The sequence below is a fragment of the Urtica dioica genome, chromosome 7, assembly GCF_054948205.1.
Source record: "Urtica dioica subsp. dioica isolate 48M chromosome 7, U.dioica_male_clone48M_v1_H2, whole genome shotgun sequence".
NCBI lineage: Eukaryota > Viridiplantae > Streptophyta > Magnoliopsida > Rosales > Urticaceae > Urtica > Urtica dioica.
The window spans coordinates 32,404,077-32,475,541 of record NC_142762.1 but is presented as its reverse complement, the minus strand read 5'-3'; the positions used below and the strand labels follow the sequence as shown (position 1 = coordinate 32,475,541).

At 37.6% G+C, this 71,465-nt stretch overlaps 4 protein-coding genes and 1 long non-coding RNA gene across 6 annotated transcripts; 1 reads left to right on the top strand and 4 right to left on the bottom strand.

Moving 5' to 3' along the window:
- Positions 1-3,813: 3,813 nt before the first annotated feature.
- On the bottom strand, positions 3,814-11,375 carry LOC149390872 (bromo-adjacent homology (BAH) domain-containing protein). Of its 2 annotated transcripts, XM_089620394.1 has the most exons (12): positions 11,065-11,374; positions 10,484-10,831; positions 10,112-10,280; positions 9,232-10,007; positions 9,106-9,132; positions 8,842-8,934; positions 8,559-8,637; positions 6,109-6,199; positions 4,742-4,847; positions 4,535-4,651; positions 4,352-4,440; positions 3,814-4,176 (listed from the first exon to the last, which is right to left on the bottom strand). In XM_089620394.1, the coding sequence occupies exons 2-11, from the start codon at positions 10,823-10,825 to the stop codon at positions 4,363-4,365; spliced, it is 1,878 nt and encodes a 625-aa protein (XP_089476520.1). In that variant the 5' UTR covers positions 10,826-10,831; positions 11,065-11,374; the 3' UTR covers positions 3,814-4,176; positions 4,352-4,362. The 2 variants fall into 2 exon arrangements, 1 of the variants encoding a protein (XP_089476520.1); XR_016300195.1 differs by lacking the exons at positions 3,814-4,176; positions 6,109-6,199 and having other exon boundaries at positions 4,389-4,440; positions 11,065-11,375.
- Positions 11,376-25,416: 14,041 nt separating this feature from the next.
- Positions 25,417-38,361, top strand: LOC149390871 (MUS308 and mammalian DNA polymerase-like protein). The gene is made up of 27 exons (XM_089619561.1): positions 25,417-25,569; positions 25,971-26,425; positions 26,888-27,098; positions 27,183-28,025; positions 28,227-28,291; positions 28,745-28,850; positions 28,970-29,170; positions 29,287-29,487; positions 29,786-29,947; positions 30,058-30,297; positions 30,408-30,620; positions 30,804-31,154; positions 31,328-31,480; positions 31,642-31,860; positions 32,083-32,301; positions 32,428-32,545; positions 32,740-33,899; positions 34,056-34,253; positions 34,513-34,772; positions 35,440-35,629; positions 35,740-35,844; positions 35,937-36,289; positions 36,546-36,654; positions 36,730-36,867; positions 37,265-37,361; positions 37,434-37,611; positions 37,873-38,361. Exons 1-26 carry the CDS (start codon positions 25,531-25,533, stop codon positions 37,529-37,531), a joined length of 6,504 nt encoding a protein of 2,167 aa, XP_089475687.1. The 5' UTR covers positions 25,417-25,530; the 3' UTR covers positions 37,532-37,611; positions 37,873-38,361.
- A 989-nt stretch (positions 38,362-39,350) lies between these two features.
- On the bottom strand, positions 39,351-41,071 carry RD22 (BURP domain-containing protein). Its single transcript, XM_089619180.1, has 3 exons — positions 40,933-41,071; positions 40,709-40,814; positions 39,351-40,634 (listed from the first exon to the last, which is right to left on the bottom strand). The coding sequence occupies exons 1-3, from the start codon at positions 40,969-40,971 to the stop codon at positions 39,616-39,618; spliced, it is 1,164 nt and encodes a 387-aa protein (XP_089475306.1). The 5' UTR covers positions 40,972-41,071; the 3' UTR covers positions 39,351-39,615.
- Positions 41,072-44,261: 3,190 nt separating this feature from the next.
- On the bottom strand, positions 44,262-45,237 carry LOC149390869 (uncharacterized). The gene is made up of 3 exons (XR_016300073.1): positions 45,029-45,237; positions 44,561-44,613; positions 44,262-44,296 (listed from the first exon to the last, which is right to left on the bottom strand). It is a non-coding gene; the product is annotated as an uncharacterized LOC149390869 (long non-coding RNA).
- Positions 45,238-57,828: 12,591 nt separating this feature from the next.
- LOC149390868 (uncharacterized) lies at positions 57,829-58,263 on the bottom strand. Its single transcript, XM_089619877.1, has one exon. It carries the CDS (start codon positions 58,261-58,263, stop codon positions 57,829-57,831), a length of 435 nt encoding a protein of 144 aa, XP_089476003.1.
- Between the last annotated feature and the right edge of the window lie 13,202 nt (positions 58,264-71,465).

Sequence of the window (71,465 nt, the reverse complement as noted above, 5' to 3'; positions counted from 1 at the left end):
TTCGAACTCTCTACTCTCGATTGAATTTGAGAGTCTATCGCTCTTCCGTCCTCTCGATTCTAACCTACTTCCTAGAGTTAGAAGAGAAGTCTAACCACACACAAAGCAAACAAGGCTGGTTCAAGTTAGCGTTTGAACCTAACGGGCGAACCCGAGCTAAGTTTTCAAGCAAGAGTGGCCGAAGCCTTAACTTTCGAGTTTATTCATTTTTAGGCTTTTACCTACTCTTGTTTACTAGCAAGCAAATGCACAAACAAACAGGGTTATACCCTTGGTAAGTAGTTGACTTATGTCTCCACACTTACCTGGAATTGTTCGACAGAAAGCTTGACGATTCCTGAAGATGTCCTGCTTCTCACGTTCTTCGAGACACTTAGCACTTGTCGAGACGTCGAGAGAACTAGCATCCGGAGTTGAACATCCGTTAGTTATTGGATTCGAGTTTACTTAAAGATAATAGGGTTCGTTGTCGGGATTAGAGTTGGTTCGGAATTCGGGAATTTAATTTATTATTCTCCGGTTTTTCGGAAGTTTATTCAAGACTCACGTATCCTCATATCGAGAGTGATACGAGATAATGTTCAACGAATAATCACGAGTCTTAAATAAATTAAATAATCCGAAATTAAAAATAACCGAGAATTCCAAACGAATAATTAAATTAAATTCATAACCATTATTAAATAAATAATTATAAATTATTTATTTAAATACTGAAAGTACATATCTAAGAGTATTTAAACGCTATAAGCGATTTAAAACTCACGAGTTAATCGAGCTTTATTTCGATCACTCTTTCACTTGATATCTTCAGAAACTGATCTCGTTGCTCTTGACTCGTCTGGTTCCCGTCCGTCCGTCAAGATCTGTAATTCAAACCAGGTTCCTCGTGAATTTGGACTCCTCGGCGTGCTAACACTCTTTCCCGGCGTCTCTTCCTCGGGCGGTGGTCACGGCGAGCTCGCGGCGGAGTGCTTCCTCGGCGTGGACGCGCGGCTACGTGGCTCGGTGGCTTGATGGCGCGCGAAGAAGAGGAAGGAAGAAGAAGTAGAAGTGAGGGACGAGGTGGTGTTGGTGATGGCGGTGAGGCTCGGTCTCGTGGGACTCAGGGCCGGGAATTTTTTTTTTCTCTGGTGATGGTTCTTGCGCGAGAGACACGGGAAGTAGAAGATAGAGAAGAGTGAGATGAGAATGAGAAATAGAGAGAGTGAGAGACGGGTGAGGTGGCAGCGAAAGAGAGAGGATGAGTGGCCCAAGAGGCTAAGTGGCACTCTCACGCTACGCCACGCGTGCACAGGTGGCCCACTCAATTATTTCCACAATTCTCTTAAAACGACCCCCTTTTCCTCTTTTTCTTTCAATCTCATCCTTCAAAATGTTGCACATAAGTCCTTTTAAAATAAAACCTCACAAATCTGTCCTTAATTAAATAAAAAATAATCTTGAAAATAACCGAGAAAATTGTCATTATTTCCCGTTATCTTGAATATATTTAAGGGATTCCGGAATTCATTTTTACTCTTGAGATTTTTAAATCTCCGAGTATGTTTCGAATAATAATATTGGATTACTCGAATATTCTCATTCCGAAATTTCATCAACCTTAAATATTATCATTTTCCAAGATATTTAAAATTTAAGGACGTCTCATATGCAACAAGAATTTGAATTAAAACTCGTCCATTTTATTCAAATTCACAAGTAGAGCGTTTACAAAAGTTTATACATTACACATAGCCATCACTGTCACGGCAGTAATAGCTATAGAAGGGGGGATTGGAGGGATGAAATCATACATTACATCACGACTGGTACGGTCCCGTCCGACAAGATGGCGAAACGAAAGCTCATACTAAGGAGCGCAAGATTCTGCGTAATAGACGAAAGTCTGTTTAAAAGAAACTTCGCAGGACCGTACCTCAAGTGCGTCGGCACCGACGAGTCAAAACGAATCCTAGAAAACGTACACGAGGGAGAGTGCGGAAGCCACACAGGAGGCAGAGCACTCGCCGTCAAAATAAAAAGGCAAGGCTACTTCTGGGCGACCATGCTGGCAGATTGCGAGGCACATTCGCGCCGCTGCGACCAATGCCAATGCCACGCACCCAACATAAAAAGACCCGCTGAAGAGCTATCCTCCATCTCGTCTCCATACTCATTCATGAAATGGTCTATGGACATCGTGGGACCAATGCCATCCGCCCCCGGCAGACTAAGGTTTTTGTTAATCTTAACAGATTATTTCTCAAAATGGGTCGAAGCAGGCGCCTTCGTCTTGACAAAATATGTCGACGTAACCGCATTCATCTGGAATAATATAATATGCCGGCACGGAACCCCCCACGAGATCGTAACGTACAACGGGTCACAGTTCATATAAAAAAAATTCAGAACTTTTTGTTTCCGCAATAACATAGAGTTGAGGATGTCGACACCACGGTATCCTCAAGGAAATGGACATGCAGAAGCAACAAACAAAACTATAGTAGACTAAATAAGGAAAAAGCTCGATGCCAAGAAAGGACGATGGGCAAAAAAATTGCCCGATGTGCTCTGGACATACCGAACCAGTCCTCGAAGACCGACAGGAGAAACTCCGTTCTCCTTAGTTCACGGGGTCGAGTCAGTTATCCCGATCGAGCACCAGGTGCAAACCCTTAGGGTGACACACACACCTGAAGATGAGTAAAAAAATAACGAATCATTATGCGACTCCTTGGATTTTGTGGAAGAAAGGCGGGATGCGGCCTTGGCACAACTGTCCCTCTATAGGCAATCAATTGCCAGATTCTACAATAAGGGCGTCAACGCCAGAAGATTCGACATATGAGACTTGGTTCTCCGAAAAATATTCCAAAACACTGCTGAAGCAAACGCGGGAAAACTCGGTGCAAATTGGGAAGGCCCTTATAGGGTCACGAATTAAGGTCTTATTTACCCTTATTTATTAATAAATTCGTCATTTTCTCTCTCCTATTTTTTGCCTACATTTTTTTTTACATAAAAACTTCAAAAAACCATATCTATCTCATATGAACTCGATATTGAGTGATTCCAAATCCTACGGATTCGTGACGCCGAGATCTTCAAAAATAGATCCATTGTGTTTGATGAAAAATAATGTTTAATATCATAGATGTAGAAAAATCTACCTTAAATATAGAAATAACTGAATTTTTTTGAAATTATAAAAAAAAATAGAAATGTAAATATGATGCATTAAAAATAATCTTTATCAAACACAATGGGTCTATTTTTTAAGATCTCGACGCGACGAATTTGTAGGATTTGAAATCACTCAATTTCGAGTTCGTATGAGAAAGATACAAATTTTTGAAGTTTTGATGCAAAAAAAATTATTTGGAAAAAAATAGGAGAGAGAAAGTGACGAAGTTATTAATAAATAAGAGCAAATAAGACATTAATTATTGCCACATAAGCCATTTGGCTATATCCCTAAAAAATGTCAAACATAAGCTAGATCCAAAATCACATATTTTGGTCTAACTAGTTACAAATCTCTATATATAACCTGTAGGTACGTAGATGACTTATACAAATAATGAAATATATATTTAACATGTACGTACAATTTAATATACAATAAAAATATACACAAGTAATCAAGATATCATTTAGAAAATAAAATCAATGAGATTCCCATGCAGTAATCTGAATAGCACTTCTTTGGTGGTGACATTCCCGAGAATCTTTTTTAACATTAACTCAAACTAAATAATCTTAAGATTCCCGAAAATGTAATTAACATTACCTCCTCCCAAACAAACCATTAGAATTATAGACATCCATGTATTTTAACGACTAAAAAGAGTATTACTCTGCATTTAAAACACTACATTGTCCCATTTACCTTTGTTATCTTCTATTTTCACGGTAAGAGAACCCTAAATATATTCAGTTGCTCGCATATTCGGAACTAGCTCTGATTCTGATGGTCAGAGCAGTTACAAAAAATGAAAAGATGCGAATAGCGTCACATAAAACACATTTCATAAGATTTAACTATATCTCATATTAACTACGTGAGTCCAATCGGCCAGAAATTAGCAATATGACACCTATACAATGGCCGATTTGACACACGTCTCTTGACAAAAGCTCCATCAAAAACATGCCTTTCCTTCACATTTGCAATCAGTGCATATATGTGAAACCCTGGCACACAAATGCAGAACCAAGATTAATTTATTAAATCTTTCATTGATTCTATTTTACTATTCAAAAAGGCAAAGAAAAGAAACCACCTATGTTACCAAGTTTTTTTTTTTTTTTTTTTCTTTTTTTTTCTTTTTTTTTTTTTTTTCTTTTATCATAATTGAAGAACACTTGCCTAATTATATATCACTTTAACAGCATAGGTTTCATCTTCTCTCTGTCCTTGAGTTGATCCACGAGTTTTCTCACATCGGCCTCTTGAACCTGCTCATCAAGTTCAGCGAAAAGAAGAAAAAGTTTAGGACACTGAAATTTTATTTCCAACACAGAGAAAAGGGTATCGAAAAGGTTTGAAGACCTTAAATAGCTTCTTCAACTCCGACTCTGATCTTGCTTGCAATAAGCACCATTCGGTGGCCATGTCATACTCAATCGTGTTGGGCTGAGAGCAATGTGAAGTTGATACAGCCTCTTTCTGGGTTCATCAAAATGCAGCGACACGTAAGTATGAGAGAGAGAGAGAGAGAGAGAGAGAGAGAGAGAGAGAGAGAGAGAGAGAGTATACCTGCACTCTGTGCATGGTACCTCTAATCTTATCAATGATTAGATGGCCAAAAAATGTTGCTTTCTTTTTCGGGAAACAGGGATTTCCTGGACTGGCAACAAGCGGCCTGGAGCACATAGAGTTCAGGAGACACATTATCACGAAAGTGTCGTTTGATGTAACAAGCAAGTTTGTAGAGAGTAGAGACACAAATGATAAGGAAATAAGCTATAAGCCCAGATACTGAACCACTGAAATAAAGGTATTTGTTCAAATGTATTATTAAAAGAGCGAGATTTTGAGGCATAATTAAAATAACTTTTTATATGCTGGTGCCAGTGTTAAACCTGCCTTTATTTTCCCCTACAATGGTAAAGGAGCTTAGTTTCTTCTATTTTTTGTTTGTGACAAAGAAGTCTTAGTTCTATCATCTCTACAGCTTCGTTTGAAACCCGAAAAATACAAAGAAAAAGAATTTAATAAAAATAAAAAGAAATTCTAAATGTATTTGTTGTTTTTGGAAGTCATGAAAAATGAAAGGGAAAGAAGAAGGGAAAGTGAGGAGATAGATACAAATATGGTACCTACAATGAACTTCTATGGAATCCATTTTTCCACGAAAACATGAAATTCATTAGTTATATAATTTTTCTTTTACTTTCCCGTCTGTTTTTTCTACGTCCAAACACAAGAAAAATAGGAGTTCCATTTTACTTTCCCTCCTATTTTTCAGGTTCCAAACGGACCAAGCCCGTAAGGGTTTGTTAGGAACTTAATAAGTCTAAGAGGAAAATTTTTATTTTCTTTGTGTTTTTGAATTGGGGACAATTCATGGGAAATAAATTTTGAGAGAATATTTGATATAAGGTGTATTATTAGGATTTCATTATTCTTGGAAAGACAAGTGGAAAATGATACGCCAAGAGAATTTGTACATGTAGGGGTCATGCGTGTGTTTCTCCTTTCTTTTCCCCTAAAAATTTCCTCGACTTCCAAACATAATAAATAATTTTGATATCCTCCCACATTTTTTTTCAAATTCTTCATTTTCTTCACATTTTCATATACGGCGTGTAATCCGCGTTCCATACATAGCCTAAAGCATTTTCTTTCAAATTCTCTATTTTCCCTCGAACATTCATATCTATTGTACAATCCGTGTTCCAAACATAGCCTAAAGGTACCCACCTAGCAATTGCAAGTGTTTCTGTTCTCCAAATTATTGTGGGACAGACGGGGGACCCGAGCTTTAGTTTTTTAGATATATAAAAGAAATTAAATATAAAAATAAATGAAAAGACTATCGACAAGAAAGTCAAGGGAATTCTACTACTCCGATCAAACCAAATGAGATTATTCTATTTTTTAAAAGGAAGTTGTAACCCTACCTCCCACTTGATAGTAGCAAACAGCTCTCCTTCAATCTTTTAATAACCATCTCCGCTACTTCTCTTGTATCGAAAATGGCAAAAGCTTGGCCTATAAAATGAAACACATTTGTTAGAATTTGTATTCCCAAAGAAAAGGCAAAAGCCTTTATAGAAGTGCATAACTTGTGGAAAAGGGGAAAAGAACCAAGGGGAGGAGGCCCAACGTCAGTCGTGCACGCCGACCCGAACCCTATGGAATTATAACCACCTCCACTGGGATTAAAATTACAACCGGCCTCTCTCACTACATAAGGGCGCTGGCCCAATTCCTAGATAAATCCGATGAGGAAAACATTTTAAAATCCAAATTCCACGAAGACAAATGGTAACACAATGGTTTACTTTATACCATCTAATAAACCGTCTTCCTCCTTGAATATGCTTATGTGTTACAATCCTAATTGACTCGCGTTGTAAGTGTGGGTTTGGTATGTGAGTCCCATAACACTAAAGTATTGGCTTCGTATGTGGGTCTATAGCCCCTTAAGCACCCTATCCCTAGTTGCTAGCTTTCGGGGATGAGTAGTACTGAATGAGTTATAACAGTTGGTATCAGAGCTAACCACACGCCGTCACACGTTGCGGAAGGAAATTAACTTTCCTGCGGATCTTTCAATATTCATTGGCATCATTGAACATAACCAACCCGTATTTTCATTTGAACACAATTCACGGCTCGTTAAGATATCAAGATTCTAGCTTGTTTATGCTGCTCACTTGTTGATGTTAGATGTATAGGTATCAAAGCAAGATACCGTAAAGAGTGAGAAAATCAATGCACATGTAAAACAATAATTTCCAAAAATGAATACCATTGATTGTTAATGAATGGTATTATGTTATAATCAAGGCCAGAGTGGGGGACCGGCAGACGCGGTCTGGGAAGCGTGGTAATATGTCACAATCCTAATTGACTCTCACCTTGTACGTACAAGATGATTTTATAAGCTCTTGGGCGCCCTTTCCTTTAAGTACTAGCTTTTTGGGATGATGTTACCCACGGTAGTGTAACATTATGTTCCTTTGCCCCCCAAGTGCACCAATAGCGCAATTGGAACTCCAACCTTAACTATCTATTTCCATTTCGCACTCTTCTCCTAAATTGTGGCAAGCTGTAATATAATTTCACACTGAGGGGAGATCATACTTATTGATCCCCAACTGAACTTAGAACCATTGCCACACCTTTCTTGCTATAGTGCATTCCAAGAGGAGATGCTCAATATATTCTCCCTCCATGCAGCAAGACGTACAACTTGGGCTTGATGGAATTTTTTATTTCCTCCCAAGATTAGTTCCCCATCATGTCTTTGGATTTCATTTTTTTACACCGAAACCACCTTCGAAGTTGCCTTCTTGAGGTTGATCTTAGGGATTTGACACCCTATGCTTGGCAAACCCTTTTGACAGTTCAAAGCTTGTATATAGCTTCTTCCATTTCTCACCCCTTGTTGTCCACGGGGCATGCTCTACTTTGAGACTTTAACTTTTGATCGTGCCGCTGAGCAACCCCAAAAAACCTTTTCCAGCCCCATCCTCTAATCCTCTTTCGCACCAAAAGACTTCCCTTGTCACCTTGAGCGACTTTTATGATCCTAAACGACCGAGCTCATTGACCAGAACATCAATGATGTCAGCGAAACCATTCCCATGTTCTCTCCGGTTGAGGAGAGGCCAAAATTTCTTCATAAATTCCATAAATCCATCTTGCAGCCTCTATACAGTAAAAGAACTTGCTTGAATGTACTCCAGAAGATGAATGATTCTACCTTATTGCCCCAAAGAAGTTAAGATTCTCTAGTCTTCAATGATGCACTAATCTGATTATCCTATACTAACGCCATAATCATACATTGGTGCACGATCCATGGCTACGCCAAAAAAAAAGGTCCCGGAAAAAGTAGGAGACAGAGAGAGAGCCTTTTGTTTTGTTCATCTTTGTGATTTCACGTTTAAAATTTAAAACAACCGTCATTCAACCTCCAATCAGCAAAAGCTTTTGGGGGATATTATGAACTAGGATGCCCTCAAATATGGAGTCTTGAGTACAGATTCTTTACTCTCTTTGTGGTTGTTGAGAAATTGATTGTCTTTAAAATTTCTAGCTTAAAATACTCACGTTCTTGGTGTCCATTCCGACCCACAGACGATTTTTTTTTTAAGGAAAAAAAAACCTTTTTATTAATAACTGGTCAAGCAGTGAAAACTGATGAACTTGAAAGAAATTCAACAGAAACAATCATTTCAGCTTTATAACACTGGCAAGGACAAAAGTTCTGACATCATTATAATGCGAACTTCAGAATCTTTGACATGAGAAATAGAGTAGATCATCTTTGTATAAAGAGTCCGAGTCGTTTCCATAAAAGCATCCCCAGAAAAATTAAGTCATTTCAGTTTATTCGTACCTGTGTGGGGGCTGGAAAATTCCGTCCGTTGGATCATCTTTGCTTTGCAATTTACCTTAAAACCGTTCATTATTATAGCCTGAAATGCATTACATGAAGAACGCTAAAAATTTGCACCAGAATAATGAAATGAACAAGAACAAAGCTAGACGATTCATAACAGCTCTTTTGGCATAGGAAGACAAGTAAATCATTTTTTTTTAATTATTATTGCTGTTTCTTTTGTAAGACAAGACCAGTGAAATATTCGTAGGTACGATAGAGTACTAAATAAAAACATTACCTTAACTTCAGCGGACGTACAAGATGGATCCAAATTCTGAAGCAATACAAGCTTCCCGTGCTCATGAGAAGTTCGGAGTTCATCTTCCCAAGGCTAGCATTTAAAGGAGTAATTCATAATCATCATTCAAATACATAACTAATGTCATAAAAAAGTAATTATATTATTTTCAGTTCACAGGTTATGCAGTATAAAATATAGCTCTTTACTAAGGGATAAAAGTTCAGAGGATGAAAGATAGTTTAACCGAAAAAAGAAACTCACAAGATCCTTGAACCATTTGCTTTTGTCCTGTCGAAAAAATAAACGGGGATATGGTAAGAACATTTCCAAAATTAAAATTATACAATAGGAAAACTCAAAGAACAAGGGAATTGTACAATAACCTACGTTTATAGTTAGCTGAAGCTCTTGTCCCTCGTTCTTTCGGCCTTCATCGCGACCCTCTTGAGAAGGTGTTTTTATCAACTTTCTACCAGAAAGTTTTGTTTTCGTTTTGTCGAGCTTTAACTTTTTGGACGGACCTTCCTCTTTAACCAAAGAATCATCAACAGGCATGATCTCGTCTTTTATCTCCATAGCGCCAGGAAGTTTCGTTTTTATTTTGTCGGGCTTCAACCTTTTGGAAGGACCTTCTGCTTTGATAAAAGAATCGTCAGCAGACTTAACCTTGTCTTTAATCTCTGTAGAAGTTGTCGGCAATGAGGTCTCCACAACAGTAGTGTCTTCAGTACCGAGTACTGGGTCCTGAATCACACGCTTTCCCTTGTCCATGATCTTAGACGCGGGTTTTGCCTTCTTAGACACTTTCTCGTCCGATTCATCAGAGTCCTTAGCACCTTTAACAACTTTCCCAGCCCTTTCCTTTCTTTTCTTGGATTCGACTTTGGATTTTGTCTTCGCCTTGCCTGGTTCCGTACCGGCACCCAATACGGTCTTATCACATGTTGCAGTTAAAGAACCAGGCTCATTGGCTGGTGTATCATCAGTACAATGTCCATTTATCTTAACTACGTAGTCAGAGTCTTCAGGTTCATTACTATCCCCATTTGTGGGTCCCGTCAAATCATTTTGCACTGCATTTTCACTACCTTCTTTCATCTCCAAACATACGTCCGCAGAACCAGAGCCTCCTTTTGAATCCCCTCTATTGAGTAGAAATTTAACTGCAATGGTACGAGATGTTATAAAACATATAAATGGTAAGAGTAGAAAGATTAACTATTATAAATATAAGGTCAAACCGATTAAGTTCTTAAATTTCACAAACCATCTATGCCCGCGATTTCTCCTTTGATCTCGTCCTTGATTTTAAATTCAGCCACATCAAATGTCCGACGAAACACAAAATCTGCCTTTCGGACCTCTTCGTCCGTGGGTTGAGGATTCTTATTGTCTTTAGAAATGCAAACAACGTTGCATTTCCCAGCGATCGCTTCCTGATTCAAACACATAAAAAAAATTATAATAATAAAAAACTACACTTATTAAAATAAAATAATCTCTTAATCAACAATTCGGTTTAATTTTCTTCTTAAATTCGCCCAAATGGTAGTTCTCAATCATTGCAAAGTACACTGAATCATTTCAATAAAATCACCACGAATACGAACAATATGTTTCCAAAACTAAGTTGAATTACCAGAGGATTGATGTTTGCGAGGCCGGTGGCTTCACCGGAAGCGATAAAGAGCTCGTTCTCGACCACATCTTCGAGTCCCCCGATGAAATTTGAGATCTCGTCTGGGTGGAAGAACCACAAGACCTTCCCTTTCTTCTGCTTATTGGCTTCCCATATCTTCAATAGCTTGCCCACATAAGGCTCGGGCTCATCTTCCTTGAAGAGGTACACGCAGTCGTATTTGAAGTACTCAACATTGTCGAATGTGAAGGACTCGTAGAACTTCACTTTCTTCTGCTTCCCACCATGCCCGGTAAATCTTCCCCATTTTATTTCAGGCTCTTCGCCTTCCGTTTCACCCATTGCTCTCTGGATGATATGGCAAACACGAGATTGTCAGATTCTTTTAGCTTTTCCCTAATTGAGATAAAAATTACTAAAAAGAAAAATACGGAATACAGAAACATAACCGTGGGTCGAACCCAATAATCATTCCACGAATTCGGATTTCAAATTTCCTCTAAATAGTAGACACTCGAAAATTATAAACACTTGAAAAAGAGCGACGCAGCTAAATATTGGAATTTTGGCGGGAAACTTACAGTGAGCTTTTTTGTATCTCCTTCTTCGGGTGGGTCTTCTGCTTAAAAACCCTAGAAAACTCTTTCCGTCTCTCTCGCTCTAAGGAATTTCGCTCACGGAGAGAGATTCATATGTACATACATTTATATGTTGATGTATATATAGTGAGGCTGTTTTTTATTTCGGCAAGTAATGTTGTAATTGATTTCAAGAATCTGCCTCTCTGGCGGTGACGCGATGACAATCTTAACCTCAAAATGTGCAAATTTCAATTAACTCCGATTCCGATTTATCTCTCCCCATAAATGACGTGTTAACGCTTCATTTTAGCTAGTTTTTTTTTTTTTTTTTTTTTTTAGAAATTCATTTTAGCTAGTTAATTCCTCTTTTGGGGTATTTTAGCAAGTTAGTTATAAATTACTTATTCTTGACCAAAATTTTAATAAAAAATGGGTGCTATAGCTAAATACTCCTTTGAGAATGTTGAAATTACATTTTAGTCAACGTCGTTTCATTAGTAATTTGACATTAGGCACTGAATATTAATCGACATGTCTTTTGAGTGATTTTTATAAAAAGAAATAAATATGTATTAATTCCATTGCATTTAAAACAAAATTAATTTAATTAATATTTGACTTAATTTTCTCATTTTTCATTTTCTCTCCATGTTTCTTTTGGTAATTGTTGGTAACCGTCTATTTTTTTTGTCTAAAATTATTAATGATCATTAATAACAGTTGTGAGTTTATAATAATAAGTATTTTACGTTATTTTTCGAGTGATTTATAGCATACATTTTTATTGGGTACATTGTGAAATGAAAGCTTACCCATAAATAATTGAAAATCATACACACATATTACATGTTTATAATAATTTTCAACAAGGTAGATGCTCGCCCGTTACGGAAGGTTATCATTGATGATCGTTTTATATTTTGTAGATTTTTAATCCATTTCTTATTTTAGCTGTTTTAATTTTAGGGGAGAAAGTACTATTGTGTCACGTTAATTATTTAATCGAGTGCTAATGAATTAAGATGACAAAATATGGACATTGTTGGTACGTTCGAGTTGCCATTATTTTTTAGTGCAAGTCGTTGAGGAAAGATGTCAGTCTTCATGGTTCAGCATTTGTCGAGACATCCTTCTTCTTCTGCGCAGACTGTTTTTCGAGCAAAATTCCTGTTTTTCGAGCAAAATTCATGTTTTTCCAGATTGATTCGCAGAAGAGTTTCCTTGGTGATCTTCTCGCGTGTATGGGTAAGGAAACCCTAGATTTACTTCCAGAGATGTATGAATGCTATAGAAGTCGTGCGCTCCCCCCCTTAGCAGTCTTGACGCTTTAAACAAAAAGAATTAGGGTTCCTAGACGTACACGATTGGCGAATTGGGAAACTAATTGTTTTTGGTTAAGAGCGGTGTTATTCTTCAAACACTATTCCAGAAGACTGAGTGTTTGTGAGATTTGGGTTTTGTGTTTACGTGATTGAAGTTTCACGTGCGTTGATTACTGAAGTCGACCAAGCATAGGCGAGTGTTTGAAGAGTGGAATTGAGAGGGGTCTCAAATTCAGGGGGAGTCCCTGGTCTTGGTAATCACTCATGATAATAGTTTCTAGGGCATTGATATTTGTTGTATTCATATAAGTCTTATTTGTAATATTGACTACATTATAGTGAAATCTTTTCCACTGGCTGTGAGCCCCCAGACGTAGGTGACGGTGCACCGAACTGGATAACCAATTTGTGTGTCTCTTACTCTTTCATACTCTTTGTTATCTATTCATTACTTATGTTGAAGCAAGTTGTAGGACATTTTTACTCAACATTGTGAACGACATCTTGCCTTCCTTGCTAAACAGAATTACAATTGGTATCAGAGCAGGCACCCAGATCTTAGGGTGGTTTCCTGGTTATTTTATTCTATTTATCTGTGATGGATAGTTCCAGAGAATGAGGATCCGTAAATCGTCCTCCAATACTTGATGGGACCAACTATGGTCACTAGAAAGCTCGTATGGGCGCCTTTATGAAGTCCCTCGATAGCAAGACCTGGAAAGCTGTGATCCATGGTTGGGAAGCCCCTGTCATTGTTGACGATAAAGATTGAAGCCCTGAGAAAGATTGAAGCCCTACAAAAGATGAAGCAGCATTGGGTAATTCTCGTGCTCTCAATGCTATCTTTATTGGGGTTGAAAAAAAAAATTCAGGCTTATAAATACATGCACGAGCGCCAAAAAAGCATGGGAGATCCTTGATGTGGCCTATGAAGGGACCACCAAAGTGCGTGAGAAGAAGCTTTAATACATTACCACAAACTTTGAAGCTCTCTCTATGTTCAAAGATGAATCTGTTGCCGACTTCAACGTGCATATTCGGGACCTTGCTAATGAGTCGTACTCTCTCGGGAAACCTATGACGGATGAAGATTTGGTCATGAAAACTCTTAGGGCTCTAAGCACAAGATTCAAAATGAAGATTACCGTCATTGAGGAGGTCCATGACCTGAAGATATTGAAGTTTGATGAACTTATGGTATCCCTCATGACATTCGAGCTATCTCTTCCCAAGATCGAGAAGAATCATAAAGGAATGGCTCTCTATCCTTGATAAAAAAAATAGCAGGTAAACTCTGACTCGGATAATGAAATTGATGAAACCATTTGCTTGCCAAGAATTATAGCAGGGTTATGAAGAGATTCAATCAGATGACCGGGAAGAATGCTCCTCAAGATGTCAAATACAACTTTCAGCAAAAATTCCAGAAGGGTGGGAACTTTCACAGAAATGGCAAAGGTGGAGATTGCACTCACAACATTGCTGGAAAAGGGAAAGGCATTTAGTGTCATGAATGTGAAGGGTATGGACACATCCAGGTAGAATGTCCAAACTTCCTAAAAAAACAAAAGATGGGTTACAATATCAATCTCTATGATGAAGAAGATGAAGGGAGTGATTTTGATCAGATAAGCAATTTTGTTGCTTTCACTAATACTATTCCTAATCGGACTACTAAAACTCTTACTAATGCTGCTAGTTCCTCAAATATTAATGATATCTTTGTTGACGAGGATGAACTATCTGATGATGCTCTTAATGATGTTTATAGTGTCTTGCATACTAAACAGGTTGAAGAGTCTCAGGTTCTGGACAAGCAAAATGATCTTATCCTGGCTCTCACTGAAGACAAGGCGAAACTCTTGGAAACCATTGTTGAACTAAAGCGGGAAGTGAGCCGGCTAAATGGCGAACTTGACCAGATGACTAAATCCGCTAGAATGCTGAACTCTAGCACCGACAGTCTTGAAAAAATTATTACTGCTTGAAAGCCTGCAAAGAATATGAAGGGGCTTGGGTATACTCATGGTGCATCCACATCTCAGACTACTTTCATTCCCCAGAAGTCTACTTCCCAGATGCCTCGCAACATGTCTTAGACATCTGTCCATGACAAGTTCCAGAATCAGCGTCAGCAGTAATTTAATAGACCTACCAGGTCTCTTGTCAACAGACATCGGTAGATCTGCCATCACTGTGGGCGTAGAGGTCATATCCAGCTATTATGTTATCGTCTGTATGGGAGGAATCTTCATCGGCATCAATCCTCCCACAGGCAACCTCGACCTCAATGCAACCCCCACCACGTATGGAGTGGAGAGTGAAAAATACAACCTATCACACTAATATTGCGTATACATCCCTTCGGGCCTCCGCTAGAAATTACTGGTATTTTGACAGTGGTTGCTCTCGTCACATGACATGTGTCAAGACTTTCTTATCCAAAATAAAACATTACTCTAACTGCCATGTCACTTTTGGTGATGGAGTCAAGGCCAAGATTATTGGTAAAGGTCAGCTTAATTATCCTGGATTATCTTGTTTAACTGAAGCGTTGTTGGTTAAAGGTCTCACAGCTAATCTCATTAGTATTAGCCAACTCTGTGACTTAAACTTACGTGTTAACTTTACTCGTGATGAGTGTGTTGTGATAAACAAGGAACATGATGAGCTTATGAAAGGAACCAGATCCCATGACAATTGCTACTTGTACTCTCCTGTCAAAGATTCCCAGCTCACCAAATGTCTCCTATCTAAAGCCGATGAAGCAAAGTTATGGCACCAAAAACTCAGTCATCTAAATCTCAGAAGCATGCACAAGATTATCTCTGAAAAGGCTATTGTCGGGCTCCCTGATCTTAAGATTGTTGAAGGAAAAATCTGTGGTGATTGTCAAGTAGGAAAACATGTCAAGACGTCTCACAAGAGATATGTGGATCTGATGAGACCGATGCAGATTGAACTTTTACACGTGGATCTGATGGGACCGATGCATATTGAGAGCCTTGATGGAAAGAGATATGTGTTTGTGTGCGTCGATGATGTCTTTAGGTACATTTGGGTTGATTTTATTCACAAGAAATCTGACACTTTTGCTATTTTTGAAGCCCTATGCAAGCAAGTTCAAAGGGAAAAGGGAGAAAGCATTGGCAAAGTAATCCAGAATCCGAAGTGATCATGGGAGAGAATTTGATAATATGAGTTTTGCTAACTTTTGTACTACATAAGGAATTTCATATGAATTTTCTGCCCCTATTACCCCACAGCAAAGTGAGATTGTTGAAAGGAAAAATCGCACTCTTCATGAAATGGCTAGAGTTATGATGCTTGCCGAAGACATTCCTCTACACTTCTGAGATGAAGCTCTTAACACTGCATGTCATATTCACAACCGAGTGACCATTCGTCCTGGCACTATTGTCACTCATTATGAGATATAGAGGGGGAGAAAGCCAAATGTTAAGTACTTCCATGTCTTTGGCTCGGTGTGTTATATTCTGGCTGATCGAGATCCTCGTCGAAAGTTTGATCCTAAGAGTGATGAATCTATCTTTCTCGGTTACTCTAGAAACAGTCGGGCTTTTCGTGTCATTAATAAACGCACAAAATCCATGATGGAATCTATAAATGTGGTTGTTAATGACTCCCCTGATGTTTCTAAAAGTATTAATTATGAGGATGAATATTTGCCTAGTAGCACAGATGTCAAGACAGATGTTGGTGACAAGTCAAATGACATTGTGCCTGAAGAAGAGCCTTCCCCTGAGGAAACAGAATCTCTACCGAAAAGATGGGTTCCGTCCAGGAGAGTTCAAAAAAATCATCTTGTCGAGGAGGTCATTGGTGATGTTGAAGATGGGATACGCACTCGCACAAAAAATCATGTCAACTATAGGGAAATGATTGGTAATCTCTGCTTTGTCTCTAAAATTGAACTTAAGAATATCACTGAGGCAATTGATGATGAATACCAGATTAGTGCCATGCAAGAGGAACTAGTACAATTTGAAAGAAATGAAGTCTGAGAATTAGTTCCTAATCGAAAAATGTAAATGTCATTGGAACTAAGTGGATTTTTAAGAATAAATCTGATGAACATGCAATATAACTCGAAGCAAAGCTAGGCTTGTGGCACATGGTTATACACAGGTGGAAGGTGTGGACTTCGATGAAACTTTTGCTCATGTTGCTGGCCTCGAAGCCATCAGATTGTTTTTGGCATCTCTTGTCATCTCCACTTCAAAAATTTTCAGATGGATGTCAAAAGTGCCTTCCTAAAAGTGTATGTTGCCCAACCTAAAGGGTTTGTGGATCTCAGCTCGCCTTAACATGTTTACAATCTTCGAAAAGCTCTCTATGGGCTTAAGCAGGCATCTCGCGCTTGGTACGAAAGACTAAATCAGTTTCTTGTGCAGAATGGATACATCAGAGGCGGAGTCGATAAAACCCTGTTCATAAATAATGAGGAAATGAATCTCATGATTGCACAAATCTATGTTGATGACATTGTCTTAAGAGGAATGTAGAACAAAATGGTAGACCTTTTTGTGCGACAGATGCAATCTGAGTTCGAAATGAGCATGGTCGGTGAGCTCAACTTCTTTTTAGGTTTTCAGATCAGACAAATGGATGATCGTATATTTATCTGTCAAAGCAAGTATACCAAGAACATTGTAAAGAAGTTTGGATTGAAAAAATCGTCTCACAAGCGAACTCATGCTGCTACTCATTTAAAACTCACTAAGAATGAGCTTGGTGAATCTATCGACCAAAGTCTATACAGAAGTATCATTGGAAGCCTTCTCTACCTCACGGCCAGTCGTCCAGACATAGCTTAGTCTGTTGGGGTTTGTGCTCGATATCAAGCCAATCTCAAAGCTAGTCATCTGTCTCAAGCTAAGCGTATTGTGAGGTATATATTTGGCACTGCTGATTTTGGGCTACTATATATACTTTTGATACGTCTTCTACTCTTGTGGGATATTGTGATGTTGATTGGACATGAAGCACTGATGATAGAAGAAGCACATCTGGTGCATGCTTTTACCTTAGAAACAATCTTATTTCCTGGTTCAACAAGTAGCATAACTGTATTTCCTTGTCCACTGCTGAGTCGGAATATATTGCAGCAGGAAGAAGTTGCACCGAGTTGGTATGGATGAAACTAATGCTGGCTGAGTATAGTGTCGGACAAGATGTCATGACATTGTTCTGCGACAACATCAGTACCATCAATATTTCTAAAAATCATGTCCAACACAGCAAGACTAAGTACATTGAAATCAGACATCACTTTATTCGGGATCTGGTGGAGGATAAGAAGATCAGACTAGAGTACATTCACACTGAAAAATAACTAGCTGACATCTTTACCAAGGCATTGGATGCAAGCCGGTTTGAGAGTATCCGATCTTCCCTGGGTCTATGCATTATTGACCAATAGCAATTACAGGGGTGTGGGCAGCTGTATAATTGTGAGTCTCATCTATACTGTGGTGACATTTTCCTGACTCGTGTTTCTTTGATTCACAAAAGCTTTCTCTCATTGGCCCATGTTTCTGGTTGGCTCATTCGACATGTTTATAGGGCTACAATGTCATTAGTTTCTCGCTTGGACTGGGAATAGACCAAGGCCCACTTGATTATTCGTCGTCATTTTGACCTTCGTCAGCCTCTCAAGCATGCATTTGACGGTTTGCTTTTAGAGAAAGCCTGGGAAGTTACTTCTTTTTCAAATTTCGCTAAAGCTACGATCCTTGATTTCTTGCTCTCCTCTCACAAAATTTCCTTTAATTGTGTAACACCATCTCGCCCTGGTAGTTATCTTGGTACTTTCATCACAATGGTGGGAACAAGGAACAGAATTAGCACCACAATCTCTGCAAAGAAAGAAAAGACGAAGATGAAGACGAAGGATGTCAAGAAGAAAGGGCTTCTGCCGAGCAACAAGCATGGTGTCCAGGTTCGTGGAATGCGACCTAGTAATCGTGCTGATGGTAAGTCCGAATGTGTTATTGCTGGGACGTCAGTTCCGCCTGAAAAACCCTTCCATCACCGCCGCATGAAAAGCTATGCTCAAGAAATCTGCTCTCACCATCGCAAACATCACTGGAGATGTTAGCTCGAGCAGTTCCACAAAAGATAGGATCGATGATCCTATTGCTGTCGCTGAAGAAGTTCTCACAGATGTCTCTCCTCTCAAAAGTCCGCATGTCTTGATTCAAGGTAATCATGTTCCTCTCACACGCCTTAATCTTGTAGAGGAGAACCTAAAAGATAGTGAGAACCTGAAATCTCTTCTTGTGGATATTAACCCCATCATGTGGATGTGATTAGTGGAATTCTTGGATTATCTCACAATGTTGTTGTTGACAATCCGAGTGGTGAAAAAGATGTTGCTGAAGATGGTGGAACTTTTGTCAAAGAAAGTGAGGGTGTAAGAATGACTTCTAGCAATGATGTTATGGAGACTAAAGAAAATGTTACTGCCTCTGAGAAAAGAAAAGAGTTTGGTGATGATGAGATCCTGGCTACTCTCATATCAAAAGGGAAGAAAAAGAAAACTGCTACAAAGAAACCTGTGAAGGACAAAGCTCTTATGGAAGAAGAAGGACTGGTGAAAACCAAAGTCCCGGAAAAGAAGAAGAATAAGAGACATGTGAAGATGAGTTTGAATAAGAAGAATTTGAAAGCAAAACCTGTTGAGAAAGATGTCTCGGACATTCTGAGAGACATGGGGAAAGAAGAGGAAGAACATGCTCATTTAGAGAGCCTGTCCCTTGCTTCTAGAAAATCTATTGGGGGTCAAAAACTCCCAAAAGATGTTCCCTCTTCTCATCTGGATAATGTCTCTTTCCATGAGGAAGATCGTGTCAGAAAATGGAGGTACGTGTATCACATAATTGTGTTTCCTGAGAAGGACTGTCTAAGGAAGTTCTGAAAATAGATGTGATCATGGAACTTCCACAATGCCCAGCTCATTAAGACTGTCTCTCGGATCGGCCCATACTATCCCAAACTGGTGAAAGAGTTCATTGTGAATCTGTCTGCTGCCATCGACCAGCCCCATCACCTAGAGTTTTGCAAAGTCTTTGTTTATGGTCACTGTTTTGATGTCTCCTCCTCTGCGATCAATGATTACTTGGGACGAGAAAGAATTATCAACGCTGATCGCCTTCCTTCCATTGATGTTATTGCCAAAGAGCTTTCCAACAATGAGAAGAAGATGTGGTCTACTAAGGGATCTATCCCTTCTTCCGATCTCTCGCCAAAATATTATGTTCTATACAGGATTAGGGTTGCTAACTGGGCTCCCTCCTCTCATGGGTCAAGCATCAAGGCTGACCTGGCCTGCCTCATTTACCAGATAGGTACGCGTGCTGCCTTTGATTTTGGGGAATTCGTTTTTAGTCACTTGGTCAAGCATGCTAAGTCCTATGCTGTGAAGCTCCCGATTGGCTTTCCCTCTCTTATATCTGGAATGATGTTGGCTCAAAAGAGAGATTTACTTAGGGCCGATGACATTACTGGAAAATCTCCTAGTGAGCTCTCATTCAGTCATAAGTTATTTGAGGGAAAACATGCCAGATATCTTACCATGTCTTCTGTCGCGACATCTGTCGCCTCTTGTAGTACTCTAAAGGTTGCTCCCATTTCTGAAGAAGTTCATAGTGACATTCTCAAGGGGCTTTATGAAGAACTTGCTGTCCTCAAGGAAATCATCAAGACTTCCTCTCGCAGGAAGGCTATATGTGAAAGGCTTATCAATGTAATGAATCATTCTCTTGGGACAGATGGTGCCTCATCTTCTCAACCGAGCCAGAACGGGAGTCCTGCTGATAATGGGAATGATGAAGAAGAAGATGATGATGATGGCAGTGACTCTGAGGGTTTCGAAGATCAAGGCAATGATGATTCTACCGATAATTCTACCATCTAGTCTGTTTTATATGTGGTCTGTAACCTCTTGTATTATGGTTTTTATTTTCTTTTGGTGTGTGATCTGGCTGAAACACCCTGATTACTTTTAGTGTTCAGCTTTCTCCACTACTCTAGTATGTACTTGTTCAGACTATGTTTAGATTGTGGTATGTTGTTATCTATTGTTTTAGTTCTCATCTCTATGCTCAGGCTGTTTGGTTCCTCCCTTTGTTTTGGTACTTCTTTGCCTTTGGTATGTTTTTGCGGTAATCAGGGGGAGAGGTAGTCTCGTGGTCATTTATTTTGACTTGTTTTGCTCATGACATTGCCTGACTGAGAACTGCTACTGCTCTGGAAGTGTTTACCTAACTAAGAACTGCTCTGGAAGTGCTTGCCTAAGAAATAGCAAGTCGTTGAGGAAAGATGTTGGTCTTCATGCTTCAGCATTTGTCGAGACATCATTCTTCTTCTGTGCAGACTGTTTTTATGACAAATATCATGTTTTTCGTAATTGCTTCGCAGAAGAATTTCCTTGGTGATCTTCTCGCGTGTATGGGTAAGGAAACCCTAGATTTACTTCCTGGGATGTATGACTTCTATAAAAGCCGTGCGCTCCCCCCTTAGCAGTCTTGACGCTTTAAACAAAAAAGAATTAGGGTTCCTAGACGTGCACGATTGGTGGATTGAGAAACTAATTGTTTTAGGTTAAGAGCGGTGTTATTCTTCATACACTACTCCAGAAGACTGAGTGTTTGTGAGATTTGTGTTTATGTGATTGAAGTTTCACGTGCGTGAAGATCGAAGTCGACCAAGCATAGACGAATGCTTGAAGAGTGGAATTGAGAGGGGTCTCAAATTCAGGGGGAGTCCCTGGTCTTGGTAATCACTCGTGTTAATAGTTTCTATTGTCAATGGTACCCACAAGAAGAGTAGTAGTCTTTGCTTGTGTACATTTGATGTAATAAAGTCTCACGAAGAATCTTGCTTGTAATTGCTGAATTATTAATAAAAGTTGAAACGTTCATTCATTCTTCATTGTCTGTTTGAAGCTTTATGATAAACTATAGTCTTTAGTCCTTAAACAAACCTAACAACATATAAAGAGACAAATGTAGATTTGCATGAACAAACTCTTCATGGTTTGCTTAAAACAATATATTCACAATCTAATGATCAAAGGACTATTGATCTCAGTACGATTGTTAGGAGAATCTATGATGTCTGGTTATGAGGCATAGAGAGTTGGAGACTCTATAGTTCTTCTAGGTGTCTTCTGAAGGTACTGAATTGACCAGTGCACTTCTAGAGACAGAATAAGAACAAACCATTTAACCTCTTATGTCTCGAAGTCACTACGTATGAATTGCATTATGCTTACCTCAATCCTGAAATGAGACATGTCATTTCACAGTTTACGTATTCTCATTTGAGAAAGTCAGAGTTCGGACTCACTATGTGATTCTGAACAGGACTTATTGGTGAAGTACTAAGTTATGAAGATGTCATGAGCAACTTTGTGAAGATCTCAAAGATATGGAATTCATGTACAAGATTGTTGAAATGCAATGTATATCACCTCATGTTTTGTTCATTGGAATGTGAATAAATGAACTAGCCAATGTCCAAATTGAGTCATGACTCTTTTGGATGAATCAATGTGACTTGTTAGCACCTCGTCAATACATTGTTTCTAACTTATTCACAAGCAACAAAGGACATGAGGAAATAACAGCTAGAAGGGTAAAATGGTAATTTTGTAAATCTCATATAGCTGATGATATTCATTAAGGGTAAACATAGATAATATTCAGTGACCACTCATCACAATTAAGTTGAATTCTTGAGTAGAAAATAAATTCATGTGAACTGAGAGATTCTCAGTGTCAACTCTTTAGTGGAGTCAGTAAACATTAAGCTAAACTTGGAAAAAGGTTTGTGAACTTTTGAGTCCAAGTATGTTAGCTGAAGCTTTGTTCATTTGGATCCATGAGGTCACTGTCACAAATCATTTCGAGTATGATTAGTTAAACTAGAATCCAAGTTAAAACAAGAATTACATAAGTTTTACGAAAATTGTCTAAAGGGTAATTTTATTTTTTTGGACATGTGATGAAATGAATGTCAATAAAAAGTTTTTTGACATTGTCATATGATGACAATTGACTTAGACCACTCAACCATATTGAAGAAATTGGGCCTTGAGGATTAATTTAATTTCATGGAATTTTACTTGAAAATTCTTAATGGGCTTTTCTTATGTTGTCATGAACAAATGAAGAAACATCTTGAAGCTCCTTCTAGAAGCCTTTGGCCGTCCAAAACAAGAGAGGGAAATAGATTTATTTTGTGCATTAATGTATGAAGATACTTGCCAAAAGAAAAAGAGGAAACAAATTTCCTCTAAAAGGAAATGAGTCACACGGCCAACCAAGGAGAGAGCAAGCAAAGAGGAAACAAATTTTCTTCTAGAAGCAATAGGTTGCACGTCCAAGAGGGAGAAAGAGACAAATATTTGCTCATGAATATGTGATATTCTATAGAAAAGAGGAAACTACCTTTTGAAGGTAATACTTCTCCTATAAATAGAGCCATCATTCTCATTATTTCTCATCCCAAAATTTTAGAGATTGAGAGCTTCTCTCTCTAGAATTGGCCGCCTCTCTCTCTCTCTCTCACTCTCTCTAGCCCATTTCGTTTTTGTTTTGGCACCTAGGTCCACATTTGACCTAGCGTTTTGTTTTAGCTCTTCGATTCTAAGACTTGTTCTTGAGTTGTCGTGTTTAAAAGTGCCTACACACTAAATCCTTCTTACCTCGAGTGATTCATGTGATGGAAACTTTCGTGGTTGCTCGAATTCCCATAGAACGAAGAAAGGCGAGCTGCGTGGGGAGACGAGCGATTCAACCTCCACAAGCTTCTCAACGATCAAGCTACGTAAATGTTAGTAAATGAGTAAATGCTATTAAATAGTTTAAATTTAAAATAACATGTGCTTGCTCTTTTTCTAGGTTAGTAAAAATCGTTTTTACTTGTTTTAAAGAAATTTTTAAATTCCTCCGCTTGAAGAAGCGTTAAACTTTTCTTAATCCTAGATCTATTCCAACAGTTTATAGGGCATCGATATTTGTTGTATTTATATAAGTCCTATTTGTACTATTGACAACATTATAGTGAAATCCTTTCCACTGGCTATGAGTTCTCAAACGTAGGTGGCGGTGCACCGAACTGGGTAACCAATTTGTGCGTTTCTAAATACTCTTTGTTATCTATTCATTACTTGTGTTGAAGCAAGTTGTCGGACACATTGACTCAACATTGTGAACGACATCTTGCCTTTCTTGCTAAAGAGAATTATAGACAACCCCGTGTAACTAATAAAATTTAGTCTGAATTTATGTGTTTGGTGTGTGTGGGTATATATAAATATACCCAATTTTTATACACATGCAAAATTTTCTTAAAGTATTTATTATAGAAGATATACCCAATTTTTATACGCAGACAAAATTTTCTTAAAGTATTTATCATAGAAGAAATGACATTTTTGGTCCCTCGACTATGTGTCTTGTAACAACGTGGTGCCTGAACAACAAAAAAAAAAAAAAACTGCCGAATCACCCATTTGTGATTGTCATGATTTTTCATTTAGCCCATTCTGTTAACTTAGTCGTCAAAAATCCCAAAAATTGACCACGTGCATGGCACGAGAAGGCCATTAACTGGGTATAATGGTAATGTTGTATAAAGCTATAAATAAATAAAAAATAAAAAATGTTGAAATAGTTTTATTAAAACCGTGAGAAATTCTTTAAAGAACTAGGAAAATATTAAAACATTGAAAGAAAATAGTCGAAGAAACAATTCAAATTAACCTCGAAGACTTGGTGACACATGAAAGAACTCGAACTCACCCTAATTCGTAATGGCGGGAACGAAAAGTAAATCACAGGCGAAGAAGACGCCATCGAAATCAAGTCCGTCGGTGGGAGGCTCGTCGAAATTTCCTGCAATAAAGACATCTCCTCTGAAAAGAAATCGAACCCGATGCAAAGTGGGGGTTATGGTAAGTTTTTTAATGTTTTGTTTTTTTTTTTCGAACATAATAAAGAATTTCCAAAAGAATAAAATACTGTAGGATCTGAGACCACTAATTTTTTGGTTGAGGATAGTGTTGATGTTAGTGGTCCCGTGTTTAGTTGTTGTCCCCTACAGAGAAAATGTGGGGTCTTCATGTTTATTGATGGTTCTAGGATGATTTGTGAGTGTATTTAATGTATTTTTGTCCCTTTTTTTTTTCTAGAGGAATTGCTAAGCTGTTTCAAACTGAATGCGTACCATGAAAGGGTGATGGTACTCGAGAATGATAGAGTCATCTAAATTGGCGGGATCATCTAAATTGGCGGGACTGATAGTGTTGTTGAGTTTGCCGATATTGACAAATTGTCTATTTGTGCTGTTTAACAAGATGATGACAAATGCATACTCGCTAAGGAAATGTACGAAGTGGAGTTAACGCTATTGTCCTTGCAGGCCTTTGGAACGTTTGTAGCCTACACAATAGAGCCTTCTTTAAGGATAAAGAATCAATGTGGGGGAATCAATTAAAAATCAAATTCGTATAATTTCTTTATGGCTATCTTGTAATGATTTTCGATTGTTTCGCATTACAAAAATGTTCAAGGATCTGATACTGTAATGATTTCTCTAGTTTTGAAGTTGTTGTAGACCTTCTCGAGACCAGTTCTCTCATTTGGTTCCGGTCTAGCGCGTTGTTTTGCATGCATTCCGGTTCCTTGCGCATTTCTTGTTCATTTTGTTGTAATCAGACTAGCCATCTCTATGATACTTGTTTATAAAATTTACATTGTTTTTTAAAATAAAATTGATTAGGGGATACATCTTGAAATTATTAATCGTATGATCGTGATATATGATTGTGTGATAGACAGTAGACTCAAGCTAACATTTGACTAAAACTTGGAGGATATACATGTATTTTCCCAAAAATTGAACTTGAAAAGTGGTGGCAGCAGTAGTGAGAAAGAGAGAGAGTAGAAATTTGGGGCCTAAATAAAAATACTAAAGATTACAATGGCGCAAATTTGAAGAGCGAACCAAAATGACCCAATACTTTCGCGGTTGAGGTGTCGAAGTCGATTCAAAAAATCACTGTAGAAAAAGAGAGAGAGAGAGAGAGAGAGAGAGAGAGGACTCGGCTCCGATCATGGCGTCTGGTTCTCCGTCAAGGTCCCGTATCGACCAGGTTCGCTTATTGCCTCGAAATCTCCTGGGCTAGCCCTAGTCATTTATAGCGGTCGGTCGATTTCGGTTTTGAATTTGTGATTTTTCTCCCTTTCCTTTCCTCTTTGGGAGTACTGTGCGATTCGTCGGTTTGTTGTTTCTTTTGTGTTGAACATAATATTAGTTACGAAATCTGAATTTTTCGGTTCTGGAAGAAGAAAATATTGATTGAAAAACAATGAGATTTGAGGGGTCTGTAAATTTTGAATTTTTATCGCGCTTTGTTCCTTTTGCGTTCGACTTTTAAATCCAGAAAGAAAATGCATGAGTTCTAGGTTGCAGAATCGAACCATGGTTTGTTCTTTAAGAGTGAATTCCTTACGCTTTTGATCATAATCTGTTTTATGTGTTGGAAATCTACAGTTTTTCACTTCGAAGAAAAGGAAAGCTCCGTCACCTCATTCAAAGCCCGGGAGGGATGTAAAAGACACTCGGACCATAGTAGATGGGTCTCCGAATGCCAAAGGTAGGTTAGATAGTTACTTGGTGACCTCACCAAATGGCATTAACTCGGACAAGCCTTCCTTTGATGCTCACGATTCATTGGCTCGGAAAGATCAAGTGAAGCGGAACTTGTCGGCGTCGCTAGATATTAGTAGCTCGTTAAAAGATGAATCTTGCGGGTTTGTTTTGTCATCCAAATGCAAAACTGCTGGAATGGTTGAAGGAAACTGTGAGGAGAAATCATGTGAAAGATTACCGGAAGTGGCTGGCCGAGTGGATGGAGTTTCCGATGCCGTTAAATCCGGTTCAGCGCATGTTAAAAAAAACTCAGAATTAAAGAAGTTTGCAAGCGATTTCTTGTCGTTGTATTGCAGGTAATCCGTACTGTTCACACTGATTTCAGTCATTCATCGCATCCTCATTCTGTCTTTTGGTTGGAGGAGCAATGTTTAAGTTATAATCCGCCTTTGCAATTAATCTTGTAACTTTAACGAGTTTAGAAGCAATATATCTTAGCTTTTATGATTGAAGAAAACCACTAAAACTTGAGGAATGACAAGCAAAGAGCATGAATGAGCAAACCGAGCATTTGAGAGACCGAGTCTTTCCCATATAAGCATAGCTCTGAACATAATAAATGACCGCCATATAGCCGTACGCACACGCTCTCTCCAACCTTTGCCAGCTCAGCAAACAAAACAAGCTAACTAACCCAGCCCACCTTTACACACCAGCCCTTCCATTCTTATGCTTAGCATATGTGAACCGGATATTGTGTCTTACAGTCTATATCTTCTATCCCCATTGAATACACTAGTGATGGTTGTATTTTCCAGTGAAATTTCTGCAAGTGTGCATTCACCATCAGAGTTGAAAGTGAATGACCACAAGAGAGAAGCAAGCCCATTATCACTGGATGAATCTAGGAAGAGGCATCGGGTCGCTGATCAGTCACATGTACAAAACTGCAAAAGCACTTGCTATAACAGGGTGAGTTGTGAAGCTACACCATCCACCACTGCATGTAAAACAGGGATAAGTTTTTCTGTTTTTGTTGCATGAAGAATTGCGGTTAGAATATATTTTGAGTTATTAATTTTCACTAACATTTTTTTTTTAAATCATTGATAGGGTAACCTTACGTCCGGTCTTCAGCCAACTATGAACAAATGTAGCAATATACCCAAGCCATCTCTAGACACAACTGAATGCAATACTCCATGTTCTTTGACGGCAAAAGTATCTTTTTGCGAGACTCCCCAGTCAGCACATGGGAGCTCCATGTTTTCACCAGGAGAAGCTTTCTGGAACGAAGCAATCCTACTAGCTGATGGTTTGTGCAATCCCATAGTGACCGTGGCTGCTGAAAGTGGAGTTAATAGCAAGAACTCGTGCAATTCAAGAGTTGGAAACTGTGATGGCAAATTAAAAGAAAGGGAAGGTGAAAGTGTGGATAGATTTGCTTCAGTTGAAGGGTTACTTGGGAAGCACGAGAAAGGATTAGAAGAAAAGTCTCCGTTTCCTGTTAAGCATTTTGACTTTTCATTTGAAGATAAAAAAACGGATTTGACAGTCGTCCGCAGTGGTGATACAAGTGATATAAAGAGCACTACTCAGGGAGGTGGTGCTCCATCTGAATTGAGGCCAGTAGATATAAGCCCAAGAAATGATAACACCAACAAACATTGCGGCAACTCTCAAAGAGATAAAGAGGAGTGTAAGGTACAAGAAATTGCCCCTCCTAGTGTAGTGAATAAAAGGAGCGTGGATTTAGTCAGAAAAGATTATCAGAGTATGAAATATGATGTTCCAATTGCTGGAATTAGTACAACAATTGGTAATCACGAATCTAGCGAAGCTACTCCTTCAAGTATTATGCCCAGCAAAGATTGGCTAGAGTTGAAGAATTGGCTCCCTTCGGAAATATGTAGTATTTACAAAAAGAAAGGAATTGTAAAATTGTATCCTTGGCAGGTATATATCCTCATGAACTAATATCTGTGCTTTCTTTCGGATGACATGCCAACGTGTTTATTTTATTTTTATTTATTATATTTTATTTTTTATTTTTAATTGCGCATTTCAACTTCTGTTTTTTAAAAAGAATTTCATAACTATGTCTGACCTATCAAAAGAAAAAAAGAATTTAATATCTGTATGTTCTCTTTTGGTCAGGTCGATTGCCTTAGAGTAGAAGGTGTCCTGCAAAGACGGAATCTTGTATATTGTGCATCTACAAGGTACTGATATGATTGGCTTTGAACTTATCTTTTGTTTAAATTTGTTCTTTTGAAATTGGTTGCAGCAAGTTATGGAAGTTAGGTAATGGGGAAATGTGGTCCTATGTATACGATTTCAAGTTGCTTTGAGTGATTTTATTACCAATTTTTCCTTTTTGGTCTAACATAGTAGCCGTCTATTTCTTAGTTCCATGCAAGAGTCACACTTAAAGCATTATGTATTTGTGTGTTGCATATCAGAAAAGGGGAAAGAAACATACAATACATTAAATGTACTATTTCCTTAATAGTTTTTTAGCAGGATAACTCTACTAGTCTTCAATTTGAAATGAATTGTTTTCAGTAGAATTTCAGAAAATGAAAACAAAGCAAGAGAAGAAAATGTCGGCTCTTTTTATTTCGCTTCAGTAATAATGAGACTTACGTGTTTTCCAAATATTGTTCCTCCCACAGTGCAGGTAAAAGTTTCGTTGCAGAAATTTTAATGTTGCAGCGGGTCTTATCGTTTGGAAAGATGGCACTACTTGTGCTTCCGTATGTATCAATTTGTGCCGAAAAGGTAAAAGTCTATACTTTGATTGGCATTCATATCCAGAAATGTGGTATATAAATCGTCTTAGGTTCATTGGTTTACACTTCATGTTCCAAATTTGCTCACTCTCTTCTGGATTGGTGCAGGCAGAACATTTGGAAGTTCTTCTTGAACCACATGGTAAGCATGTTCGTAGTTATTATGGAAATCAAGGTGGTGGAGTGCTTCCCAAAGATACTTCTGTAGCCGTGTGCACGATAGAAAAGGCAAACTCATTACTGAACAGATTGCTGGAAGATGGTCGTTTGTCAGAAGTTGGAATTATTGTAATTGATGAATTGCACATGGTATTTTAATCACTTTGGCCTTTGGTGGCTGTATTTTAAGTTCCTTTGCTTTAAGAATTCTCTCGCTTTATCGATAAATGGTACAAGGGTTCACATGAGTTTGATCTGTTTAACAGGTTGGCGATAGACATAGGGGTTATCTTTTGGAACTCATGTTGACAAAACTTCGTTATGCTTCTGGTGAAGGCAACTCTGAAGGAAGCAGTAGTGAAAGTTCTGGTACGAGTAGTGGTAAAGCTGACCCTGCTCATGGTCTCCAAATTGTGGGGATGAGTGCAACCATGCCCAATGTGGGAGCCGTTGCTGATTGGCTTCAAGTAAGTTCAAGCATTAATTGGCGGTTTCTAGGCTCCATAATTGATGTTTGCTAGCAGATATCTAATTTATAACTAGTGTGTGGTTTTGTTAATAGCATAATTCGTTATTGACCTATTTAAGAGTTTACTAGTCTCGACAGTAAAATTGTTGTATATTGGGGGACACAAACATGCTTGTTATGGTACAGTAAGAGACCTCTCACTGATTTTGTTTTAGAATTGAGGAAGACTATTGATGGTGACTAGTGTACTCTCTCCCCCTCTCTTTATGCCATGTTTTCCACGTTCACCTTTGCAGGCTGCACTGTACCAGACTGATTTCCGGCCTGTGCCATTAGAAGAGTATATAAAGGTTGGAAACACAATTTATGACAAGAAAATGGATATTGTCCGTACAATCCGCAAAACTGCTGATCTCGGTGGCAAAGATCCTGATCATGTTGTCGAATTGTGCAATGAGGTGCAAAATTTTTGCACCCTTCCCTTTGATTGTCTTTGATATTCTCTGCTAAATATCAAATTTAATGATGGGCTTTTGTATTTTGTACTACGTCATGGAGTTTATCGCAGGTTGTTCAAGAGGGGCACTCAGTGTTAATATTCTGTTCTAGTCGAAAAGGCTGTGAATCAACTGCTAGACATGTTTCAAAATTTCTCAAAGGTTATTCAGTTAGCTCTCAAAATGAGGAGAATGAATATGCCGATGTTACGTCTGCTCTTGATGCCTTACGAAAGTGCCCAGTTGGATTGGATCCAATATTGGAAGAAACTCTACCTTCTGGCGTTGCTTATCACCATGCTGGGCTAACTGTAAATTCTCATTTATCTTTATAAATTTTTACCATGATTTTGATTTTCTGTCTTTGGTTTGATGTTGTTTAAATCACGTTTCTAAGAAGGCTGTATACAATCAATTGCAGGTTGAGGAGAGAGAGATTATTGAAACCTGCTACCGAAAAGGTCTTGTCCGTGTTTTAACTGCTACATCTACCTTAGCTGCTGGAGTAAATCTTCCCGCTAGGAGGGTCATATTTCGTCAGCCCAGGATTGGTCGTGATTTTATTGATGGAACACGATATAAACAAATGGCAGGACGTGCTGGTCGTACTGGAATCGATACGAAGGGTGAAAGTGTATGTTTTAGTGCTTTTTATCTTTTGATTGTCTTCTTCCTAGTAGCCTAGTTAAATAATTCTCATCTTAATGTGGAATTTTTTTTTTCCTTAATAATATTAAAGCATATGCAGTTTATCTCTCATTAAGACTCTTGTGATTGTTACTGATTAATCTTCCCTCTTATTGTTTCATTTGGATAGGTGCTTATTTGCAGGCCAGAGGAGTTAAAAAGAATTTTCGGAATAATAAATGAAGATTGTCCGCCTCTGCGTTCTTGTCTAGCTGAAGATATGAACGGAATGACTCATGCTATTTTGGAAGTTGTAGCTGGGGGAATCGTACAAACTGCTAATGATATCAACCGATATGTAAGATGTACCCTTCTGAATTCTACAAGACCATTTCAGGATGTGGTGAAATCAGCTCAAGAATCTCTTCGGTGGCTGTGCCACAGTAAATTTCTCGAGTGGAATGAAGATACCAGATTGTATAGTGCGACACCTCTTGGTCGTGCATCTTTTGGCAGTTCACTTTCCCCAGAGGAATCACTTGTATGTATATATGTATTTTCTCGTTATTCTCAAGTGATAATTCCAAACGCGTACTAGTTTTAAATAATTTTTTTTGTTCATGTTTGCTCATTTGTTTTTCTTACAATTTTCTGCATGGCTGACCCACCCTATTACTATGATATTGATTATGAAGTGTTTGGTTAATTATGCAGATAGTATTGGATGACCTCTCAAGGGCAAGAGAAGGATTTGTTCTTGCATCTGATTTGCATTTAGTTTACCTAGTAACACCCATCAACGTTGACGTTGAACCTAATTGGGAAACATATTATGAGAGATTCATGGAATTATCTGCCTTAGACCAGGTAAATTTTCATGCTAAACTAGTGAATGTTGCAACAGCATATAAAACAGTGGAATCTCTTCAGTGGTTTTAGTTTTAGTTTTAGTTTTTTTTTTTTTTTTTTTTTTTTTTTTTTTTTTTTTTTTTTTTTTAAAAAAATTATTATACTCTTATCATATACAGTCTGTTGGCAATCGAGTGGGAGTCACAGAACCGTTTTTGATGCGCATGGCACATGGTGCCCCAACACGCACCTCAAAGTCAAAAGAAAAGGTAGCTGGATTGCACGGCAAATGTCAAAATAGGATGGGAGTCGCCAACAAAACTCCGCTCACGGATGACCAAGCTCTTCGAGTGTGTAAACGATTTCACGTTGCATTGATCTTGTCGAGGCTAGTTCAGGTGTTTGTTTCATTTGTATATATCCCTTTTCATTCAAAGAAAAAATGTCTGATTGGATTGCCTATGTCGTAAATCATCTTTGTATACTGATGGTGCTAAGCAAACTGGAAGATAGATGCTACTACCTTCATTATCTTTATCCTATTGATTGAAGCCTATTAATATGGTAGACATTGGTCCTCAAACTGAACAAGTTTTTTCCTATTCTATTATGGGGTGAAGGAAGCTCCGGTTGCAGAAGTTTGTGAAGCTTTTAGCGTGGCCAGAGGAATGGTGCAAGCTTTACAAGAGAATGCTGGAAGGTTTGCATCTATGGTAACTGCATTTTGTGAAAGGCTTGGATGGAATGATCTTGAAAGTTTAGTAGCCAAGTTTCAAAATCGTATTTCATTTGGAGTGAAAGCAGAGATTGTAGAGCTTACTACAATTCCTTATGTCAAGGTTTTCCACTCCCCTCCCTTTAGTTCTCTGTGAAGTCTGATTCCAACCCCCGATCATTGTCAATTTTCATACATTGATGTCCTACTACAGTAATGGTGACAATAACTACTGTTGTTTTACTTTTAGGGATCGCGAGCAAGAGCTCTTTACAAAGCAGGTTTGCGCACACCATTGTCAATTGCTGAAGCATCAGTTGCTGAAGTTGTGAAAGCTCTTTTCGAGAAAACGTCATGGACAGTACAAGGTAATGACATAGGAACTTATGTAACATGGATTCTATGATTATATGGTTTTTGAAAGATCGGTCAAGTTTGCTTTCACTGTTCCAGAATGTTAATTTCGTCGAGACCAAAATGTATCAAGATTGTTAATTTCCTCGGTCCATTCAAATATTAGCGATTTCTTTTCTTCCCTAATTAATTGACTGCATGATTTCAGAGGGATCAGCTCAAAGACGCATGCAAATGGGAGTGGCAAAAAAGATTAAGAACGGAGCGCGCAGGATAGTTCTTGAAAAGGCTGAAGAGGCACGGATCGCTGCCTTCTCAGCTTTTAAATCACTGGGGCTGAGTGTCCCACAATTTATTGAACCACCATTGTCAACTTCAGTTGGCAATCCTCTGAGGCAAGAAGCTTCTATTTCACCCGATAATCGCACCAGTAATAGCTCTGGTAGTGTAGGGCACACAGGTAAGCCATTGATTAAAGAAAGCCCTACAGACTTTGATAAAATTGTGTCGGGAGGTGAAGAAAAGTCGGAAAATATATCGGATATAGATAAAGTTACCTTAGAAGCAATTTCTAGTGGTGCCGAAGCTGGTCCTTTGATGTTGATTGAAGCTTCCGTTCAGAATCAGCTTAGTGCTACTGTTGAACACTCCAAGGATGCGAATTCGATGCAGCTGATTGACATACAAAAGCGAGCTGATAGAACTGTTACAAGTGATGAGATCCCTGATATCCAAAGACAAGAGAGGCAGAAGAATCCAAGTGTATTATCTGAAATTAAGGTCACTCCTAAGAAAGGCCCTATTCATGCTATTAATGCCCAGGGTGGATTTGATTCTTTTTTGGATCTTTGGGACAGCACTTCAGAGTTCTACTTTGACGTCCATTACAATAAAAGATCGGAAGTGAACTCTAGTTCCTCATTTGAAGTTCATGGAATAGCCATCTGTTGGGAAAATTCTGTTGCGTATTACGTCAATCTTCGTAAAGATCTAATGTGGTCCGAGAACAAAATAAACGATTCTTTGTATTTGAATGCATCTGTTGATAAAAATGATTCGTCACCTTCTGACCATTTACTGAAGGTAAGACAAAGATGGGATAGGATAAGTGGTATCATGAGAAAAAAGGGTGTTAGAAAATTTACTTGGAATTTAAAAGCTCAAGTTCAGGCCCTTAAATGCCCAGCAGTTTCACTTCAAAAAAATGACGGGAAGAAACTCGCAGCAGAAAACACCGAGTTCGAGGTCACAGACGACTCCTTTCTGTTATTGACCCCAATTATAATTCAAGGTGCAATTGACTTGTGTATTGTGACATGGATTCTTTGGCCCGACGAGGAAAGAAGCTCTTGTCCAAACCTAGAGAAGGTAATTTGATAACATGGATAGATTATTAAGTCATTGTTATCCGTAAATTACACCAAGTGATATTTGAATGGTATTTAAACTATCTGAATGTTCTTTTTATTTTAATATTTATATATATATATTTTTGGTTTATTAATTTTACTTCTGCAATTGCAGGAAGTAAAGAAACGGCTTTCCAGTGAGGCTGCTGCTGCTGCTAATCAAAGTGGTCGGTGGAAGAATCAGATGCGAAGAGCTGCTCATAATGGTTGCTGCCGACGGGTTGCTCAAATTCGGGCTTTGTGCTCTATTCTCTGGAAGTTACTTGTCTCTGAAGAACTCACTGAAGCACTTCTGAATATTGAAATTCCTTTGGTAAAATTATCCTACTGATCTGTTTTGAGACTTAATTTGCAACATTTTGAAACTTTTTTTTCAAGAAAATATGAAATCCTAGCTGATAAAATTTACGAAAATGTAACGATAAAATGTATAATATCTAAAATAAACAAAAAACACAACTGCACAGACGGTAGCAGGAATCTGTTTACAAATGTACTCCACTTTTAAAAAAGGGAAAAACAAATGTTGATATTCAACATCTGATGAAAGTTTAATCTTTGCTTCTGTCAAGGTTAACATTCTAGCAGACATGGAAATTTGGGGGATAGGTGTTGATATGGAGGGTTGCCTCCAAGCACGCACGGTCTTGGCAAAGAAGTTAAGGTACCTTGAGCAGGAAGCTTACAAGCTGGCTGGCATGAGATTTTCTCTGCACACAGCAGCTGAAATTTCCCATGTCCTTTATACACATTTGAAGTTAACCATACCAGAGAAGTACAACAAAGGAAAAAAGCATCCAAGTACGGACAAACATTGCTTGGACTTACTAAGGTATATCTGCTCGTCTCCATACACTTAAGTGTGAAGGAGAAGGAGAATGCACATGTAGATTAATTACATTTTGAATTTTTTTTTTTTTGTAGTATATAATTCACGCGACATTTATTAATTTTTTTCTGTTGTCTGAGAACTTATTAGTGGCTAAAGTCCACGACTTGTCTTAAACTTAGCTAGAAAGAGTGTATCAAAATGTGCTAATATAATTAACCCCAAGGCGTTGGTCTAGTGGTAAGGGCGATGCTTGGGACCTTAACAGTCCCTGGTTCGGTTCCCCTTGGACGCAGCAATTGGGGCTACTAGGGTAGTCTCCCGGTTGATAATGCCAGGGACTTGTATTTTTAGCCTGGTTTAACTCGGACACCATGGTAATAATAAAAATGTGCCAAGTTAATAAAAAAACAAATGTGATGTGTCCATGATACTGTTGAATTATTCTTGTGCTTACTTTATATTTGGGATTGCTTTAATCCATTAGAACTTGTAATTTCACCCTTAAAGAATAGATACTTAAAATAACATAAAAATGGTCTCCCTTTAGATGATTATCTGGATCCAGATGATATAGTATGGTCAGTTTTCATCAGATACATGTTGATATACCTTGCCATCCACTGACTCCCAAAGAAATGTGCTTTATAACTCTTTAATTTGGTTTCAGGGATGACCATCCCATTATACCAGTCATTAAAGAGCATCGAACATTAGCGAAGATCTTGAATTGTACGCTGGGATCAATTTGTTCACTTGCCAGAATTTCTGCTAAAACTCACAAACATACCTTACATGGTCATTGGCTCCAAACATCGACTGCAACTGGCCGACTTTCAATGGAGGAACCTAATCTACAGGTTTGTAAATTTCATAATTTTATCCGCTCTTCTTATTTATACTGTTAAAGGTATATGTTTACCGTTTGCCATTAAATTTTTCTGTAAAGAGTCCTTTATGTGCTATGTAGTGTGTTGAGCATATGGTTGTTGTCAAAACCAATAATGACGAAAACAAAGAAGCTGGTTCAGATTGTTTTGAAGTAAATGCTCGTGATTTCTGTATTCCTACTCAGGTATAAATTAATTTTTATGGCGTTTGCTTCTGTTAGACTGGGAATCATAATTGTATTTACGTTTCTATTCTTTCTTCTGTATGCCTTGTCAGGAAAACTGGTTACTGTTGGCAGCTGACTATTCCCAGATAGAACTGCGGCTGATGGCACATTTCTCGAAAGACTCCTTGCTAATTGAGCTTCTTAGTAAACCTTGCGGCGATGTGTTTAATATGATAGCAGCCAAATGGACGGGATGTCCTGAAGATTCTGTTGGCTCCCATGAGAGAGAACAAACCAAAAGACTGGTATATGGAATTCTTTATGGAATGGGTCCCAACTCTCTTGCAGAACAGCTCGGTTGCAGCCCGGAAGATGCTCGTGAAAAAATTCGAAGTTTCAAGAGTTCTTTTCCTGGAGTTGCTTCTTGGCTTCATGAAGTGGTTGCTTACTGTCACGAGAAAGGGTAAGACATCTTTGCTGACCTCCTTTACATTTCATTATTTATCTATACCAACTTTTCTTTCAAGATTCTGCTTCTAGTGTCTGCTCACAAGTTTATTTATTTGTTACTATTACTATCCTTATTTTAGCTTAAGCTTTTTATTTTTACAGCACTCTTGTTTCGAGCTATTAAATTTCCTTTATATTTGATGTTAAGATCTGTGACTATTAATGATGTCTTGTCCAGTATTTATTATACACGCTCAATTGTATTTCAGATATGTGAAGACCCTAAAGGGAAGAAAACGATACTTGTCAAAAATAAAATTTGGAAACAGTAAAGAAAAGTCGAAGGCTGAGAGACAAGCTGTTAATTCTATGTGTCAGGTAATTTATTTTGGTATTCCTATGCTTTAGAGAGAGTGGATTGTAAAGTTTTGGTCTGGCTTCTGATATGCACAGGGATCTGCTGCGGACATAATTAAGATTGCAATGATAAATATATACTCCGTAATAGCTGAAGGAACTGGCATGCCATGTACTTCCTCACTCACCCAAAACTTCAACATGCTGAAGGGTCGCTGTCGAATTCTGTTACAGGTTACTTTTGGCATATTTCACTATTTTTAATTTTGTTTAACTTTACACCTGCAAATTCCTTGGGGTTGTGAAAATGTGCAAGGCACATGAATGTGAGGAGAAAAAAAAACCATGTGCAAGTTCTCAATTACTAGGGCAGTTGTTGGTTAGTCTAGCTCAGCGTATGCCTATTTATAGAAGATGTGGCGAAATTTCAAGCTCTAGTCAGCTAGTAATAACTTTTCAATTATTTGGGCAGTTGATTGGTTACTATAGCTCAGTATTTGCCTATATAGATTTTAGTTTCGTTAAAAAAAATTGTTAATTGGAATGTGACAACTAAATTGGCTGTCAGTTACGATCGTGCACCGTGTAAGATTAAGATGGTGAAATGCTTCCTTTTGGTGATTTCTTTCAGGTACATGATGAGTTAGTTTTGGAAGTCGACCCTTCTGTTCTTAAGGAGGCTGCATCATTGCTACAGACGTGCATGGAAAATGCCGTTTCTCTTCTAGGTATATGATGTCTTTGAGTGTTTTTATTTAGGTCAATGATTCATGGACGGCTAACTAATCGTTTGTTTTCAGTATCTTTGCATGTCAAACTGAAAGTCGGCGGAAAGTGGGGTTCTATGAAACCTTTCCAAGAAGATCAGTGGTGTTATAAAATTCTCCCTGATTCATAGTGTGCATTCTCTTTGAAATTAGAAGAGATGTTGGCTTTGCAGCGCTAAAGATCGACGATGCATCTGGTCTATAGATCCATGTATGTCTTGTTTTTTTGTTTTTTTTTATATATTTCTTTAAAAAGAGAAAATAATTCTACTTGATCTAGATAGATCCTTAGATCTATGTATTTCTTGTCTTGGATAAATCAATCAAGTTGATCAATGTTTGGCCTAGTGTCATTCAGCTTGTACTTTGCTTCTTCCTAGTAGAAGTTTTCTTCTTTCTCTTTTTTTATTAATCTATTTAGTTTCTTCTAAACAAAAAAAATTCTAATTGAAGTACAAAAATGTGTGTATAGGGACACAAGTTGCAGAAATCAAGTAAATATGCAGTCTATCATGAGCTCTCAAAGTTGGTCGCATTCTATTTTGAATGAGAGAAAATTGTCCGGAGGGACTGTAGATTGGGATCTGGAGCTGTTAAGGAATAATTCATTTTTCTTCATTCTGGTTTGTTCAGAAATTTAGGAATATAAATACTTGTGAACTCACTGACAACTTGAAAGCCTGGCTAAAAAGGAGATAAGTTTCATGGGTGCTGGTTGGTTGGAATTGTCTACTTGTCATCCGGCAGTCGAGCATTCCGGAACTGCAAAAAAATTTTCGTGACGCTTTTATCTGTAAATAAATGCATGGGAATGACTGGAAGGGTTTGTTAATTCTGGTAGATCTCAGTTCTATGCAACATGTACAGTTTACACACATGTATAGCTGTATTGTACTACTAACTGGTATAGAAGTTTATTTCTTAGACAATTATTTATAAAGGAAAGTTTGATTCACTTTCAGACCTGATTTAAGCATTGGTTGCATTTTGTCGATATTGCTTAAAATTACAAATCACCACTTCCCTCAGATGCATTTGGTCGAAGATATTCACTTCTTGTCTTGTCAGGTGCGGCCCTAGTTCCAGTGTCGCAAAGTTTCTTTTTCTTTCGTGTTGCTATATTCAGAGTTGCACTTTGTATAGTCTACTGATTTCACGATTCAGCGATTCCAGGTTCCGTCTTTATTTTACAAGTTTTTATTGCATGTCTACTCATGAGGCTGCAATCATTGCTACTTATATTTAGCCTATACCCTTCTTGCTTTGGCATCTAGCTACCGAACATGTTTATGTCCATGTGTCACATGATTCTTGAAGAGGGTTGTAAGATTGTGTAGGCATGTTTGAATTCTTAATTGTACGCTTGAGTATGGATGTTTGTTTTTTTCATGGAGTTAATGTATGATGAATAGTAGGACGACACGGTCACAAAACTGGCATTGGTTATGACCGTGTCAAGAATACCTATTTCATTATAGATCACATCAAATATTGGAAGAGTCTTTGGAACCAAAGTTTCTCAGACTTGTAAATGTCTCGAGTATGTTTCGTAGTATGGTAGCCCTTTTGATGTGTTATATTTCTCGCAAAGAGCAAAACCAGCTTTTAGATTGCAGATTTTTTTTTTGTAATGCTACTTGGACAGCAAGTAGCTGGTTTCATGGTATCATTAACCGTGAATTGCTTTTTGTATGAAGTCCCCTCGAGATGAGATTAGATGGGATTTTTGCATTGCATTAGTTCTTATATGTATACTAATTGGTTGAGATCTGATTTGATTTGTTTAAAATTCTTTCTTTGAATTGTTTGATCTTGCTTCTCAAGTTTTATCGAATTACTATGTAAATTCTTTTCAGAGAAGTTGTAATTATTCTTCAAGAGTAAGCTTTCTCCTTTGCACCCTAACAAGCTTGGATAAAATATTCAGTTGGCCACTCTCAAGACTGGATATATGCAAACCATAACATATTATTACATTGAATGCTAGAACCATACATTACAAACTGATGGTATACTGATATATCATACACAAGCATATCATGGGTGGTGTTACAAAGCATACACAACTATAGGTTGCTCAATATAACAGGACAAAATGCATTTTAGGATACATACTTATATCTATAAGTGCTTATCTCGAAATCAAAGACTGTTGTAGCTAAAAGAAAAAACTAATCTCAGCTCGAACAGCTGCGATTTTGCTGGCTCTAGTTGTTTACATAGACTTCTTGCTCGGAATCCAGACAATGTGGTCCTCGGGAAGGAAATGGCAGACCGGGACGGTCCCGGGACTAACTTTGAGAACTTGGAAGGCTATGTGCTTCGGGTTCCAAGCCGACGTGTCTGTGTGGCAAACCGCCACTGCCTTGGCCTTTGTCCCGTCAGCCCCGACCAACGACAGCACGTAAGTCTTCGTGCTCTTCGTGGCGTGGCATAAGAACACAGCGTAGGCATAGCTCTGCCTGTGGCACGCCACGGATTTCTCGCCCGAGGCCTTCTTCTTCACCACCCCCGTCACCGTGTAGGTCTGAGCCCCGGTCTCGCCCTCGACCTCGGTGGAGATCGCCTCGGCATTTCTCCCGAGCTTCGAGGCGGTCCAATCCACCATCGCCTCCAGCGAAGTCGCGCAGTACTTCTCCTCGCCTTTCACGCTCGGGCTCTCGCACTCTTCCACGGTCGCCTTCATCGCCTCGGCTTCCGCGGACCCCGGCGCGACCGAAAGCCTCTTCAGGATCTCCGGGAACTTCTCCGACGAGAAGGGGATCGCCTCGGCCGCCTTGCGCGGCAAGAAACTCGCCCCGGCTGAAGTCTTGACGAAGTTCAGGTTCATCTTGGTCCCGGGGCGAACGTCCTTCTCGAGGAAGAATAGGGCAACGGTCGAGCTGTCGTGGAGCTGGTCCGCGCTGGCTGAGTATAGGTAGTTGAACGGGTTCGGGCCCGGGTGAACTCCGACGTAAACGGGCTTGCCCTTGTGGCCCGTGCTCACGGAGACTCCTCCTTTTCCTACTCCGACACTTGTCCTCTTCCCGGGCTTCCCCGCGCCCACTTGCACTCCTTGGCCTTTTCCGACGCTCACGTGAGTACCGCCGCCGCCGGGCTTCCCGGTGTTAACGTTCACTCCGGGGCCTTTCCCGACGCTCACATGGGTGTTTCCGCCGGACTTTCCTTTTCCGGTGTTCACATTCACGCCGCCCTTTCCGACGCCCACCGAGGTACTCTTCTCATCCCCAAACTCTGCAATAATGAAGAGACAAATGGTCAGGCCGTGCAACCCTAGATAGTTAACTAACCGTTGATTAAAAACAAACCGGGGTACAGAAGATCGGAGATGGCTTTTGGCATCGGCGTGGTTGGCAGAGCCGATTTCCAGTAGAGTTCCGGTGACAGCACAGCATGGCTCACAGTAGCCAACAACTGCATTCAAAGCAAAAAGAAAAAGAAAAAGAAAAAAGGATTGAGTTTTTTTTTTAGGTGTAAAATACAATTAGGCAATAAAGAGTAAATTTTTTGAAACAAACAAAATAATAATTACAGCGAGGAAAGCCAGGATTCTGGGAATATGGGACACCATAATTAGAGTGAACTCTCTGTCCGAGTATTATGTTCAGTTTTGGAAGTATAGACAAAAGAACTGAAGGTGTGATCTGAAACTTAGAATGCAAGAATGTGACATTTATAATGAGTTTCCGTTCTACTCTGCTTCTAGCTCTCACCTACATTATCGACAAACGTAATTACTTTCCCAACTGTCCCTGCCTCGCTCCCTTCACTCACATTAAGGGCATTTACGTCAATTGTGGGACAGGTGTGTCCTCACACCTACAACAAGTGCACGCCAACGTCAAAATTGGACGGAAAAGGGCAACAAAATGAGACACAAAGCCCCAAAAAGATTTTGATTTCTTTCCTTGTGTTATGGCTTGGATGCTTTTTGCCATCGCTTTAACTGTTGGCATTTACGTAATTGAGTGAGTGAGGTTTCTCTCAATTATCAGATTAATAACTAACAACTACTGCACTTATGAGGGTTAAGTAGGAGTTGGAGGTCCTATTCTTTCTTGACTTGGCTTCTATTTCTAACGAATAGGTCTCACTACATTAAGTTATAACTGCATATAATTAAAACTAATTCAATTTTCTGAGGAAAAAAATGGTAATTCAATTATTTTCTTATATATATATATTCAACAAACTGCATTACATACAACCCTATTTTTCAAAGTATCACCGAGTACCGATCGCCCTTCAGCAAAAAAAACTTTGCTGTATCCTGTGCTAAATAGTATTGTGCGGTTCCATGCAGTGTTATAGAAATTTATGGGGTTTAAGGTTAATTTGGTAAAAATATGCATATTGTAAGAATTTATGAAGCTTTGGACATAAACCGAGTTTGATCTGTTATAACTCTTATATTATAAAATATCGCTTGTAGAATAAATGTAGTCACAATTTCAAGTATACATTTAAATGAAAAAAGGAATTTTGAGTTCCAACCCACGTGGGTGTTCAATTTATCCCTCCCTCCCTTGTCAATATATATCTATTTTTTCGTCTCAAAGTTCATTTCTTTTTTACATGCGGGGCTTTTTCTAAAATGAGAATGCATTTTTTTTTTCTTCTTAGCCTTCACACTTTTATGAACTCTTTGTAGTAAAAGATTGTTTACATCATTGAAATCTCGCATGAGTTCTCGTTTCTCGCATAAACGCGCGAGCAAAATGTGAATATCTTGCGAGTTGCTCAAATCTAGCAATTTTTCGCGGGACTAAATAAAATTTCAACTGGATTTTATAGGCCCTTCAATAAAGCCTATTTACAAAAATAAAAAAGCCCACGTACTTATGACTTATGTGACCGGAAAAATACTTAAAAGTTTGGGTTTGCTTAGAAGAGTCATATCCAGAATTCATGAAACATTAAATAAAGCGGAACCATTAGTTATTTATAGCTGCTCTATTATTAAGTAGTACATTTTGATTTCTATGATCAGTTTAAACATAAGTGCCAATAATTTCTTACATATACACGTTAACAATAATGAATATTGTAAAGAGAAATTAACCTACTCTTTCTTGTCAACACATAGTGTGTGTATGTATATATATATATATATATATATATATATATATATATATATACCAACTAATATAAATAGTAAAATATATACATTCTGTAAAAGAATATGCTTCTCGTATATGTATATATATTTATTGGGCAAGTTTCTTTTGATACAATTGCCATGCAATTTCTTTTTCAATTATTAAGAAAATAAAAGTAAATGTAAGTTTTATTTTATGCAATTAATTTAATTTTGGATTTCTATATAATAATACACTGTGTAATTAATTACTTAATATCTTATCATAATTTCAATTTATAATAACTTACAAAAAAATTAACATTTTAATATGTATAATTATCAAGATTTTAAATATCGCGCGGGACGAGGTATATATTAGTTTGTATAAAAACTTTATGTGAAAACTAAAAATTGTATGTTCAAATTATGTTTGATTTTCTATGTATGTATGAAAATTGAAAAATATTTTTTAAAAAATTTATTTGTTGTACAAATATCTCGTGGAATACATTTTTTTTTTGTATATCTCGCGAAATGCGGTTTATCGGATGGTACGAAATATCTCGAACGTTTATCAAATACCGCGGAATATCCTGATACAAGATGAAATACTCTCGAAATTAGAGACGTGTACGAGTGAATGCTAGTAAAGCTATGAATACTGTAGCAAGTAGCCACATAGAAACATCTAAATTGTTATCTAGTTAAAAGTTTATTAACTTTGCGTATTACTGCTCACATTTATTGAAATGCCTTTGTACATATTGTTGCCTAAACAAAAATAACATAAAAAAAGGATAAACAGTAATAATTATCCCGATATTCAAGGGATTGAGACATGTATAAGCATTGATTTATTTATGCACAAAACATAAAACTAAAATCTAGGCAAGCAATAGGCCACCACAAGCTTCTTTAAAAAAATGAATTCACACTAAAAATGTAAATGTTTATGGCCATTTCATTGTACCTCCTCTCAAGAAATTCACTAGTACAAAATATAGCATCAGGTGCGACTTTTTTCGCACCTGAAAGTGCAAACGTCGCACCTGAAAGTACTTTCACGTGCGACTTTAGATGCGACAAAGTCGCACCCGAAAGTCCGCACCTAATGCTCCTCTTGATTATCAGGTGCGAAAAGTCGCACCTGAAAGTCTTGATTATTAGGTGCGAAAAGTCGCACCTGAAAGTCTTGATTATCAGGTGCGACAAGTCGCATCTGATGCTCTTTATCTTAAAAAAAAAATAAATATGCTGATTTAAAACAAATCCACACCAATTACAATTCCTAATTGATAAATTACAATAAATCAAAACTAATTAAAACAAAAACAAATTTAAACTAAACACTAACCTAAACATATTACTATATCACAAACACTAGGACAAAAAACGTCATCCGGTGCGACGATTGTCGCACCGAATACGTCATATGTCGCACCTAAAAGTTTATTAGGTGCGACACAGTCGCACCGAATAACCCGTCGCTAAAGTCATTAGGTGCGACATGTTAAAAAAAATGAAAACTTAATTTTAACTTAAACTAATCACATTATTATAACCTAAACTTAATTTTAACCTAAACTAATTTTAACCTAAACTAAATCACATATGTGCCTGACCAAAAGATAGAACGTATCCAGTTAATTCTGATTTGAAAAACACTTAAATTAAGAGTAAAAAATAAAAAATAAAAACTTCATTTGAGAACCCAAAAGAATAAGTGCGATCAAAACCATTTTAATACGGTGCTGAGAAGAGTAACTCTGTGGATAAATAAAGCTTCTTTCAGATCTCCCAATTTCAGCTTACAAGCCTAAACACGATGCAAATTGTTGACAGTTCAAATATAATATATCTGAAGATGCTATAATAGGGAAACACATTTAATTCAGGAATGGCTTGACACATTTACAAAAGAAGCAATGAAAAAAAAACTTCACAATTAAGTTCAACTACACACTGGGGCTATTTATTGTGGGACGAACTTGTTTCAGCATTCCTTAAATGGTTACCTCAATTCAAATTCTGTGACACAAAACCATTTGAACAGAAACAATGTTAATGAACAAAAACTCACAGCGCTGTTTGTGAAAATCTGCGCCTTTGTCTTTCTCAAAATCGTACTCCTCTCTGCAGAGAAGCGAGGAAAAAAAGAGAAACTATGATCAAACCCGAACCATGATGCATTGGGTTTCAAACCAACCTCGTCCAAAAATCCAAAAAAAAAAAACACAAACCCAACCTCAAATCAAACCAATAATCGTGAAAATAACCTCAAAATCTCCATACCACGTTCAAAATAAAAAACCCCCAATTTCAAACATTCATAAACCCTAATTGTTTGAAATTCGTCCAAAATTCATGAGAAAATTCCAAAGAACGTGCTTGAATCCACAAGTTAAGGTGATAATCATCTCATATCAATCTCAAGCAACAACCAAGACACATCAATTCACGGAATCAAACAAGAAAAATCAAAATCCCCAATTTTTTTCCCATTTCGAATCCTAGTTCTCACAAATCCATTCGGGTTTGATTTTCTTACCAAAATTTCCGTGAATTTGGACTCCTCGGCGTGCTCTCTCTCTTTCCCGGCGTCTCTTTCTCGGGCGGCGGCCATGGCGAGCTCGCGGCGGTGGCGCTCTGCTCGGCAAGGACGCGCGCGCGGTGGAGCTGTGATGGCATGCGAGGGCCGAGCGAAGAGGAAGAAGAAGAAGGTGAGGAAATGATGATGGTGGTCGGGATGGTTCTCGTTGCTGGATTTTTTTTTTCTTATTCTCTGCAGGTGACAGAGCGAAATGAAGAGGAAGAGAGAATAGAAGAAAAACGAGGAAGATAAAGAAAGAAAGAAGGCCCGCTTAAAATTTTAAACAATCAGGCGCGACTTTGTCGCACCTAAAAGTTTTTTAAACTATCTGGTGCGAAAAGTCGCACCTGATACTCAAAAGAAAAAATAATTTAAGCGAAATTTTTTGGACTTCTGGTTGACAGTCTGGTGCGACTAGTCGCACCCGAAAATCGTTTAGATGCGACTTTTAGGTGCGACTAGTCGCATCTGATAGTGATGCGCATCAGAAAACCAAATTTGTAGTAGTGATTTAAGACCAAAACTTTGGGCTAAAATCTAATAAATAATTTTATTTATTTATTTTGGGTTTAGCAACAACACTAAGTATGTTGGATTCTCTGTGACATGATTTTATGTTGGCAAAACAAATAGTAAAATTGTTCAAGTTCATCCGCAATAAGTTGTTCAAGGTCTCGGGTTACTTGAGCACTGGTCCTCCCACGTGACTAAGAATATTATGTTCTTTAGTTCTAAGATTTAAAGAAGCTATGATCGGCGAAATAATAGATCCGTAGAAGATTTGATGAATACCTAATAAAAACTCTAATAGAGTTGAAATTAGGTTTATCACTTTTCGGTTTGGTCAATACATGCTGACCTATGCACGATCAATAAACCAAACAATCAAAACAAGTAATCACACTAAGAAAAAAGCAATAAAGGACACATAGATTTTGTAGCACTGTTCGGTGATAAAGCACATATTCAAGGGGACTGATAGATCTGGCGATGAAAAACTATCCAATAATACCCAATCAAATGTACAATGACTTAGATTTGTTTTTTGATTCTCTGATGAATCGCAATATAAGATCCCCTAAATCAGAGACTCCCTCTCTTTTCCACGCAATCCTCTCCCGAAGATTGATTCAACAAATCAATGCAAACACAAGCACTCACAAACTATATACAAAATAAAGCACAACAGTAGCAAGCAATTACTTGAACCAGTTGTCGTGAAGATCTTAAAGGCAAAGAGAATGGCACAAACAATCAACTTTTCAACTAGTTGTCGCAACTAAAATTTTGTTTTGTCAAAGACAAGATGTCGCACACAATGTAGAGCTAATTTATGGAACAATCGGTTCCGATGCAATAGATGGACAAATATAAAATCGTGTGTGAATGTAAATGACACAAAGAATGTTAACTCAGTTTGGTGCAACATCACTTACTCTGGAGGGCAGTGTGCCCAGTGAAAAGGAAATTCACTATACGAAAAGTAGTTAATAGACAACAGACTTATATGAACGATCCCTGCTTCAACGCTCTTTTTCTATTAATACATGTGAATTCCAAATCAGTCTCCCTTTGAATTTGAGATCCCCTCAAGTCCACTCTCAAAACACTCTCTCAATGTTTGGTATTCTTCGATGTCGACGCACACAACTCTATAACATTTAATATGTCTGGAATAATAGTGTCTAAAGAATCAAACCAAACACATAACAAATTAGCTTCTTAGTTCGCTGATCTTGCACGTCTAAGAAACCTAGCCGTGTGAATGAATGTCTTCGTAGCTACTAAAGGTGAAACCTTCTGCTTTTATAGTAGTCAACACCTCTGGAAGTCGAAATAGGGTTTCCTTACCCATACACGCGAAGAGAACCAACGTATAAAGTCTTTCGCAAATCATTCCGGAGAAACATAAAACTTGCCAAAAATACAGTTCTGTATAAAGCAGCCAAGATGTCTCAATATATCCTGGAGCATGTTGCAATACATCTCTCCGAACAAACTTGCAATAACAAATAAGCTAACTTCACACGTAACAACAAACTACCCATTTGGCTATATTTTAGGCAAGCATTTCCAGAGCAGTACTCGTTAGAAAAATTCGCAGTAAAAAATATACATACACTCCAAATAGAGACTGGCAATTAACAAGTCCAAAATAAATGAAAAATTAACTACCTCTCCCCTTGATTACCTAAACCAAAACAAGGGGGCATAAGTCTGATAAACACACAAGAGTACTGAACAATGCAGTAGAAGCATCAACAAAAACATAACAAAGAGGTCTGAAAATAGTAAGGTATTTAACAGAAGAAAAGAGAGGCTGATGAACACACTACATCCCAAGTAAACATAGTCTTAAACAAACAGACGAGAGAACCTAAAAAAATGAGAACCATAAAATGCAGATAGTACACACTAGAACCAAATCATATAATGGGAGAGAGAGAACCATCAACCTCATCATCTTTTTCCTCATCAGCTTCCTCATTGTGATCTTCTTCTTCTTCTTCTTCTTCTTCTTCTTCTTCTTCATCTTCTTCTTCTTCCCTCGTTTCTTCAACTTCATCTTCTTCTTCTTGAGCATGAGGGGCATGCTGAGAAGTAGACGCACCATCAATTTGAGCAACCGAAGTCCCCTTGATCAAGCCTTCACAAACAGCTTTCCGGCGAGAAGAAATATAATCTCTTGGAGTGTAGAGACCTCATGAATAAGAGCTTTGAGAATATCACTCTACACAGTCTCTGTCAAGGGAGCCACACCAAGAGTTTCACTAGAAGCGATAAATGTCACATTAGAAAGCTTGACAATGTCACGAGCATGTTTCCCTTCAAACAATTTGTGACTCAAGGTAAGCTTTCCCGAAACTACTCCCATTACATCAGAGCTATGCACAATGTCCTTTTGAGTGAGAATGATCCCAGTAATCAAGGAGGGAGATCCAATAGGAAGCTTTACATCATATGAATCGCCATGATTCACCATGTGATCAAAGATGAATTCTTCAAAATCACGGGACCTGGCTGATGAGGTCAAGTCTCGCCGTGGTATGACTGGACCTTCCCCAGGTCTCGCCTGATCTTGGCCGGAGATTGGCTCTGCGACGATCATAAATGATTCAATTTCTCATACTCCGTCGCAATTTGTCTTTTTCAGAGGGTCGGATTTTTACCATACAACAACACTTATTCAATTTTAGTTAACATTGGATCTTGATTGTGATTAAACTCAGAATAATTTATCTTAAACTTCAATCGAAGTTTTTATTAATATTTATATTATATGAGTGTAGGATTGTGAGAGAAAATGATAAATTATTGAAGGGGGATTATTTTTGTCCAAAAAATGGAAGATACACATGGTTTTTTAAATTTTGACAATAAAATTCAAACATTTACTCATATGTTAGTAAAATTCTCGAAGTAATTCCAATTTAAAAAGGGAAAAAGAGAGCTTATTTGCAGTTATTTTTTTCTTTTTCCAATTGACTAAATATATATAGTATTTCTTCTAAAAAAATTACATATTAATTACAAGTGTCTAATTTATTACTCTTTATTGAAATAAAATGATTAAAATTTAATATTTTATTACAGGTTGATATTTCGGTTAATAAACCCGTAAACCATGTATTAATTATGAGTGCTAATTTATTACTGCACTTTCTCAATTATATAAATTTTATGAGCATGAATTTTTCCCCCTTCCATTATGAGCATGTTTTTTTTTTTTTTTTTTTCGCCTTCCATTATGAGCATGTTTTTTTTTTAGTATCAAAGAGTCGGTGCTGACAAACTGTCAGCTCAAAACTGCCATCTAATATTTAAAAAAAAAAAAATTAAAGAGGACTTCAATTGTATGTTTTTATTCCCATGTTAGACCAACTCGAACATAGATATGGTTTTTAACTAAAAATTTAAGAATATGCAAAAATAAAATTATTGCATTATAACTGTGATGTATCTTTTAGAGGAAAATAATCAATTTAGATATGTGGACCTTCTCTCTTCTTCATATTAATCTAAACATTTATTCAAAATTTAAAGTATGTATTAAACACATAGCTAATATGATTTTTTTTTCTAGTGGATTAATGAAAAGTGAAATATATAAATTAATATTAGATCTGTGGAAAAAATATGCAATATTGTTTATGAAATACACAAAATCTGAAAATCTAATATGACGTAAGAAGTTTGGTGAGCTTAGCATTTAGTATAATTCCCCCCCCCCCCCCTCTGATAAATAAAAGGGAAAAAAAAATTCATGTGATAAATTTATGGGATTATTGAAGAAATTAGCCATTCTAATTAGGATAATTATCCCTTATCTTATCTGAACTCAAGCTTTAGAGCAAAAAGATCTTTTTGGACCCATCAATATTCACTAGCTTAACTATGGACGGGAAGATGCGTATGATTCAGTCCAAAATTTGTAGATCCAGTTTCAAACCCAATATGTAGCGTGTCACTAATATATATAAAGTACTTGATTTAAAGCACGTATTTTGGGCTTTTATTATGTACGTCCAAAATGCAATTGTGATGTCTTTCATGAAGTTTAGCGTACTAAATGGAAATGAGCTAGTAGCAATTTTAATATTTTTGATCAAAATAAATTAAATTATATTTTTTTTTTGAATATTTTTACTAATAACTGTAGACTTATATATCTATAATTACTGTTATTTATAGACTTATAAGTCTACAGCTTATGATAGTTGTATACTTTGGTGTTTACAAATACTAGTAGAATTGTCCAAAAACATTGTTTTGTTTATTTTGGTCCAAAGTATCAAAGTTGCTACTATTTATGATAATTTCCCAAGACTAAATGTGCTTTTGACTACTGATATTGTATGATCCGAAAATAATGGCTAATCCAAGTTTTTTAGTTATGTTGTTGATGTGAATTCGTTTACTTTTGGATTACTTACTGGTAGACCCCTGAACTATAACATGATTAAAAGATAACCCCCGAACTAGAACACATTATACGTATTTTACACTTGTATGTTTGATGTATTTTTGAGTGATTTACATATTTGAAAGGCCAATTGGATGTTAAAGAGGTTAGGATAGCATCACATGACATAGAACAATTTTGAGGTGATTCAAAGACTTTCCGAACAAGTTAGAGCGGAATAAGAAACACAGAGTCCTATTCTACATGATTTTTTAGATTCTCTATTAAATATTACGGATGATATCTTCGCATCATTAGATAGAGCTTTTTTTAGCTTTCCAAAGCGTATTAATTTGAAAGAATCAAACATCGGAGCAAGACGTTATGGCTATTCTAAGCATCACTGCGCGCTGAGGACACTAGATAGAACACTCTGCGTGCCCCTTTTAAGCCCCGTTTTCCGTTTTTGACGGGTTTTGAACTTTTGATGAGAGCCAAGAGCCCAAATAGCTCTGAAAATCACCAAAAACTCTACTAATATTCATGAGAGAGAATAAATGACAATATCTTATTTCATTTTAAATATTATTCTCTCTAAATATTCATGAGAGAGAATAAATGACAATATCTTATTTTCTTTAAAGTATTTTTCTCTCTCATTTATTTAAACAACAGAAGAGAAAATATTGGTAAGTACCAATATTATGATGGACGAATTTTGACACACGGCCAAGAGGGAGTGACGCAATTCCTTGTGCTCAAATCCCAAAAATTCGACTTCCTCAGTTTGTGCAAGGCCCAGTTGCTTAAAACCTAATTAATTATTTATTTACTTGGTCCAACAATAAACAAATAAGTAATTGATTAATTATTTACTTGATCAAACAATAAATAAATAATAGATCAATTGATTATTTACTTGATCAAACAATAAATAAACAATTCTACTATAAACACTTTATTAATTCAGCAAATACCCATTTTCTGTATTTAATGCTGTCAATCACCATTACATTTTGTGAGATCTACAATAATGAAACACATTATTATTAGAGGTTCTTTATTCGTCTTATCGAAGCCGAATCGGGGACTATGGACCTAGTAATAGAAGCTTAACAAAACCGATGAAAAGACAAGAAAAGTCATTTATCTTTATCACATCGATACTCCACCTAGATATGCCATGACCGAGCTCTCCTTATACTAGAATTATATTTACTTATCGTGACGAGTGTCCGCTAATGTAGTCAGTTCGTGATCAAGATCCTCCAAGTTCAACCCGTATCAAGAAAGGTCAATTAATCCGTTATACATTTCTTGATACTTATATACCCTAAGCACTGTTGCTTCCTCAGCGAAAGATTCTTCCAAATGTACAGAGTTTGGAAGTACCGGCAATCTATCGGTTCTAGAATCAACCCTTAGGTGAGTGAACATTGACCTTCTTTTAGGAAGGCTGGATTCCGTATCTGTCAACCACTTCCCACTCGAATCATGCTCCGAAACTCCCAAGACATAAGTTGTGATTAGCATGATAGTAACCTTTTAGCGAATGAGTCAAAGAGCGCGGTAACATGATCACTTCAGGATTCAGATCAAGTCTCAGTGTGACCATCATAACGACCCCGGTTAGTGTGTCGTAACAGTACTTAAATGACACATCTACAACCAAAGTCTGTCCAGGTCGTGCACTTACCACAAGTGCAGAATGCTCGCACGTCGTGATCATATTTCACTAGTGTTCCACATATATGACTTTAGATACAGCTATTCAAACATGTATCAGTCATCGACCATGTTTTAGCTCACCGCCCAAACTCAGGTGCCCAGCACGGGACTCAGTTTAATACGGAGACTACAGATGATAATTGCTATTGATTCTGATATTCAGAGCTCAACCCATTAATCATATGATGCTAATAAAGTAAACCATTATTCTATTTAGTAATAATTTATAATGTATTCATTATCTCTCGTGGGCAAGAATTCCTAACAGTTACCTTGTTCATGAATTATAGAATTGTTTAATTGCTCGAGAGAAAATAAATAATCGTGCAAATGAATTAGATAACCGTAGTACATTCTTAGACTAGAGATAGGTAGGCTGCTAGGGAGTCGTGTGTATGTCCTTGAATGTAATGCTTGTTGTGTTTTTACGAATTGAGATCGAGAGACGATTTTCCGAATATTTACATAAATTGTTAAATGCTCGAGAGAGATTTAGCAATATAACTACGTGAGCGATGCCCAACATGTAATTCAGTTTAATACGTAGGCACTGTAGATGATAGCTGTTATCGATTGTAACTAGAAAACAACCCACTAATCAGTAAGGGTAATAAAATAAACTTCCTATTATAATCAGTAATAATTCCTGTTTATTTTATTATATTCAGTGGGTAATATTCCTAACATTGATGAGGGCACCTCTAGTGGCCAAGAACGATTGCTATAATTACCGGAATCTCGCGATCCACCTCTAAGCCGAGGACGTGGAAATCAACTGGGAATGTGAAATTGCCTACTTTGATAAGTACGTCATCCATGAAGCATCGCGGATGCTTCACCTACATGTTCTCCATTTGTTAATCGTGTGTGTAGGCTTGACGTCGCCGATCTCGAGCTTGTCAAATGTGGAAGATGACATTAAGTTGAAGCTTGCCACTTGGTCGCTCAATGCGTGATCGAAGTAGACTTACCCGATGGCGCATGGTCTAATGAACGTGCACAGGTCCTGCATCTACGGAGGAATCTGTCATTGGAGAAGCGCGCTATATTCATCGCTCAGCGTCACCATGAGCCTTTCTGGATATGGAATTGGTAGCATGTTGACGCGGACCGGTGGAGAAAGCTTGATCGCAAGTTTCTTCATCATGACACCTCTTCGTTGACCATCTTTAGGCTCCCGAGGGCAACGTTGCTCTGGTGAGTGATGACATTTCCTTGCTCCTCGGTCGCGAAGTGAGAATGAGAAGAGGCTCAGCCAGATTTCTTCAGTTGATATGTTAAGGATTTAAAATGTGTCACACAAATTTCTTGGGAATTCGGGATAGGATCTGAGCAGAAAGTGGTTCACAGATACGGAATCCAGCCTTCTTGTAAGAAGGTCAATGTTTACACACCTAAATATTGATTCCAGAACCGATTGATTGCGCGCACTTTCGTAGTAAGTACATATGAAAGAATCTTTCGCTAGGGAAGCAAGAATGCTTATGGCTCATATGTATCAAGAAAGGGATAACAGAATAATTGAAATTTGTTAATATGAGTTGAACTTGGAGGATTGAGCTCATGTACTGACTATATCAATGGACGCTCATATACATCGAGTAAAATATAATTCTAGTAATAAGAATAGTGCAATCTCGGCTCAACCTATGGAGTGACGCCGAGATTGACGAATCGAATCAATAAGAGAAAACATAGATTTCGTATATTTTTTTCGGAGTCGTAGGAGTTTCAGTTACTAGGTCTATAGTCCCAAATGTGGCTCTGATACGATGGATAGAGGTACTCGTAATAATTAAATAATTGATTACACTCTTACTACTGTAACTTGGTTTCAATTTCTTTTATATTCGTAATAAAGTATCTTACGAATAAGGTATCAATTGTTTAACTTCGGAATATCTCTTAGATTTAGATAGCTTATAAAAGAGTGATTTAAATCAACCCACAAAGTCCAATAAGGCTTGTGGTAGAGGTGTACATAGATGTACATGAGCCTTTGAGTTGTTTGATCAAAGCCCAATAGGAATGAGACTTTTCTCAAATAAGTAATAAATATTATGTATTAAATATGATCCTCTTTGATGATTATGTAATATAGTAAATTATTTAAGAGAGTATCATGAAGATATTCTCTGCTTTTCCTTTTATGAAATAGTATATTCTATTTTGAGAAACAAATAATATATTAATTCTATTATTTATTGAGAGTATCATAGAGATATTCTCTGTCTATTTATAGAATAACGCATCTCTTATTGTGAGAAATAAATAATATATTAATGATGTTGTTTAATGAGAATACCATGGAGATCAGATGTGAACTGAATATTTTATTTATTATAGTATCTTAAAGATATTTGATTTGTTCTATTCATAGAATAAATCTCTCACATTAATTAAAATAAGACAAATCAAGTAAGTACATATTCTATTTTGGTAAACTAGAAAGCTATAAATATGGGGCTTGAGGTAGAGGAAAATTCGCCCAAGAACCTTGTTCCTCACTAGGAATTTTTGGCAGCCCTTCCCCTATTGGCTTGGACGTTTTTTCTCTCTCTCGGAGTTGGAAAATTCGTTCATACTATCTCCCAACGAAAGAAAGATTTATTCCAACACCTTGTTGAAGTAATTAGTAAGAAAAGAGTTGACCCACACCTTGGTCTCTTTCCTTCCGAAGATAACATCTTGCAAGACTAAACCCGAGCTTGAAGGCACAAAGATCCAAGGAGCAAGGAGTCACAGAGGAATTTGAAGGCTTGAAGATCCAATGAGCCACCGAGGAATCCGAAGGCTTGAAGATCAGAAGCTCCAAAGAACCACCGAGGAGTCCGAGAGCTTGTAGATCTGAAGATCAAAGGAGCAAGGAGCAGTTGAGATTTGAAGATCACTGGAAGGTTTCCGCAAGAAGCAAGGAGATCCAAAAGCTAGGAGCCTGGAGGATCTATAGCTGAGCCGAAAGGTATGTAACTAAATCCTCTTATGGTTTGTGGTTATAATGTTTGCCCAATATTAGATCTATTATTGTTCTACACTAGTAAACATATTGTAATGGTTAAGAGATTGGTTACCCAATAAGAAGTATTGACATAATTTTTTGTGTTCAATACATGGGAAACGTAAGTAACCATAGGGAAGCAATTCAGCCATCAAATGACAATGGAGCGATCGTTCGTGTCCAATACTAAGAAATTTTGTTAATCCAAAAAGTCGTATTAGAGCGATTGTTTGTGTTTGGTATCAACTTGTGACTTCTAAACAATTGTTGTCAGAGCCATTGCTCTTGTATGATACCACCTTATTTCCCAATAATTGGTATCATAGAAATATTTATGTCTGATACCATATTTTCTTCCCAAAAATCGATGTGAAGAAGGGCGGCTAAAGCTGCGGTTCAACCGCGAGGATGAGTTGTTTGGGATCTACGATGCCAAAAAACTTGCAATGTTCAAAGAAGAGGTTCACCGACTCAAGCGGGAAAAAAGCCACACCTCAAAAGCCTCCTCGACTGCCACAATACCGGGGATCTAAATTTTTTTTTTATAGCGTAACTTCTTATTTTAGGTAGAAATTAGTGGGTGTGATTGTCTTGACTTGAATTTAATTTTAAATGCTTGCCTAGGAGACTGAAAGATTTTAAAATTATGCGTTGGGTTTTAGTTACGACTATTTGAGTGTGATTTGTTTGTTGTGTTTACCGCTTTTTGACCCCAATTTCTATGTCTCGAGAATCTTTAGGGAACCTTGATGAGTAGCTAGATTGGCTGCTTAAGTGAGAAAAATTGCAACACACTAGAACCCCCAACCCTTTATCGACGTGAAATTGAGTACTCGTTGATCTAGTAAGGAAGATTTAGGCATTAGGATTAGCCATTTCAAGCCTAAAAGCCTATCAATACTCTTGTGTTGGCTGTTTTTGTAAATGCAAAACTGATGTTCTCTATGATGTTGGAAACATCTTATAAAACGCTTTTTGTCTGCTTTACACGTTAGAGCTATGACGTGGTTTTTGCTGGAAGTCCATTTTATTTGTTTCTCTTCTGCGTTTTTCTGATCGTCCAATAAGAGCTCTGTGTGTGCATTGGGAAACCCTAGCCTAGGACACGATTCCTGATTGTCTTATAAAAGGATCGCTTTCTCTTTTGGGTAGAGTTACACATTCTAGTATCCTTATACAATCGTCATTGCCGATACTCTGTCTTGCTGAATGTGCATGTGTAACTCTGTTTTGATAGACCGCCATTATTGTTGATGTCGTTTCCGAGCCTTAACAATCACGAAGAAAATATAATATAAAAATTGTAAGTGTTTCTTTCGATTTATTAATGTGGATCCCGGAAAAACGTCGTATAAGAAACAAGAAATATTATTAAATGAATTTATCGAATAAATGAATAAAGAAAGTAAACTGTTTATTTATTTATTGGAAGCAAATACAAAAGGGGATGAGTTCGATTGGTCACCCTAGTCAATCAGCGAACTCACGACAAGAAATGTTGTGTTCAAAATTACAAAGGAAAAAAGTGCCTAAATCTTCTTGGGTTGATGAGATTAATACTCGGGTGAGGTGTGACATCTTCGGAGGCATGTGTAGTAGACTTTGTCCTTAAGTGCCTCATCCATCGCCACGTCGCTTCCTTGCTTGAATTGGGGGGGGGGGGGGGGGGGGGGGGGGGGGGGGGGAGTTGTCAACCTTCCGTGTCTATAAGCGAGATTTCGTCCCTTACGTTGAGCTCGACTTCGTCAGGACTAGTTGCAGAAGTGGGTTGAGTTCGTCAGGTTATTTGGGCCGGGCCCAAACGATCTCACTATTTGATATGTGAATAGTAGTAATTATTCGCGTTGTTTAATGATTTTCTTTTCTGATGTTGGGCTATTCGGTCCAAATTTCCGAATGTTCTTGGGCTGAGTTTATACCCCTACAATCAGCCCCCAGTATGTTTAATATACATTTTTATAAATATTAAATATATTAAAAGGGATAACAGAGGTTATATCATCCGATTTTTGTGGTGGAACCTTATAAATCGAAATATTGACTTCACGCGTTCTTTTACATGTGGCGCTAACCTGGTGGTTTCGATGCGTCCGTTAGGGTTGTCTCATGATTCGAGGGATAAGATTTGATTTGATTTTTCAATGATGAAAATATTTCGGGAAGTGGGTTATAACCATATGATATAAAAGATTTGAAACGTCATTTCGAATTTTATTTGTTATATCTGCTGAACGAAAGAAATTCGAGTAAGTCTATCTAGCTTTTCTTTTTCACTTTTACTTTACTGTTTCATTGGATTGCTTTATCTGTTATTTCTACTATGTTTTTAAATCAACTCCGCTCGTATTTAAAACTATCGTTTTTAATTATATTGGGCCCGTATGTTTTAGGTGTTTATTATTTTATTTTTAAAAAAATTAGCGAGAATTGGTATCCTTGCATTATTATTTTTTAGTGACCTCTGTGGTCTTTAATATTTATTCATCGATCTTTTTTTTTTCTTATGAATATGTGATTGTTTGTGATTCCATTTCTTTTCTGATCTAAAAAAATGATTTATTTTCCCAGTCAGTTTAGTTTTAGAATGCTAACATTTTTCAGCCAAGTGAGAAATGTTTATTGAATTTTGAGACTAAGTTGCTAAGTCTTTTGTGTTTGAATGAAAGTTATGGTAGACACAATTTTTTTTTTCTTCGTATTACTTTGTATCGGTAACAAGTCGTCTTTAGGTTATCGAGTAGGAGTAATTGCTTAAGTGCTATCGACTTCGACTTCGGCATGACCCCATGGCGTATATCACTTTGCCCCTTACGCCTCATAAAAAAGGGGAAGATCGATTTTGAGGCGTGATTGGAATTCGGCTCTTCCTTTCACGCGCCGCTGGATTTTAGCACATTGCATACATCGGGGGTTGATTCCCGCTTAAATTAGCAATATGCGAGGTTCGAAGCCCGAGGTGGTTCAGAATTCGACTTTGGTACCACGTGAACTTTATTGGTTTAGGTGGGGGTTGTACCTAAGAATTTAGGTTTCCTACGTACCCTATCATAGGGATTAAGACATTCATAGTTTGGTTTTTTGCTATTTGTAGCGTTAGTATGTTTTTAGGTTGATTAGATTCCACGATCTTCAGACAGGCATCCTGCCGAGTGTCTCGATCTCAAACCTTTGCGAGTTCACATTTTCGTTGTAAAATCTAGCAACTGACAGTCTATATTGGGAAAGTCTGATCAGTGCTTGCTCTCGTTTTTCTTCCAAGAAATCTAGGGAGTCCCGGAGCGACGGATCATTCTCGCTTTCGTTTTTGTGAGTCCGCATTGTTCTTAGGGTTTGCACATTCTGCTCGATTGGGATTACGGACTCGACGCCATGTACTAAGTAAAATGGGTTTCCCCGGTTGCTCATCCCGAGCTTGATCGATATGCCCAAAGTACTCCTGGCAACTCCTCTGCCCAACGTTCTTTCTTGACCGTAAGTCGTTTTTTTAATCGAGCTGATGATAGTTTTGTTTGCTGCTTCGGCATGTCCGTTTCCTTGAGGATATCTTGGGGTCGACATCCTCATTTTGACATTATTGTTGAAGCAGAATTGTTTAAGTTTTTTTTGGAGATGATCTGTGCTTCGTTATCCGCTACGATTTCTCACAGCGTTTCGTGGCGACATATGATGTTTTTTCAGATAAAAGACTGCACGTCAGAGTCTTTGTCCAGGACGAAGGCACCCGCTTTGACACATTTTGAGAAATAGTCACTCAAGATCAAAAGGAAGCGTAGTCCGCCTGGGCAATGGGCATAGGACCCACGATATCCATAGACCATTTCATAAAGGGTTACGGGGCCGTGATCGATGACAACTCTTCCGCAGGTTGTCTGATGTTGGGGGCATGTGTTGGAATTGGTCGCAATGCCTCGAGTGATTTTCGCAGTCAGCGAGCATTGTGGGCCAAAAATACCCTTGTCTTTTTATTTTTATGGGGAGAGATCGTCCTCCCACGTGGCTTCCACATTCCCTTCATGTACGTCGATGAGGGTTTTTTGTGATTCAGCTTTTTCGACGCATCAGAGGTATGGGCCCGAGAAACTTCTTTTGAAAAGACCGTCGTCGATGATACAAAACCTCGCGCTTTTCTGTTTGAGTTTGCGTCGTGCTGGCTTATCGGCTAGGGCTGTAACAGTGGTTATGTAGTTGAAGATTTCCTCTCTCCAATACCCTCTTCCATAGTCATTATTGCATTAATAGTGATGGCTATGGAAGGTTGTTTTATCGTTTATACCTTTATGATTCATTTGAGGTCCGGATCCGAAGTGGATGCTATAGCAGTGAAGGCGTCGCATAGGTGTTTTCTCCTCTAGGGATTCGGGTGAGCTTAAACTTGTCGAATTGATTTTCTTAGCTTTTGACGACTCTAAGGTAACTTCCATCCGATCGTCTCGTGCTTCATATTCCCCTGAAAATTGGCTAGCTACGAGTTGCAAATTACAAAAGGCTTGCACTAGTCTTGCGTCGACGCTCTCGCTAGCTGTAGTCCGGTAATGAGCGCTTCGTACTCGGCTTCGTTGTGTGATGCGGAGCCGAGCCTGAAGGATTGTTCGATTATCTCTCCGTGTTGGGGAGTTAGGTGCATCCATACCCCGATGCCTTGCTTTGACGATGATCCATTCACTTTCAAAGACCATGTTCCATTGGAAGCTCTGACTACGGGGTATTCTTTAGGGAGTTCTACTAGGAAATCGGCCAAGATATGAGATTTGGCGCATGTGCTTGTTTGATATTCGATGTCGTAGTCGCTAAGTTCGACAACCCATTTAGTCACTCTTTCAGATTGGTTAAGAGTATGAAGGAATGACTTAAGTGGTTGTGTAGTCATTACGATTATAGTATGAGACTAGAATTATGGTCTTAATTTGCGAGCCGCCAAGAATACCGCCAATGCTAACTTTTTCATAGCGGGGTAATGTGTTTCTGCATCGACTAGCGACATGCTTACGTAAAATGTAGGTCGTTGATTCCTGAGGTCTTCCCTTACTAGTACTTTTCTTACTGCCGCGTGGGACAAAGCGATGTAGAGAAATATGGGCTCTCTCTCGACTGGTTTTGTAAGTATTGACAGAATGACTGGGTAAGTTTTTAATTCTTGGAATGCCTTTTCGCATTTTTCGTTCCACTCTGATTTTTTATTTCCTTTGAGGAGTTGGTAGAATAGAAGGCATTTATCTGTGGATCTTGAGATGAATCGATTAAGTGCGGCTATTATGCCGGTTAATCTTTGCACCTTGCGTCTATTTCTGGGGGATGAAATTTCTCGTAGAGCATGTAGTTGGTCTGGATTTGCTTCAATCCCTCTTTGGGTCATCAAATTCCCGGGGAATTTCCCAGAAGACACGCTTAACGAATATTTAGCTGGATTAACTTTCATCTGATACTTGTTAAGTATCGTGAAGCATTCTTCCAAATGCCATATGTAGTCTGTTTCATGTAGAGATTTTATTAATATCTCGTCGATGTAAACCTCCATAGTTTTTTCTATTTTTTCCATGAACATTTCGTTCACCAATCGCTGGTAGGTTGCTCCTGCATTTTTTCGTTCATGAATTTCAGAATTGATTTTGTAACTAAGTTTTTAAATCATGTACTTTTGTTATTCCAAACATAGACCACCTAGTTATGTTTATTTATATAACTAAGTTTTTGATCTCTTACTCTCTTCGAATGGGAGACGAAGCTCGGTGAAAAATTTGCAAAGCTCCCTATTCAAGATCGAATTCAGAGTCGTATAATTTTTGGTATTAGAAGCGCTCGTCATGTGGGCTATCTCAATAAATACCAAAGCAAGATTAGAAGCATTTATTGCGATGAAAATATTGTTATTGAAGGAAACCTAGGATGTATGATCATCGCTTTACAATGAAAGCTCACAACCAATAACCCGATCATCAAAATATGACGCACAACGAAGGGGCGGTGGCTACGACAAAATTGTTGTGAACTTCAGACTCAAATAAAAAAGCTATAGGCAAAGAACTCCTAAATCTAGGCGATTAGGTCCCCGATGGCGGAGGTGATTTGTGAGGCATGATGAAGATTGGCAATCCACCGGGACTGCATGATACTAACTGTTAGGAATTCTTGCCCACAAGATGATTTTATTTGTAATTATTAATAAAATAAAGTTCGACATTCATTATATATTTGAATTGAAAGTGGTTATTTGTTATAAAAGATTTATTAAACATTCATCAGTCCGTAATCTCCGTATCAGACTGAATGGCATGCTGGACATCCGAGTTCGGGCGGTGAACTAAAACATGGTCGATGATTGATTCATGTCTGGATAGCTGAATCTATAATCATATATGTGGAACATGAGTGAAGGTTGATCACTTAGCGGGAGCATTTGGCACTTGTGGTAAGTATACGACCTGGACAGACTTTGGTTGTAGTAGTGTCTTTGAAGTAACGTTTCGACAAACTAGACGGGGTCGCTACGATGGTCACAGTGAGACTTGATCTAAGTCCTGAAATGATCACGGACTTCTAGGACATATCTCCGGGTTCTTTTACTCATTTTGTTAAAGGCTACTGAGATGCTAATTAAACTTATGTCTTCGGAATTCGGAATATGATTCTGAGTAGAAAATGATTCACAGATACGGAATCCACCTAACTGAAAGAAGGTAAATGTTCATTCACATAAGGGTTGATTCCAGAACCGATAGATTGCGCGCACTTCCGAACTAAGTAACGTTCAGAAGAATATTTCGCTGGGGAAACAACGATGCTTAGAGAATATAAGTATCAAGAAAGGTATAACAGAATAATTGACCTTTCTCGATAATGGTTGAACCTGGAGGTTCTTGATCACGAACTGAATATATCAGTGGACACTTGTCACGATGAGTAAATATAATTCGAGTACAAATGAGGGTTCAGTCTTGGCTTACATAGTGGAGTATTTAACCAAGATTAAACGAATCGATGGAAAAAGAGAAATGATTATTTCTTCTTTTTCATCGGATTTGGTAAACTCATATTACTAGGTCCATAGTCCCCGATTCGGCTCTGATAAAGACGGATAAGAACTCTCTGGTAATAATGAATATTATTATTACAATCTCATAGCTGTAACTTATTTAGCAGCATTCATTTGGAAATTTGTCTATTTGCTGAATTAAATATTTATTATGGAAATAATTATTTATTGTTAGATCAAGTAAATAATTAATTGAATTTTAAGTTGGGCCTTATGGACACTGTAAAATTCGAAATTCCTTGTCCCAGTACTAGTCATGTTTGGCGCCTACCTTGGGTAGAAAATACCCAATATTCTCTCTTTAATTAGTTGCTAGATTTGTGGAAAAGAAATCAGGTAACTAATGAAATAAGAGAGAGAATAATAATGGTAGAGATAATCTCTCTCCATTAAATAAGGAAATAAGATATTGTCCTTTATTCTCTCTCATAATAATTTTCTTATATCTAGGAGAATAATAATGGTAGATATATTCTCTCGATTAAATAAGGAAATTATTTAATGTCATATATTCTCTCCTTATATTTATTGTCATATATTCTCTCCTTATATTTAGGAGAATATTTAGAAGAAATATTTTCCTATATTCGCTCAACAAATATAATATTTTATATTTTGATATAAAATAAAATCCTAGATACTATTCTGATGGATGAGAGAAAAATAGGATTCATGAGATGAGATCCAAGGGCTGAGAATAAATCCACTAGTGTGAACACAATAAAATGAAATAATATATTCTAGAATATTCTAGAATATCTCCTTTTAACTGCTATAAATAGGGGACTGATGAGAAACAAAATTGAACCAAAACAGTATTAAAAAGTTTGGCCTCATCTCTTTGGTTTTGCCGAGACTTTGCTTCTTCCTCTTCCCATCGGAATTGCTTCAATTCCATTCTTAGAAATAAGAGAGAAAGATCTGAAACACCTCGTTTCAAATCTAAGTGAGATCAATAATCGTTGCCTACTCATTATTCTTATCTTCCTCGAAGATTACGTTTAGGAAGACTATGGTGTCATCAACACGTCTAGAAGGAATCCGAGAGTTTCAGAATCATCCCGAATGTCTGATTGTGAGGAGTCTTTCATAGACTAAAGACGGATTGTGAAAGCTGGAAGGTTCGGTTCGTGAGCCTAAATTTGTAAGTCTTTTGAACTTTTCATTAAATTTATCGGTTGCTTGACATATTGCGTTTTCTCTCACTAAATAACGTAAATCTAGATCTTGTTTAATTAATAACCATGTTTTAATCAGCTTATGATAGCATAATTAATATTTTCTGCATTTAAATGGTTGTTTGAGGTGCAATAATCATCAACAATTCTCTCTCTCTCTCTCTCTCTCTCTCTCTCTCTCTCTCCCTCTCCCTCGGAATTCCGTGATTCCATTCTCATAAACACGGTACGATCTGAAGTCATAAATTAGAGTCGTAGTGAGATTCAGAGTGTGCTTACACTTTCTTCTTATTCGTCTAGGAGACTACGTTTCGGAAGACTAAGGTGTCATCATCATCCATGACCACGAGAGTACCCGGAGATCTGATCATGGGAGCTAAAGCTAGAAGATCGAGTTATTGGAGCTTAGAACGGGATCTTGAAGAACTCGATTAAAGTTTCTGTAACTGAGGAGAAACCCGTAAGTTTTTCTAATGACTCTTCTGTTTGATTCAGTTGCTTGATATTGCTCTCATGCTTAATATTAATTAAAGTAAATTTATATCTTTTTATATAACCTTAATTAATTAGCTAAGTAGCGTAATTAATTATTTTCGCATGGTTATATGTGTGCATAATCACCTACACTAACAATAATTTAAGAGGTAGAGGCCTCAGTGTTTTTTTTTTCAATACATGAATCCAATATCCAAAACATGGGGTTTGAGGATTTGGGCCAAACGGGCTCGCCAACTAGGGGGCCGAGAGTGAGCAAGGGCTGGAGGCGGCAGTGACTGCTCAGACAACGACAAACTCCGCGAACAAAAACCCCAGTGTATGAGTTTTGGATCCGCGGCGGTGAAGGATACTTGGACAACGCGGTCCACTAATCAAATGAGTTGTCGAAGGAGGGTGATTGAAGGCTGCAGGTGGCTTCTCTGGGCGGAAAATATATAGACAAACATGAAATTCATGTTCTTGGATTTGATATTTGCGTTGCTGAAAAATGCTCGAATAATGGCGGGGTTACAAAATAAACAAAATATTCAGTTTTGTTGAATATTTTGGGACGAGAATTAAATAGATCATAAATAATAAGAATATTTCCCGTCCAAGCAAATTGTCTAAACACATTATAAAATTGCTTGAAGATTGTTAGATAATATGTAATAAAATTTACTGGAACTAGATATTCTGCGAATATAAATAAATAGATAAATAAATAAAGGAAAATAATAATTAAAACCATAGACACATATTATGAAAAAATAAAAAATAAGAAAATAAAATAATTCCTAGATAAACCTTAACTAATAAAGAAAATCATAAATAAAAAAGTGACTAGACTAGTTTGGCAATTTTTTTTTAAAGATTTATATCGCTTTTTTATGTGTGCTAGATTTAATAAGCGAAAGCCTCTTAAGATACAACCACGACTAACATGAATTGCGTACCACACTGTCTAACTCCGAAGAACTAGAATCAAAGAATTACGACCGCGACTATAATAGAAGACAATAATTTCTTGAGGATGGAAAAAAGTTTATATTTTTTAACTTTGATATGTTCAAATGAGCAATCGGTGTCTTTTTATAGGAGAGGAAGGTATCACTTACAACATCCATAATTAATACTCTAATATAGCATTTAACGTGGCTGTGGTTACAAAGAATTATAACGTTTCAAACGCTCACCATTAAAGCATGATCGGTTACAAAAACCACACCATTTAATATAAATATTATTTTAATAATATTCAACAATTAGGAAGAAAATTTAAAATATTAGTTATGCCCTTCCCAACCGATCCGACCCAATATGACCAGACGGCGACTCACGTGCGTGTGTCTGGTTGCAGAGATTGGCTTGTGTGCTTCATATTCTACAAAATTGGTCACCATTATAAGCTAAAGGCTTACCCAAATTGGTCATATATGTACAATAAAATCCATATATCGCATTTATGCGAGACCTTTATACCTACACACCCAACTATAACACATTTATTTTCCATCACAATATTTTGATATTTTTCAACACATTTTGAAGCAATTTCTCATACAAATTAGCTTCAGTTTTGACAAGACAATAATCGATCCTATACTTTCGCAAAGAGGATCATTAATACTATGAAATGTTAACTATTATGAACAGATATTAAATACTCTTTTAATATGAAATGTTTCAACAATGTCACTCAAATTGAGTTGGTGTATAAGAAAATCAATTTGCATTATTGACAAATCAAAGTTGTAATGCCGACCATGAGAAAATGGCTAAAATGGCTTGTAAGTGATTATGAGTTGTAATTGTGCGCTTGAACCTATACATGCACATTCAACCTAGAGGAGTTTAGGGTTAATCATGAAAAGATTCGAGTATATTAGGGTAAATGATGTCTCCCACATTAACTTTTTTTCCCCTTTCGGTTGACTCGCGTAGATTTTTGTTAAGTTTTCGTAATTAATTGGTCCTGTTATTAGTTAACTTTTAATATATATATATATATATATATATATATATATATATATATATAGCCCACCTTCATTCTTAATTTCTTATATCCCAATTGTTGGTTGGTAGCGCACTAATTAAAACTACACCTTCCTTTACAATATATATATACAATTTTTTTTTGCCCTTTATACACAAACAAACGCCCACAATAGAAGTACTATAGACGGATGTCTAAAGCAAGGTTTTAAATCCCGGGGGAACCGGACGGGAATCGGTCCGGTTCCCCTTTTTTTGAGCTCCCCGGCACCGGAACCACCAAAACCGGAAGTTTCTAGTGGTTCCGGGGGAACCGGACCAGGATCCGGGTAGGAACCCAGTTCCCACTTCCCGGTCCGATCCAGTTAAAAAAAAAACAAAACCGGGTATAAATACCCGGTTTACCTAAAAAAAAAATTTGGGACGGAAAGCTCGAGACCAAAACCCGCCGCGACCCACACCAAAATTTCCAACTTCCCGACCGGATCCCGCCACCTCGCCCAGTTCCCGACGCGCCGAAGACCAAATCTGCCCAGATCCCGCCGGTAACCCCTTTCCCGGTAAGCTTCCCGGCCAAATTTTATTTTTTAGATGATTTTGAGTTTAAATCTTGAAATTTCTTGATAATTTTTGAAGATTAAGTATAAATTGATAGTTGTGAACATTGATGTAGTGTTGATTTAATTTTGTGTTGATGTTTGTAATTTTTTTGTATTTAATCCGAATTATTTGGTAATTTTGTGATTAGTTAGTGATGATTACAGTTATGATGAACTTGTTTATTGATTTATGAAGAAATTTTGTGACTTGTTTTTAATTTTAGAGTTTTTGTTCATGATTCTAATTTTTTTTATTTAATCCGAATTATTTGGTAATTTTTTGATTAGTTAGTGATAATTAAGGTTATGATGAACTTGTTTATTGATTTATGAAGAAATTTTGTGACTTGTTTTTAATTTTAGAGTTTGTGTTGATGTTTTTAATTTTTTTGTATTTAATCCGAATTATTTAGTAATTTTGTGATTAGTTAGTGATGATTAAGGTTATGTTAACTTGTTTATTGATTTATGAAGAAATTGTTATGAATTGTTTTTAATTTTAGAGTTTGTGTTGATGTTTATAATTTTTTTGGTAATTAATCCAAATTATTTAGTAATTTTGTGATTAGTTAGTGATGATTAAGGTTATGTTAACTTGTTTATTGATTTATGAAGAAATTATTATGAATTGTTTTTATTTTTGGAGTTTGTGTTGATGTTTATGATTTTTTGTAATTAATCCGAATTATTTGGTAATTTTGGGATTAGTTAGTGATGATTAAGGTTATGTTGAACTTGTTTATTGATTTATGGTATATTGTTATGAATTGTTTTTAATTTTAGAGTTTGTGTCCATGTTTATAATTAATCCGAATTATGTTGTAAATGTTATTTGTTAATTTGTAGATTACAAGTTGCAAGAATGTCGGCCCCCGACCTAGCTAGGAGGTATTGCACACCCATTCCCGGAAAAAGTAACGGCCACCAGTGTATATTTTGCGAGCACATTATGGGAGGTGGCAGCATCACGAGAGTGAAAAACCACCTAGCCCATGTAGACCCAACGAGGAGTGTCAAATTCTGTGAGAAAGTCCCTCCTGAAGTGAAAGCAGAGATCATCGGTATCAATTGGTCCTCAAGGCACAGAGTCATCTTATGATGACGGATCTTCCAGTTACAACAACCAGAACTCCTATGCATCAACTTACGCTCCCGAAACGGTGCGACCAGTTCCAGGTTATCCCCTCCACTCCATGTCTGTTGCTTCATCTCAGTATGAGTACGACTATCACTTGGACAGGTACTTTCGTGCATGTGCTCATTATATGACTTGGTATAATTACTGTATGACCGCTGCATACGGTCGCTTTGAGTAGTCATTTGTATCCCTCCTATGTTGAATTTGTTGAACAATAGTATTTGGTGGATTGTGTTAAACTTTATCATTTTGGTTATTAAACTTACTTTTTGTTGTGTTTGTAATTTGGTATTGTGTTGAAACATTCTACACTATTTTTAATTTTATGAATTTTATCCTACGTACTTTGTATGGTTTTTTTTTTTTTTTTTTTTTTTTTTTTTTTTTTTTTGTATATTTCTTTTATGAATTCCCCTCGGTAAATACGGTATTTGACGGTATTCCTCTACGGTAACGGTAAGTTCAACGGTACCGGTTTTTTTTTCCCGCTTTCCCCGGTATTCCTTTACGGTACGGGGGATTACCAGTAAATTCGAAAGCTCGGAACGGTAACGGTAACGGTATTTTGATCCTTGGTCTAAAATAAGAAATTTTTTGAGGTGTATATCTACATTAGAAAAGGGCTTTGCTAATACCATGGTCTACAAGATTTCCCTTTTTCTCCACTACTACCATGTAATATTTACATTAGAAAAGGGCTTTGCTCTGTATTTAAGGTCTTGCTTTGCGTTATTTGAATATTGTACTTTGATACGTTGATGAACTTTACTGTCTATTTCTAAAACAATAACAAGACTTCACACACACACACAAACATTAGTGTGTATATATATATATCATTTAAATAGTATAAATTACAAATAAATTATAAGCAATGGGAACGCGAAGTCAATAATGGTTTGAATAAGAAATACAAGATTTCCACTTGGTTCAAATAAAAAAGTAACATTTATATGCATGTATGTATGGTCATTTGTATCTGAAGTTTGGTGGGGCTGTTTTCGCATAGTGAATAGTTCCCCACCTAAGGTTGTTTGTAACTTTGTATGATCATGTTTGAATCCTAATCAACGTGGACCCATATATAACTATACAATTAAAGTAATATTTTTTTTTTTGGCAAAAGTGAAGGCTATAATTTTGATTTCTGGTTATGTGATGCGTGGTCTCTCAATATTACTGGCAGGATATTGTTATTCTTAAATGGAACGTTATATAAATATAAAGGAAAAAAATGTCGAGAGACAATCGTCCAATTTTATTGTGATGCGGCCATTAGCTAAGGACGTTATTGAGTTTAATAGCAAGGTGTGTCACTACTACAAATGTGGGCATCAGGTGCGGCAAAAGTCGCACCTGATGCCCAAAAAGTCGCACCCGATAGTACTATCGGGTGCGACTTTAGGTGCGCCTAAGTCGCACCTAAAAGTCCACAGCTAATACTATTGGGTGCGACTTATCGCACCTGAAGTCGTGTGAGATCTATGGTCAGCTACATCATAGGTGGACGGCTCAAGATTAGCCATGTCAGCAAGGCAGTTAGGAATAACTGTCTCAGATCTAGTGCTGAGCTATAAGTACTAGAAGGCTAAGTCTTGAACGATCATCAGATTCATTCGTGAGAAACAAACAGAAAAGAATAAGAGAGTATCATTTGAGAGAGTTTTCTAGAGAGAGAAGAACGAGATTGGGATGTCTGTTCTTAGGGAAACACTTGAGTGATTGGTGTATTGAGGAACGATCGGACTGTGATCGGACTCAGGGTTATTCTTTGGGATTCAGTTTGTGTGTGGATTCTCGCGTGTAATTGTTTCTGAACATAGTGGAGTTTGAGTTCTCGTGCCCTAGCTGGAGTAGGATCGTATTGATCCGAACCAGGATAAATCCTCTGCGTCGTTTTCTTTCTTCATCTGTTCTTGGCGCTCAATCTCTCTCGATTGCTTGCGCAGGAAGTTATTTCGTTGTTTGTGTTTTGATCTGTTTTGCTGTGCGATTTCTGATTTTCCGTGTTGTTTACTCTAACAAATTGGTATCAGAGCCTTCACTTTCTTATCTTAGTTTCAGAAATCTATAGCTGTCTCTTCGCACCGACGGTCCTGGAATTTCAACTTGAAGAATCCCTGATCAAGATTCAACAATGTCGAACCCCAAGTCCGATATCAAGAAGTTTGATGGCAAGAACGATTTCATCTTGTGGAAGATAAAGATGGAAGCGCATCTCGGAAATCTAGGGCTTGACGAAGCCCTGAAAGGAGAATCCAAGATGTCAGAATCCCTGATATCAGATCGAAAGCAAGAAATTATGAAGAAAGCCAAGAATGCGATCATCTTGAGTCTCAGTGATCAAATCCTGAGAAAGGTGGTCAAGGAGCCCTCAGCGGCGGGAATGTGGCTTAAGCTCGAGTCACTGTACATGACGAAGACTCTACCCACGAGGATCTATCTAAAGCAGAAGTTCTACAGCTTCAAGATGAATGATCAGAAGTCAATCGATGAAAATGTGGACGAGTTCACCAAGCTCGTCTCCGATCTTGAGAATCTTGATGTCAAGATTGATGACGAAGATCAGGCCATCTTCTTACTCAATTCTCTTCCTAAAGCTTATGAACAATGATGTGATACACTCAAGTATGGCAGAGAAACACTAACACTCGATGAGGTTGTTTCTGCAGCTTACTCTAAGGAGCTTGATCTCAATGCCAACCCCAAGAACGCTCGAGCTGAAGGACTCAACGTGAGAGGAAGGACTGAGAAAAGAGAAAAGGGAAAGAAGTCTAAATCAAGATCGAAGTCCAAGTCAAAGACTGTCTGCTGGAACTGCAACAAGGAAGGTCATTGGAGGCGACAATGTCTAGAGAAGAAGAAGAATCCAGAGAAACCAGCATCAGAAAAGTCAGCAAACGTACCAAGTGGACTCAATTTTGCAGAAGTGCTGACAGTTTCTGATAATGATCCTAAGGATCAATGGATTCTGGACTTAGGCTGCAGTTTCCACATGACTCCAAGAAGGGAATGGCTCTTTGACTATCTACCTAGCAATGGAAAAGTGCTCATGGGAAACAATCACATCTGTGATGTTCATGGAGCTGGTTCTGTGAAGATCAAGAGACCAGATGGGTCAATCAAGATCCTGAAAGAAGTGAGGTACATTCCTGAACTCAAGAGGAATTTAATCTCACTTGGTGTTCTTGATAAAGCAGGGTATTCGTACAAAGCTCAAGGTGGAGTTATCAAGATCTTCAAGGGCATCTTACAAGCCTTGAAGGGAAACTTGGAAAACGGTCTGTATGTACTTGAGGGAGAGACCATAACAGGAGAAGTGGAGTCAATTACAAGGCACACATCAGATGCTGCTCTTTGGCACAAGAGATTGGGACACATGAGCATCAGAGGTCTGCAAAAATTGACAAAGCAAGGGTTAATCAAGAGTACAAATCTCACAACACTGGAATTCTGTGAAAGCTGCATATTAGGCAAGACTCATAGACAGAGCTTTCAGAAATGAATTCACAGGTCTAAGGAGACTCTTGATTACATTCACTTTGATCTATGGGGTTCTCCACAGGTACCAATTTCCTTATCAAAATGCCAATACTTCATATCCTTTGTTGATGATTGTTCTAGGAAAGTCTGGATATATTTTCTTAGGACAAAGGATGAATCTTTTGAGAAGTTTGTGACCTGGAAAACCCTTGTTGAGAACCAAACAAATAGGAGAGTGAAACGTCTTAGGACTGATAATGGGTTAGAGTTTTGCAACTCTGAGTTTGACAACTTCTGTGCTAAATGGGGTATATCCAGGAAACACACCTGTCCCTATACCCCACAGTAGAATGGACTTGCTGAGAGATTCAATAGAACCATTATGGATAAAGTGAGATGCATGTTGTCTGAGTCTGGTTTACCTAAGTCCTTCTGGGCTAAAGCTGCTGCCACTGCTTGTTATCTCATCAATAGGTCTCCAAACTCATCCCTAGACTTTAAGGTACCTGAAGAAGTGTGGTCTGGTAAAAAACCTGAGTATAGTCACCTTAGACCTTTTGGCTGCAATGTCTATGTGCATATCAGCCAAGGCAAGCTTAACCCTAGAGCTAAGAAAGGTGTCTTCCTAGGTTACCCTGAGGGAGTGAAAGGTTTTAGGGTGTGGCTTGTTGATGACAAGAGAGTTGTCATCAGCAGAGATGTTGTCTTTAATGAAACTGTTTTTTTTTATAAAACTAACCCTGAAACTCAGACAAGCCCACAGCTTGATCAGAGACATGAAAGCTCTCCACAGGTACAAGAAGTAATTCCAGATTTAACAGGTATTCAACATCAAGGTGGAGCTGAACCTCCAGAGGAAGCTCAAG

Bases quoted from the DNA above. Each gene is read 5' to 3' on its own strand.
- LOC149390868 (XM_089619877.1), bottom strand. From the start codon at position 58,263: ATGAGGATGTCGACCCCAAGATATCCTCAAGGAAACGGACATGCCGAA.
- RD22 (XM_089619180.1), bottom strand. From the start codon at position 40,971: ATGGTGTCCCATATTCCCAGAATCCTGGCTTTCCTCGCT. The intron at 40,815-40,932 runs GTAATTATTATT...CTTTGAATGCAG, and splicing joins GAATCCTGGCTTTCCTCGCT to TTGTTGGCTACTGTGAGCCA. The intron at 40,635-40,708 runs GTTTGTTTTTAA...TCATTATTGCAG, and splicing joins CTCCGATCTTCTGTACCCCG to AGTTTGGGGATGAGAAGAGT.
- LOC149390871 (XM_089619561.1), top strand. From the start codon at position 25,531: ATGGCGTCTGGTTCTCCGTCAAGGTCCCGTATCGACCAG. The intron at 32,302-32,427 runs GTTTTCCACTCC...TTTTACTTTTAG, and splicing joins CTACAATTCCTTATGTCAAG to GGATCGCGAGCAAGAGCTCT. The intron at 37,362-37,433 runs GTATATGATGTC...GTTTGTTTTCAG, and splicing joins AAATGCCGTTTCTCTTCTAG to TATCTTTGCATGTCAAACTG.
- LOC149390872 (XM_089620394.1), bottom strand. From the start codon at position 10,825: ATGGGTGAAACGGAAGGCGAAGAGCCTGAAATAAAATGGGGAAGATTT. The intron at 10,281-10,483 runs GTAATTCAACTT...TGTTTGAATCAG, and splicing joins TCGCAAACATCAATCCTCTG to GAAGCGATCGCTGGGAAATG. The intron at 4,848-6,108 runs GTAGGGTTACAA...TATGTGCTCCAG, and splicing joins TTGCTACTATCAAGTGGGAG to GCCGCTTGTTGCCAGTCCAG.